At 35.3% G+C, this 72,089-nt stretch overlaps 1 pseudogene; it reads right to left on the bottom strand.

Moving 5' to 3' along the window:
• Window positions 1–52,893: 52,893 nt before the first annotated feature.
• LOC106987838 (RNA-binding motif protein, X chromosome-like) lies at window positions 52,894–54,099 on the bottom strand (annotated as a pseudogene).
• Window positions 54,100–72,089: the final 17,990 nt, after the last annotated feature.

The raw sequence follows: 72,089 nt of genomic DNA, 5'->3' as shown, positions 1-72,089 counted from the left end.
GAAAACCATTGTACTTATTTCTTATCGCACTTTCTTGGACTGATGAGAATGTTTTTCAATGACCAGAACATTTCAACCACTATGCCAGAAAAGCCCTGATAGCAACACAATGCCTAGAAGACCACACTCCACATATCCCCTTCCCTGCCCATGATGAACATGCTTGCATTGAACACATACTGACCCCTACCTATGATCATGCACTATCTTCCTGCTCTCTTGCCTGTACTCTTCCTGAATTTCTCTCTTTAAAACTCTGGATATCCATCTTGCTGGTGGAGAGGTCAGTTGTTAAGGCTTGAACCTGCCATGTCCCCCAGCTGCTGGCACCCAGAATAAATTTCTGCCTTTCTCTTTTCCAAATACTCATCTCTTGAGTTACTGGACTCTCTTGATGAGTTTACCTGAGGTTGTTTGGCAATAGTATTGGCCAACCCAGCCAGGAGCTATGCTTTTGATTTGGTCAGTCCCCTCAGGATTCCGTGGGATGGAGCAGTTGGCCATGGCAGCATTCCAGACCTCACTGAATAGTTTCCTGAGTTAGTGCCTATGATAGATCAGTAAAAGCACTTGCAAATTTTATGAAATGCCATTTTGTTTCAAATAAAGCTATTTTCTTTTTGGATATTGCCTTTTGTTGAATATATATATTGTGCATTTATTATTGCATTTAATCTTCATAGCCATCTGGTAAGCTAGGTAGAGTAGGATTTAATACTTATTTTCTCACATAATAGGAAACTAAGAATCCAAGAGGGGAAATGACTGATTTAAAGTCACACCATTAGTAAGAAGTAGAACCAAGCTAAGAAATTATTTTCCTTGCTGAACTTTCTTTTATATACTGTTTTCAGAGTTAAATGAATGAAATGAAACTTATGGTATACATCCATGTTGTTGAAGTTGATTTAACATTTTAGATTCACTGGGAATTAAGTATTTCGGGGCTTTCTTCAAAAATCCTTCAGTTAGTTGCAGAACTCTATGTCTAGGGAGCTCAAGAATTTTTTTACTCATTGCCTGAGAATATTTTATACATTCATCTTCTTAAAGAAGTGTACATTTGCATACTAATGAATGCTTATTGCCTGCCTAACATGCATAAAAATACACTTGTTGTTGTATAAACTATTGCTGTTTGCTCCTTCTGGAATGCTCTTTCCCAATCTGAGTGCCTTATCCTTCCTTCTCCTCACTTGGGTCTCTGCTCAAATGTCATCTTCTCAGAAAGGCCTTTGTTGAATTCCATATCAAAAATATCCCACTGTTTTTCCCTTCCCATTCTCAGTCTTTCTCTGTTAATTTTCTTCACACCATCTGTCATTTCCTAAAAGGGTTATTTATTTAACAAATACTTATTTGTTAATTAACTATTTTAAGGCTTCCTTATTAGAATGTTAGCTGCATGAAGGTAATATTTTTGGAATTGTGCCTCCAGCATCTAGAATAGTGTCTGGCACATAGTTGTAATTTAATAATAAAGGGGAGCAGAATTTGCCATCCCAAAATATGTCTCTTTGATATATGGATTATCTTTAACTGGTTATTTTTTAAGAAACAGCAGACACGAGTGAAGCTCTGAAAACCAAGTAGAAAACTATTTTGTAAGGGACATTTACACTTTTGGAGTGTCTCCATTTGTATTGGTGTCTCCTTCTCTGTACCAAGAGAAGGTTGACTCTAAATCTTTAGAAACTCTTAAAATCAATCAATCAATCAATCAGTATCTAGAAATTCTTAACAATGGAGAAGACAATGACCTAAATCTGCATAACAACACACCCTTGTTTACTGTGCTCTGTCTGGTAGCCTACCATAATTGGCTCTCCTAACCCCCAACATCTCTTATCTTTAGCTGGAGTTGGTATTGAAGGTAGTGGCTTGGGTCATTTCAGAGAATTATTCAGTTTTCTGGGGTCTCTCCCATGTGTACAGGAGTCACTTAAATTTGCTTGTTTTTCCTGTTAATATGTCTTTTATTACAGGGGGTTTCAGCCAAAAGCCTAGAATGGTAAAGAGAAAATTATTTTTCCTCCCTTACAGTAAAAACATATTGATTGAAAGAATACTCATATTGCACTTTGATGCTCCAGAGCATCCATTACAATTGCAATTAATTGTGGAGTTAATTGTATACTTGTATCCATTCTCTCATTGGAATAAAAAATTCATATGACATGAATTGTACCTTTCTTGTTCATTGCATTTTGGTTAAATGGTTTGAATACCACACAAGTTCTTTTGCTTACTCTCAGGGAATTTGGAGATTTATTCTCTATATGGGAAAAAAATAAAGAAATCAAATGAATAAAATGAAATAAAAAAGAATTTAACAGATCAAGATAACATAAAAGTAAGACATCTGATACATGTTTGGCACTCCAGGTAATATTAAGCTACTATAAATACTATGAGATTAGATACCAAATAAATATTTAGCATATGTTCTTAGAAGTGTTACAAAAACACGATAGGGTGGAGAGGGCAAAAGGAGAAAGAATTCAAATGTTAGAAGTTTTAAAAGTAATGACTCTTACAAGGGAATAGAAAAAGTATTAGGAGAACATTGGGACAGATGCAGCTGAGGGTTGCTACTACAGGTTAAGTAGTGACAGAATAGGCTGGAAATTAGGTTGGCAGGGGACTTGAAATACAGTTTTTAGGACTTCAGGCTAATAAAGTTAATTTGCATAAAAGTGTCCCCATTGGCTTGGCCTATATCACAAATCTAAACCTAAATCAGCTTGCATTTACAAGGAAACACCTGTTGAGGAATCCAACCCTATACCAGTCACAATTCTCCAACCTAGCTTTAGTTAGCTAGCTTACCTTACCCTAGAAAATAGGACCTGGTAGTCTTATAAGAAAATCCTCTACCTTCTGGCCAATGCTTTTTCTGTGTTATTTCTTCCAATGCTCTATAAAACTCGATTTTGCCTCAAATCCCTCAAAAACAATGGGGGTTCACCATACAATGGGATTTTTCACCTTGAATAAGAGGCTTCAAACTTGTTACCAACTTGTTTGTTTTGTCATTTGACAGGACTTAAACTTCTGATCATGCATGGGTAAGAGAGCAACAAGGCTTTCAGGCAACTTAGTAAAAATATAAAAGTGATATTTTTGAGATAATTCAAGAAGTGTATTTAAGTATAATAGAAAATGGAGGAAGGAAAATTGGATGGTAGACTAGTAATGATGTAAATAGCAAACACCTCCAAAAAAAACTTAAAAAGTCAAATGATGAGGCAAAACATATTTTCCAATCAAGATTGTGTTCCTAAAATATTTTCTGACTTGTGGCACAACGGCAATAACCGATATGCTGTACTCAGAGCAGGTATCATCATGTGCTTCTTCTAATTAAATCACATGTCTACATATTTCCAAACTATTATATCCTATAAATTGCCCAGGATTTTCAGGATATTTCTCTGAAGAAGGAAGTGGGAATATCAGAGCAACCATATCATTTATTAGAAATGAAGCTATTGTTTATGTGCTTCTGGTCAGTAGCACTTATTTTACAAAAGCATGGTAAGCCTTTACCATCTGCTTCGCTGTTTAAAACACTCTTGTTCCTACGTTTAGAAGGGTAAATTCCATATCTGATACATGGGCAAAACTCCAATTAGAGTTAATTGGGATTATATGTGAAGAACACAGGAAAAATTATTCCCAAAGAATGAATAAACCTGTATACATTCATGACCATTTATCATCCTCTTTTAAAAGAAAAAAAAAATCAACCTTAGATAATATAACTTACAAATATATTAGACTGCCTTCAAAAGAAAAGAAACATTTAACCTCTCTCAGCAGAAAAGAAATATGTTGGGACGTCAAATGAAAGGGTTTGTTAAGATCTATTCAATTCTAAACAATATATCGTTTGTCTATAATTGATGGTATAAAACAGTATATTTCATTAAAGAGGAAAAACTTAGGAAGAAACGATCCCAACTACACTTCTAATTTACGTTAAAATTGGGCCTAGGAATCTAAAGATATTACTTACGTTGTAATTTTTTAGAGATTGAGGCTGTTACATGGCAAACCACAGACTAATTCAGCCTAGTTAGGGTATGATACTAAATGCCAATGGAACAAAAGGATGATTCACTTCCTGAGGTAGAGTTTGTAATTCCACAGGAAGAACTTCGCAATTTAGCCTGAAATAATATACTACAATGCCTGTTATTATTATACGATTGCATCTCTGCTTGTCATAAATTTTGCTCGAAGGTAAAACATCCCAATGATCGCAATTATTTTGAGTAGCTTTGTTAAAATACTCTTTCAGAAGAAAAAGGAAAAAATTCGCACTGACAGTAAACGTTACCATATTAAAAGCAGTGGCTTTTCGCTAACTGTGAAGCTGAAAGCTGATTTCATTTGCTTTTAATTATTAAGAAAATTATAATAATAATTTCATTCAAAAACTAATTTATTGTTTTAAAATAATAATTATTATTGCTATTTATTATTTTAGGAGCATAATAGAAAGATCTTCTGCTTTGTGAATTTACTACAAATTAATGAAACTTCAATTCAAGAGGTCATGAAACAGCAAAATTATCCTAGGAGGAGAGTAAAGTGCTAGAAGAAATTTAATTTCCTTCTGGTTTTCACCTGCTACTAGCCACCTCATCCCACAATATTTGCTAATGGGAAACCAGCCCCTTGCTGCTCTGAACATTGTCTAAAACTAGTTAAATGGTTTAGTTTAAAACTTAAGTTTATTTTATGACCTCAACTCTGAGGAGAAAATGAATAAGAAATAGTTTTGATGTCATTTTTTCTTGGTGCCAGATTAGTATTTCTTTGAGGATTGCATTTTTAATGTTGACAAACACATACAAATTTTCACATTTATTCTAGAAGGTCATAGTTCTTTTATAGCTCTATAAATCCTCCAGACCAGCCTATTTTAATTATGCTTTCCAATTTTTGAGTCATTCCTTCTGACTGTGTGAGTGGATTGGTGGCCACTTTTGACAGAGGCCAGGACATTTCTGATTTTTTAACAACACTTTCCCTACCTTATTAGGTTACAAATGATAAGGGAATTTTCATGAACCTGTAACATGGTATATAATATCACAGGAAACTGAAGAAAGCCTTACACAACTGTTCATGAGACTCATGACCCAAGGTACTGGTCCCAGAAAGGAGAAAGGAATTTCTGTGGAATGTTTAGTACATTCCACAATAGCTGGATGAATCATTTCCTGTTTGCTCCTGGGACAACTATGGCCCTTTATTTCCTGCAATGTAATTAGGACATGGTTAAGAATGTGCTTAAGAAAGGTATAAGAAATAATATTAAGCAAGTTTGGTTAATTAACTTCATAAATTATTTATATAACTCAATCTACACCCAACACCTCCTTCCCTCTCCCTCCATCCCCCTGAACAGATACTAAAAGCAGATTATTTCTATGCAATTGTTTATGACTTCTAAGTATTTTGAAGAATTAGGTTATAGTTAATTATGATATGTTTCTTTTTATGTTTTCTATACTATGATTTGTGAAATTAAACAGATGTTCTTTTTGTATGTGTTTATTGACTGTTGGGAAGCTTAGAGGTAGATTTCAGTTTTATCTGTGGCAAATGTAGGAGTCAATGATTTTTAATTACTTTTTTTATTGAGATATAATTTCCATCAATAAAGGTCACAAATCTTAAGCATATAGATGGAGAAATTTTTAAGTTATGGGAGTATTTATGCTCATGAATTCACCACCTGATTCAAAATAATATTTTCAGCACCCCAGAATATTGCCTTCTTTCCCTATCAGTACCCACATAAGGTAACCACTATTCTGACCACTATAAAATGTTACATTTGTATAAGACATGTCATACTACATGAATTATTCTTGTTCCTGTTTGACTTTGTTTTCCTTTACTTATCTCTAAATTACATTTTCTTGACTTACTTTATTTATACACATGGGCATCTTAAATTCTTAACTTGGGCCAAGATGGATCATAAAATATCCTTACACAAGTGTTAAATAATTTGAAAAAACTACTCAGGAAGTGAGACTGGAATGAGAATGGAAGAACTTGGGAGTTCAATTATTGATACACCTGTTCAAAAGAAAACCACAGGCCAAAACTGGAGTCACTTTTGTTAAGAGCCCTATGCCAGTGAATCAAGACTTAATACCTAACCTAATGAGAGTTTCAACTCCCGTAGCCATGTTAACCTTTAACCTGTGAACTCATTCCATTCCCCTAAGGAAACTGACCTTGCCTAAAACAATGCATTCTTTGTTAATAATTTCCCTTTTTCCATTCCCCCTCTGCCTTGGAAAACCTTTCGTTTCCTGCAATTCCCAGAACTCCTTTCTATTTGCTAGATGAGATGCTGCCCAATTCATGAATCATTTAATAAAGCCCATTAGGTCTTCAAATTCACTTGGTTGAATTTTGTTGTTTAACACACTTCTGCTGACTTTAAATAATAAAGCTGAAATACTAATATAATCTTGCCTTTTTTATTTCAAAAGACAACCCTTTATCCAACCCCTACCCTTATCCTCCTTAAAAGTATCATTAGATTCAATATGCGTAACAAAAATGTGATTTTATAACTAAGGGTGTCCTTGATTAAACAATAAATCATTAACAGTAATTCATGTGAGAGACTTTTACTACCAACCAAGGCAGAATAACAAAGATTAGACTTAACTTCCTGCTTGAAATAATGATAAAACAGGCTATATATTAGAAATACCCAATATATTGAAAGTGTGTAAAAATGGAAAATCTTGGAAATAACCAAAAAACCTGGAAACAACAAAAACATAATATAGAGAGGGGAACCTAGGTAGAACCCAGAAGACTCCCTGAGATGAAGAGACAGGGATGAGAAAGAATCTGGGGTATCCAAAGCAGCTAGAACTAATAGGACAGATAACCTGAGGAGAAAGAGCTGAACAGTGAGAAGCCTGGAGATCCAGAGAATGGCATTCTCAAGTATTTAGCTGAAGGCTGAAGTGCACATACCTGAGGAAACTATACAAGGCCCTATATGTTTTGTGGCTCTCTTTGCTCTGCCCTGGGCCCCATAGATTCTCCTCACAGACTACATCACATAGTCTTTGCCCTTGGCTTTGGTTGCATTTAGACAATGGGAGTCACTTCTAGAAGGGGGGCAGAGAACAGAGAGAGGCTGGTGTGCTCATTCTTTCCATTTCTTCAATGCCTCCTTAAGGTCTGTGGTTATTGAGTAGCTAGGCCCTTGTTTTTTCAAGTAGATCATCAGCATCAGCATCACCTGGGAACTTGTTAGAAAAACAGAAATTTCTGGCTCATTTCAGTCTTGACAAATCAGAATCTGCATTTAAATAGAATCCCCAGGGGTCTTTATAAGTCAAAAAGGGCACTCCTTCCAAGACTCCAGGTTTCACCAAGATAACACATTTTCCTTCTCTTGCCTCTTCTGGCCCTGGAGCCATAATGGCTTTCTGTTGCCACTAGTCCTTTGTTAGATCTCTTAACCCTATCCACATCTCTGTAGATGGATTATTTTAAAATCTGTTTTCCAGTTAAACACTTTTGAGTACACAATCTGCTTCCTGTCTTACCTTAATGATCCAGTAATATATTATCTATCTTGATATCTATATATCTGTGTTGATAACTATATACATACTATATCTCTATCTCTGTCTTTCTGTATCTCTGCCATTATTGTCTCTATCTCTAAAATTCCTTCCTAAATACCTCTTCCTAAAATTCCAAACAATCTTTATGCTTTAAAAATATAGACAGAATTTTATACCACCTTTTTCTTAGTTACAGCTCAATGATATCAAATTATGTACATAATTTCCTAACAATGCAAATTCAGAGTTTATGGATAAATATATACTATTCCCAGTTTATTAGTAAAATTTGTGAATCTGGAGAGGAAAGTGTTAGTATGCTAGTATGGTGAGTAGCCTCTAAATTGGTTCCCAATAATCCCTGCCTCCTGGTATTTACTGTCTTGTGTGATTCACTGTCCTTGAGACCATGCTGGACTTATTGACTCACTTCTAATAAACAGAGTGTGGAAGAAGTGATGGAATGTAACTTCTGGTATTAGGTTATAAAAGATGGCAGTTTTTGTCTTGGTGCTGTGTCTCACTTTCTCTTGCACTGCTTACCCTTGGGGAAGCCAGCTACTATGTTATGAGGAAGTCCCATGGGAGGTCTACCTGGAAAGGGACAAAGACCTACCAACATCCACATGAGGGAGTTTGGATGTAGATCCCAATCCTCACATCATTTAACATTGCACATGAGCAGCCCCAACCAAAGTGACAAAAGCTTAACTGTAGCCTCATAAGAGACCTTACACCAGAGGCAACCAGTGAAACTCCTGCATTCCTGACATAGAGAAACTCAGAGATTATAAATTTTATTGATTTTAGCTGCTAAATTTAGGTGCTAAATTAGCTGAAGCAATTTCTTACATAATAATAGATAAGTAATGTAACTAGGTTCTTTTAAAGCATAAAATAACTTGAGAAATTTCTTTGTTAACAAGAACAATATATTTTATTTAGTGCTTTTGTCTTTCAAAACTTACAGATTTCTAAACCTTAATTCTGAATTATATTTGGAGTCACTTTTTAATCCAAATCAAGTTTTTCAATAAATTGAAGTCCTAGAAATGAGAATTTAAATATGAATAGTTTAAGAAGGCAAAAACTAATATAGTTTTAGTAAAGATAAGAATCTTCCAGAGAAAATGTTAATTTAACTGGAAACAGTATATGTCTCCAGGAAAATAGGGAATGACTTGTGTGTCATATAAGTACAGAGAATGGAATTTTATAAACTGATTTTTCACACAGATGCCAAGATATGCCTTTCATACTTTAAAAAAGTAGTTTGAGAGAAAAAATGTATATGAAAGAATAAAGAGAAAGCAAAAAAAAAATGAGTGATACTAATGAGCTGACAAACATAGATGGTTGCAAATACAGCACAGTCATACTTGCTTTAGCAGAAACAATGAAAAATACAGCTTAATCCAGTGACCTTGAAGCTCCAGTTGAAAGAATTTCAAATATCTTTTTCAAATTCAAATAGTTTCCAAATAGTTCAAATAGCTTTCTTCAATACTTAAAGCAACATACAATGGAAAAAAATTCTATGTATGCAACAATAGGTACTCTCATTTGTGAGAACCATCAATTTCTTTCATTTTTAATTTTCTCTCTTCTTGCATCCTCCATCCCTTTTTTCAGGAGAAAGGAGAGAACCGAATAAGAGTTGTGGAAACAAAGAAGTGTCATCTCCAGAATCATGTGCTTTTAGAGGTCCAGATAGACCTTGTATATTTAGAAGTCTGGACTATAATGTAAATAAACATTATTATCTTGAGGAAGCCTCTTGGTTTCTTCTTTTCCGGATGTATGAAATTGTAAATATTATAACCAAAGAGGTAAAAATAGAGCCTTAGTGCTAAGTACTATTATGAGAACAAAGTAACACTCTGGAACCGCTGGCTAGAAGAAGACATATGAGGAGAAAGGAAAAAAATATATAAGAAAAGGCTTTGGGAAAACTACGTATACAAATTTCTGATTCAGTAGGTCTGGAATAAAGTCCTAAAAGTTGTATGTATCCTTAACAAATTTCCCAGATGATGCTGATGTTGCTAGTTTGAGAACGGTAGTTTGTTTTTTGTTTGTTTGTTTTTGTTTTTAATAATTTATTGTCAAATTGGTTTCCATACAACACTCAGTGCTCATCCCAACAGGTGCCCTCCTCAATGCCCATCACCCATCAACCCTCAGTTTGTTCTCAGTATTTAAGAGTCTCTTATGGTTTGTCTCCTTCCTTCTCTATTTGAGAACCATAGTTTTATAATCTCTAGACAAGATTATTGGGCTTGACTATGTTTTAATGTAATCATGTTCCCTAAATTTTATTTGTAGTATTGTTGTTTTAAATCTTCAGCAATGACATAAATAGCAACTATGCCTGGTGGTTATTGATCTTCCCTTTTCTTCCCCTTTCTTTTGGGGGAAAAATGAAAGAGGGAGAAGGGACTGTATAAAATCAGATGCTGGGTGTTGGCTAATATTTTGATATCCCAGTTTATAAAGTTAGGGAACTTCTTTGATTAGCAGGAATATTTTGATACATTACTGGTGCAGATTAAGGACTCTTTTAAGGAAACTCTGATGAAAATTGTCAATGAAATCGCTCCATCATAGGATGGCCTGCAGAAAGCTCTGCCCAGTCAGTTGAATAGAATTATGACACAGGAAGAGATAGCTATAAGTTGAACTATTAGTACCATCTGTAGGAAAAAGAAGGAAACATTTATTGAACACTATATTAAGAAAGACAAAACTCAAGAAGTTCTTTTTTGCTTCCCCCCAACTGCCTAAAAGAAATTTACATAGAGGACCTGTTCTCAGAAGGGGGACATCATCATAAATAACTACAGTATAATGTGAACTAGGTATGGTAGACAGGGAGGAACCTAGCAAGGCTTGTTTGATTAAAGTCCCCTATATGTCCCATTGTTTCTGGATGGCCCAGCAAACATTAGTTTATCAAACATGCATTCTTTATTCCAGAATGACATATTATATGTATCTCATTTTGCCTGTCTTTGGAATGTCTGTTTATGTGGATTCCTCATATGTACATGATTAAATTTGATTTTGTCTTGTTTATCTCATGTCAGTTTAATTCTTAAACCAGCCAAAATAACCTTCAAGTGTAGACAAAAAAATTTTCTACCAAAACTATTAAGGCCTGATCTTATGTATTTTTTGGCCTACTATAAGTAATCAGCATTAGATGCCAGAATATAAAAAAAAAATTGGGTCTCTGCAATATTTTCTATAAAATGTAAGATAACTCACATGTCTTGTCATAAGTTAGATTTCTTTGTCCTCACTCCACTATAGTTAAAATAATATTATCCACAAGCCTTTAGGGAAATCAGTATATCACAGATTGAAAACTGATTTTTTCAATGCCTTTCCATATAGATTTGTTACTAGTAACAATACTGCCATTGAAAAAATCGTTATTTTCACAGGAATTATTGTAAAGCCTTTTTAAAGAGTAATTGATTTATTAATATTATAAAATTGACATATGCTCAGTAATGATTCAAGCATTGGATGAAGGTAAAAACAGAAATATCATCCCAAATTCAAGCATTCAGAAGTAAGCATTACTGGGGCACCCTCCCCCACATTGCGCTCATGTGCATGCACTCTGTTAAAAGAAATAAACATTAAAAAAAAAAAGAAAGAAGCATGACCACGGGGCACCTGAGTGGCTCAGTGGGTTGGGTGTTCAACTTTGGATTTTGGCTCAGGTCATGATCTTGGGTTTTGTGAGATCAAGCCCAGCGTTGGGATCACACTGACAGCACAGAGCCTGCTTGGGATTCTCTCTCCTCCTTCTCTCCACCCCTCTTACTTGCTTGCTCTCCTTCTTTCAATCTGTCTCTCTCTCTCTCAATAAATAAAGTTAAAAAAAGAAATAAGCATTACCAGCATTTGGTACATATCATTGTTTATATTTCTATGTGAATTTTGGTAAAAACTTAGATAGACATAACTTTGGAAATACCAAATCATTTAAAAATGCTGTTTTTAGCTAAAAGCATTTCCAGCAGACATTCTTATCTGCCTAACATCTTTTCCTCTTTTATCCCTTTTTGATGAAACCCTGGAATCTTTTACACCCAGACTCAAAGAATGCTAGATACTAATTTTCTACTATCTCTTTACTAGAATAATCTTTTGGATAATGAAATCCAAGACAATAGTTCTATGATCCTTCTGAAAAAGACTTTTGTCTAATGGATAAAATTTGTGTTGTTTCACAGGAGAAGGCATTTTCCACTTTCTGCTTGACTTTCTGTTTGGGATGCTGTTGTAAAAATGTGATGCCTAGAGTAGCAGCAGCCATACATGACTGTAAAGTGACAAATTTGCATATGGTGAAGGTAGTAGACTGGAAGGATGAAAAAGCCATTAACCATAGCAATATGGTTGGGCTGCTGAAAAACTACTATAACTAACTGCTTATATATTCTGGTTAAGAAAACAAAAAATGTCCTTATGGTTTATGTCCTGATTAATCAGAAAAACATTTCTAATTAATACAACCTCAAATTTAATTTACTGGAATTTAATGGAGGAAGAGGGACTAAAAAGTAGATTGGAATAATTGTTGAATTTAAGATCATGTGTTTTTCACTGTAAGGAGATAATAGCTCTAAAAGATTTCTGTACAGAGGGTTGGAGGGAAAGAAAATATTGTCTTTTTAGGAAGTTCGAATCAGCATTAAAACATATACTGAGTGTAATAAACCTGTTACAGAAGGACACACGCTGCATAATTCCACTTAGATGAGTTATCTAAAGTAGTCAAACGCAAAGAAGCAGAAAGTGGAATGGTGGTTGAAGGGCTAAATGGAGGGGGGAAATGGGAGTTACTGTTCAATGGGTATAAAATTTCAGTTGTACGACATGAAAAAATTCTAGAGTACAACATTGTGCTTATAGTTAACAATACTGTGCAGTTAAAATTTTGTTTAAGAGGATAGATCCATGTAGGCTTTTTTTTTTCACCACAGTAAAAAAAAAAACACTAAGAATTTGAGTATACACTTAAGTCTATGATCCACTTTGAGTTAATTTATTTGTATGATGTGAGATAAGAGTCTAACTTCTTTTTTTTTTTTAATTGTGGCTACCCTATTGTCCCAGCATCATTTTTTTCCTGTTTTTCTTTCTCTTTTTAAAATTTGAAGTATAATTCCATTACTGTGTATTTATTACCCAAAACCAAAGACACTAATTAAAAAGATATATGTACCCTTATGTCTACTGCAGCATTATTTACAATAGCCAAAATATGGAAGAGGCCAAATGTGCACGGACAGATGAATGGGTAAAGAAGATGTGATGTATATATACACAATGGAATATTACTTGTTAATAAAATGGGATGAGATCTTGCCATTTTTGACAACATGGATAGACCTAGAGGATATTAATGCTAAGTGAAATAAGTCAGAGAAAGACATATATCATATGGTTTCACTTATATGCAAAATCTAAAAAACAAAACAAAAGAATAAACAAACAAACAAAAAGCTGACTCAGACCTATAAATACAGAGAATAAACTGATGGTTGCCAGAGGAGAGGAGGATGGATGAAATGGGTAAAGAGGATTGGGAGATATAGGCTTTCAGTCAGAGAATGAAGAAGTCATGGAATTCAAGGATACAGAACAGGGAATACAGTCAATATTATTATAATAGCATTGCATAGTAACAGAAGGTATCTGCACTTGTGGTGAGCAGAGCATAACATATAGAGTTGTTGAATCAGTATGTTGTATACCTAAAATAATGTAACTTTGTATGTCAAGTATACATAAATACCAAAAAAGTACAATTGACATATAACATTATATTAGTTTCAGGTTGGCATCATTTCCTCAAAAAATTATCTTTTCCTCATTGCTTGCATTGCCACCTTTGTTGAAAATCAACTGACCATAAATGTAAAGCTTTATTTCTTGACTGTTAATTCTTTTTCATTGAATTATATGCTTATCTCTGAAGCAATACTACACTGCCTTGATTACTGTGGCTTTATATTGTTTGGAAATTAAATAGTATTTTATTCATTTTCAATTGTTTTGGCTCTTCTAGATCTTTTGATTTTCCATATTAATTTTAGAATCAGCTTGCCAGTTCCTACATTAAAGTCTGCTGGAATTTTAAGAATACCAATCTTAAAAGTAAAAGGGGCAGTTATTTTACCAGCAAAATGGGTTTCTTTGGGAATAGCAGAGGAATTGCAATTTGGGACATGTAAGCTATTGAAAACCAGAGGCAAGTCCAGAGATCAAAGGAGAGGAACACTGCTTTATAGAGAAAAGGAGAAAGTTGGGAGGTGCTGCTTTGAACTAAAGTCCACTGGAGGATGCAAGAGTTCAAGGCGGTGATGTTTTCTCATTGGCTGCATTGTGGTATTTTCTTATTGGCTGAGCTTGTTCCTGGGAAAGGAGAAATTCTTTCTCCTTCCGGCTGGGTTAGTAAAGTAGGCTTCTTCCTGTTGGTGTCTGCAACAGGATGATGAGTGGTAGCGGTTGAGAGCTCCCCATCCTGGCCTCCCAACTCCATTTTAAATGAAGTTTTCTTTATTCAATTCCAGAAGAAGAATTTCCAGATATTAATTATTCAATTTGGGGAGAATTACCATGTTGACAATATTGAGTGTTCCAATTTATGACCATCTCCATTAATTTAGATGTTCTTTAATGTATCTCAGAAATATTTTATAGTTTTCAATATACATATCTTTTACCTTTTTTGGTAAATTTACTTCTAAGTTTTTTATCCTGTTTGATACTATTGTCAATTAATTGTTTCTTCATTTCATTTTCAGAGTGATTATTGTTAATATATAGAAGTATACTTTATTTTCATAGTTTGATCTTATGTGCTATATAGGGGAGAAAAACAATTTTCTCTCTACCTTTCTAGGTTTTTGGCTGAAAACCCCTATGATAAAAGACAGATTAAGAGGAAAAACACAAACAAGTCTAATAACATGTATGCCTGTGGTAAATATGGGAGAGACCCAGGAAAACCGAGTAACTCCCCAAAATGGCCCAAGCCATTACCTTAAATACTATCTCCAGCTAAAGACAAAAAAACATGTCTGGGAGTGTGGGGGGAAGGGGCGGAGGTAGTTAAGAAAGGTTATCAGACAAAACACTATAATGAAGGGTAAGGTTGTTACGCAGATTTAATTCCACACCTTCTCCATCATAAGACTTTCTAGAGATTTAGAATCATTCTTCTCTTACTGCTACAGAGAGGGAGACACCTTACAAATAAGGATTTCTCTTATAAATGTAAATGTCCCTTATAAAAGGGTAACTTCCACTTTGTTTTTAGAGTTTTTTTTTCTGTGTCTACTATTTTTTTTTCTGTGTCTACTATTTTTTTTTTAAATTGATTTTATTTTTTTAAATTACATCCAAATTAGTTAGCATGTAGTGCAACAATGATTTCAGGAGTAGGTTCCTTAATGCCTCTTACCCATTTAGCCCATCCCCCCTCGGACAATCCCTCCAGTAACCCTCTGTTTGTTCTCCATATTTAAGAGTCTCTTATGTTTTGCCCCCTCCCTGTTTTTATATTATTCCTGCTTCCCTTCCCTTATGTTCATCTGTTCTGTGTCTTAAAGTCCTCATATGAATGAACTCATATGATATTTGTCTTTCTCTGACTAATTTTGCTTAGCATAATACCCTCGAGTTCTATCCATGTAGTTGCAAATGGCAAGAGTTCGTTCTTTTTGATTGCTGAACAATACTCCATTCTATATTAATACCACATCTTCTTTATCCATACATCCATCAATGGACATTTGGGCTCTTTCCATACTTTGGCTATTGTTTTTTGTTTAAATATGAAATTGTCATATTGGTTTCCATACAACACCCAGTGCTCATCCCAAAAGGTACCCTCCTCAATACCCATCACCCACCCTCCAATCCCTCCCACACCCCATCAACCCTCAGTTTGTTCTCAGTTTTCAAGAGTCTCATGCTTTGGCTCCCTCCCTCTCTAACCTCTTTTTATTTTCTTCCCCTCCCCCATGGACTACTATTAAGTTTCTCAGGATCCACATAAGAGTGAAAACATATGGTATCTGTCTTTCTGTGTATGACTTATTTCACTTAGCATAACACTCTCCAGTTCCATCCACGTTGCTACAAAGGGCCATATTTCATTCTTTCTCATTGCCACGTAGTATTCCATTGTGTATATAAACCACAATTTCTTTATCCATTCATCAGTTGATGGATATTTAGGCTCTTTCCATAATTTGGCTATTGTTGAAAGTGCTGCTATAAACATTGGGGTACAAGTGTCCCTATGCATCAGCACTCCTGTATCCCTTGGGTAAATTCCTAGCAGTGCTATTGCTGGGTCATAGGGTAGATCTATTTTTAATTTTTTGAGGAACCTCCACACTGTTTTCCAGAGAAGCTGCACCAGTTTGCATTCCCACCAAAGTGCAAGAGGGTTTCCATTTCTCCACATCCTCTCCAGCATCTATAGTCTCCTGATTTGTTCATTTTAGCCACTCTGACTGGCATGAGGTGATATCTGAGTGTGGTTTTGATTTGTATTTCCCTGATGAGGAGTGACGTTGCACATCTTTTCATGTGCCTGTTGGCCATCCGGATGTCTTCTTTAGAGAAGTGTCTATTCATGTTTTCTGCCCATTTCTTCACAGGATTATTTGTTTTTTGGGTATGGAGTTTGGTGAGCTCTTCATAGATTTGGGACACTAGCCCTTTGTCCGATATGTCATTTGCAAATATGTTTTCCCATTCCGTTGGTTGCCTTTTAGTTTTGTTGATTGTTTCCATTGCTGTGCAGAAGCTTTTTATCTTCATGAGGTCCCAATAGTTCATTTTTGCTTTTAATTCCCTTACCTTTGGGGATATATCAGGTAAGAAATTGTTGCAGCTGAGGTCAGAGAGGTTTTTTCCCCACTTTCTCCCCTAGGGTTTTGATGGTTTCCTGTCTCACATTCAGGTCCTTCATCCATTTTGAGTTTGTTTTGTGAATGGTGTAAGAAAGTGGTCTAGATTCACTCTTCTGCATGCTGCTGTCCAGTCCTTCCAGCACCATTTGTTAAAGAGACTTTTTTCCATTGGATATTCTTTCCTGCTTTGTCGAAGATTAGTTGGCCATACTTTTGTGGGTCTAATTCTGGGGCTTCTATTTTATTCCATTGGTCTATGTGTCTGTTTTTGTGCCAACACCATGCTGTGTTGATGATTACAGCTTTGTAGTAGAGGCTAAAGTCTGGGATTGTGATGCCTACTGCTTTGGTTTTCTTCTTCAAAATTACTTTGGCTATTCGGGGCCTTTTGTGGATCCATACGAATTTTAGGATTGGTTGCTCTAGCTTCGAGAAGAATGCTGGTGCAATTTTGATTGGGATTGCATTGAATGTATAGATACCTTTGGGTAGTATTGACATTTTAACAATATTTGTTCTTCCAATCCATGAGCACGAGTTGTTTTTCCATTTCTTTGTATCTTCTTCAATTTCCTTCATAAGCTTTCTGTAGTTTTCAGTATACAGATCTTTTACATCTTTGGTTAGGTTTATTCCTAGGTATTTTATGCTTCTTGGTGCAATTGTGAATGGGATCAGTTTCTTTATTTGTCTTTCTGTTACTTCATTGTTAGTGTATAAGAATGCAACTGATTTCTGTACATTGATTTTGTATCCTGCAACTTTGCTGAATTCATGGATCAGTTCTAGTAGACTTCTGGTGGAGTCTATTAGATTTTACACGTATGATATCATGTCATCTGCAAAAAGTGAAAGCTTAACTTCATCTTTGCCAATTTTTATGCCTTTGATTTCCTTTTGTTGTCTTATTGCTGATGCTAGAACTTCCAACACTATGTTAAACAACAGCGGTGAGAGTGGACATCCCTGTCATGTTCCTGATCTCAGGGAGAAAGCTCTCAGTTTTTCCCCATTGAGGATGATATGAGCTGTGGGTTTTTCATAAATGGATTTGATGGTGTTTAAGTATGTTGCTTCTAACCCAACTTTCTTGAGGGTTTTTACTAAGAAAACATGCTTTGGTTTGCCAAAGGCTTTTTCTGCATCTATTGACAAGATCATATGGTTCTTATCTTTTGTTTTATTAATGTGATGTATCACATTGATTGATTTGTGAGTATTGAACCAACCCTGAAGACCAGGAATGAATCCCACTTGATCATGGTGTATAATTCTTTTTATATGCTGTTGAATTCGATTTGCTAGTATCTTATTGAGAATTTTTGCATCCATATTCATCAGGGATATTGGCCTGTAGTTCTCTTTTTTTACTGGGTCTCTGTCTGGTTTAGGAATCAAAGCAATGCTGGCTTCATAGAATGAGTCTGAAAGTTTTCCTTCCCTTTGTATTTTTTGGAATAGCTTGAGAAGGATACGTATTACCTCTGCTTTAAATGTCTGGTAGAATTCCCCAGGGAAGCCATCTGCTCCTGGACTCTTATTTGTTGGGAGATTTTTGATAACTGATTCAATTTCTTTGCTGGTTATGGGTCTGTTCAAGTTTTCTATTCTTCCTGTTTGAGTTTTCGAAGTGGGTGGGTGCTTAGGAATTTGTCCATTTCTTCCAGGTTGTCCAGTTTGTTGGCATATAATTTTTCATAGTATTCCCTGATAATTGCTTGTATCTCTGAGGAATTGGTTGTAATAATTCCATTTTCATTCATGATTTTATCTATTTGGGTCATCTCCCTTTTCTTTTTGAGAAGCCTGGCTAGAGGTTTATCAATTTTGTTTATTTTTTCAAAAAACCAACTGTTGGTTTCATTGATCTGCTCTACAGTTTTTTTTTTTATATTCTATATTGTTTATTTCTGTTCTTAACTTTATTATTTCTCTTCTTCTGCTGGGTTTAGGCTGTCTTTGCTCTTCTGCTTCTATTTCCTTTAGGTGTGCTGTTAGATTTTGTATTTGGGATTTTTCTTATTTCTGGAGATAGGCCTGGATTGCAATGTATTTTCCTCTCAGGACTGCCTTCGCTGCATCTCAAAGAGTTTGGATTGTTGTATTTTCATTTTCATTTGTTTCCATATATTTTTAAATTTCTTCTCTAATTGCCTGGTTGACCCATTCATTCTTTAGTAGGGTGTTCTTTAACCTCCATGCTTTTGGAGGTTTGCCAGACTTTTTCCTGTGGTTGATTTCAACTTTCATAGCATTGTGGTCTGAAAGTATGCATGGTATGATCTCAGTTCTTGTATACTTATGCAGGGTTATTTTGTGACCCAGTATGTGATCTATCTTGGAGAAGGATCCATGTGCACTCGAGAAGAAAGTATATTCTATTGTTTTGGGATGCAGAGTTCTAAATATATCTGTCAAGTCCATCTGATCCAATGTATCAATCAGGGTCCTTGCTTCTTTATTGATCCTGTGTCTAGATATCTGTCCATTGTTGTAACTGGAGTATTAAAGTCCCCTGCAATGACCACATTCTTATCAATAAGGTTGCTTATGTTTGTGATGAATTGTTTTACATATTTGGAGGCTTCCGTATTTTGTACATAGACATTTATAATTGTTTGCTCTTCCTAATGGATAGGCCCTGTAATTATTAAATAATGCCTTTTTTCATCTATTGTTACAGCCTTTAATTTAACATTTAGTTTGTCTGATATAAGTATGGCTACTCCAGCTTTCTTTTGACTTCCAGTAGCATGACAGATAGTTCTCTATCCCCTCACTTTCAATCTGAAGGTGTCCTCAGGTCTAAAATGAGTCTCTTGTAGACAGCAAATAGATGGGTCTTGTTTTTTTTATCCATTCTGATACCCTATGTCTTTTGGTTGGCGCATTTAGTCCATTTACATTCAGTGTTATTATTGAAAGATATGGGTTCAGAGTCATTGTGATGTCTGTAGGTTTCATGCTTGTAGTGATGTCTCTGGTACTTTGTCTCACAGGATCCCCCTTAAGATCTCTTGTAGGGCTGGTTAAGTGGTGACGAATTCCTTCAGTTTTTGTTTGTTTGGGAAGACCTTTATCTCTCCTTCTATTCTGAATGACAGACTTGCTGGATAAAGGATTCTCAGCTGCATATTTTTTCTGTTCATCACATTGAAGATTTCTTGCCATTCTTTTCTGGCCTGCCAAGTTTCAGTAGATAGGTCTGCCACTAGTCTTATGGGTCTCCCTTTGTAAGTTAGAGACTATTTATCCCTAGCTGCTTTCAGAATTTTCTCTTTATCCTTGTATTTTGCCAGTTTCACTATGATATGTTGTGGAGAAGATCGATTCAAGTTACGTCTGAAGGGAGTTCTCTGTGACTCTTTGTTTTCAATGCCTTTTTCCTTCACCAGATCAGCGAATTTCTCAGCTATGATTTCTTCAAGTACACCTTCAGCCCCTTTCTCTCTGTCTTCCCCCTCTGGAATTCCTATGATACGGATATTGTTGCATTTGATTGCATCACTTAGTTCTCTAATTCTCCCCTCATACTCCTGGATTTTTTTTCTCTTTTTCTCAGCTTCCTCTTTTTCCATAATTTTATCTTCTAATTCACCTATTCTCTCCTCTGCCTCTTCAATCCGAGCTGTGGTCGCCTCCATTTTATTTTACACCTCATTTATTGCATTTTTTAGCTCCTCCTGTTTCTTAGTCTCTCGATCTTTGTAGTAATAGATTCTCTGCTGTCCTCTATATTTTTTTCAATCCCAGCAATTAATTTTATGACTTATTTTAAATTCCTTTTCTGTTACATTGCTTAAATCGTTTTTGATCAATTTGTTAGCTGTCGCTACTTCCTGGAGTTTCTTTTGAGGAGAATTCTTCTGTTTCGTCATTTTGGATAGTCCCTGGGGTGGCGCAGAACAGCAGGGCTCTTCCCCTGTGCTGTCTGGAATAACTTGTGTTGGTGGGTAGGGCCACAGTCAGACCTGATGTCTGCCCCCAGCCCACCGCTGGGGCCACAGTCAGAATGGTGTGTTCCTTATATTCCCCTCTCCCAGGGGCAGGACTCACTGTGGAGTGCTGTGTCCCCTGTCTGGGCTACTTGCACACTGCCAGGTTTGTGGTGCTGCTTTGATGGGATCTGGCATATTAGCCTGGGTGGATCTGCAAGGTGCACAGGGGCGGAAGGGGCAGGCTCAGCTTGCTTTGCCTTGGTGGTCTGCTGTGGGAGGGGCCCTGCAGCACTGGGAGGGAGGCAGACCCATTGGAGGGATGGATCCACAGAAGCACAGCGTTGGGTGTTTGTGCAGTGCAAGCAATTTCCGCGATGGGAACTTGTTCCCTTTGGGATTTCGGTTGGGGGATGGGTGAGGGAGATGGCCTTCTCAGTGCCTTTGTTCCTCGTAGAGCTGAGCTCTGTCCTCCGGGACTCAACACCTCTCCCTCCTGGTGTCCTCTTGCCCTCCCTCTCTCTGAGCAGAGCTGTCGACTTATAACATTCCAGATGTTAAATCCCACTGGCTGTCAGAACACACTCTGTCCAGCCCCTCCGCTTTTGCAAGCCAGACTCAGGGGCTCTGCCTTAATAGGCAGGCTGTCCCTCCACGCCTCATCTCCCTCCCACCAGTCTGTGTAGCGTGCACTGCCTCTCCACCCCTCCTACCCTCTTCCATGGGCCTCTTGTCTATGCTTGGCTCTGGAGAGTCCGCTAGTCTTCTGGCGGTTTCCTGGGTTATTGAGGCAGATGTGGGTGGAATCTAAGTGATCAGCAGGACGCAGTGAGCCCAGCGTCCTCCTACACCGCCATCTTCCTCCAGTCTTCTACTATTTCTTAAAAAATACGCAGTTTAAGATAATCCTTATGACAAAGATACATATTTTGTAGTGGTAAATTCTCCTCTCCTTCAAAGAAAAATGACCTATGGCCTCAAAGCACAAATGTTTTCCTTTAGTTCTCCACTTCTGTGGTTCTGTATATAATACTCTGCCTCTACAGGGAACTCTTCAATCTTTCCTGTGGTATTAGATCTCAATGTGTTCTAACCAAAGAAACTTTGGCTACACCTTTCAGGATGTTGGTCCTTAGCTTTTTCTTTAAAATTTTTTTAATGTTTATTTATTTTTGAGAGACAGATACAGAGACAGAGAGCGAGCAGGGGAGGGGCAGAGAGAGGAAGACACAGAATTTGAAGCAGGATCCAGGCTCTGAGCTGTCAGTCCAGAGCCCAATGTGGGGCTCTAACTCAGAAACCGTGATATCATGACCTAAGTCTAAGTCAAATGCTTAACTGATTGAGCCACCCAGGTGCCCCAAGTCGTTAACTTTTAACAGGTCTGTGGTGGTACTGGTAACCCTCAACATTGTTTCAGTTCTGACTTCTCACTCCTAGTCATATGAGGCTGAGGAAACTATTTGTTGTACTGTTTATTCTCTATTTTGTCCTTTACATTTCCTTTTGGAGAGATTTAAGGAGGATACGTAGCAAAAATTCTCCTACTTTATTACATGTTTAACCAGTAGTCCTAGAGTATGTTCTATTTTCACACCTGCTTCCTGAATTACTACCATCAGTAAGCTGGGAAATAAAGAACAGAAATAAATCATTTACCTAAGGTAATACAGTTCACCGTGCAGAAAGAAAAAAAAAACACATCTTGCTCAAAGGTCATTTTTGGATAATCTACTAATTACTTTACAATCTTGGAAGTTAATTCTTACAGAAAGCATTTCTACAACATGACAAGGAAGGGAAAGTGGAAAAAAGGATGTTTCATATCAAAATATATATTATTTTCAACAGCCATGCGAAGCTGGAGAGAATGAGCCAAAAAGAACAGTTAATATAAGTTTACAACAAAGTTTAAACAAGTTTTAAAACTTAGATCTCATTTTCCAATCTTTTCCCCATACAACACATATACTACTCACACTGCTGGATGCTTAGCCTAAATGTATATCTAGGGTTGTCACTCTTCTTAGGTGTGATTTCACAATCATAGGAAATTGCCCAGCAGAGGTAGCTAAAGTATAACAGCTCCAACACAATCAATAGTGTTTAGTGTCTCAAGTATCTTCTTTCAGGTTAAATTATATTGCAATGCTTTTTAAGAAATACTTGCCATGGTAACCTCAGTAATCCACCTTTTGAAATTCACATGACTTTTTTTCATACTATTCTTCTGGTGAATTTATTGTTCCTATGGAATTGAGAAAGTGGAGGGAAGTTGGGGCTAAATGCTATGATTTTATATTCTTACTTGGTGGTTCCAAGTGAGAATGGAGGAAATTATCTTCTGCCATGTAGATTTTGGGGTTTTTTTTGAGGGGGGGGAGGAGAAGGCTACCCTTATATTCACACAGCTGCAGGCTATTAAAATCAAACAGAATGCAATCAAAATAAATTCTGACATCAGAATGCAACACTTTTAAGTTATTCTTTAGCTGTGCCTATTCATGCACAACTCTTGGAAAATCAAGCATGAGATAAATTCCTCACACCAACAGTCAGTTTTAAAAGTAATCAATTAGTCAGGGGCACTTTGGTGGCTCAGTCGGTTAAGCATCTGACTTTGGCTCATGTCATGATCTCACAGTTCCCGGTCTGAGCCCCACATCAGGTTCTGTTTTGACAGCTCAGAGGCTGGAGCCTGACATGGATTCTGTGTTTCTGTCTCTCTCTGTCCCTCCCCCACTTGTGCTCTCTCTCTCTCCTTCTCAAAAATAAATAAAAATTAAAAGAATAAAAAAAAAAAACCTGATCGATTGACTGTATTCTACTGTTGGTTCAAACTGACCTCTGTATATTGGCCTAGACTTTGATAATAATACATAGAAAACAGCGGATTCTCTAGCATTCAGAGTGGGCAGTTTTTAAATGAATTTTTAAAACCAGTGGAATTTCCCATAATGACTTTTATCCAGATGCTGCTTCATAAATGAATCTTTCCCAGTCTCTTTCTCTTCATCTCTCTTTTAAAAGGTTTGTATAGCTATCTTTTTTGTTCCTCAAAATTTTTACCAGTCATCTCAAAAGAATTTAAAACTAAAGCTTTTCCTTGATACCGTGCCTAAGTGTAAAGCCCCAACAAGTTACAACAGGTAAAGTGTGGCTATGGAGTGTACATAAGCAGTGCTCACAAAAGGAAAATGTCAGTAAATCATAAGACATTCAGGAAGTTGGATGATTTTATGACATGTGGCATGCCAATTTTCCCTTAAAATAGCATTTTTCTTCTCCAGTTTCTCGGCCTATTTACAATCATGATGGGAAACAGAAAAATCAACTTCACATTCCAGTTACAATAATGTATATTTCCATTTTTACATGATGTCCTTTGAGTGAATGATGTAGGGATCATTTCCACTCTTATTAAAAATAAACTATAGGTCTGACACTTTTGTACTTAGAAAATTAAAATCATATGTTTCATTTGGACTTGTGTACAGTCACTTGAATTTTTCTACATACTAAACTAACTATATTTTCATAAGTTGATTTCACATTTTTATCGACATGAGAGTTTAATCTTGAAAACATGACCAGTATCAAATTTGAAATATATGCTTATTTACACAGAAAATTTTGCTTTCAAATTCACTGATAGGATGAAAGGAGGGAAAGAGAGAGATTTTCAAGATTAATGCATGTCATATTAAAATCAATTTAAAAATACTGGCACACACTATGGATAAGAGCTTGATCAATTTTCATTTTATAAGGTCACAATGCAGGCCTTTTTCCAAATATTCACAAGAATGTTATTCTCATTATTTTTTTTATTAATAATGTTGAAAAATATAATTATTGAGACTGGATTTTTATTTTTAATACTTTATTAATGCCCCACTTTATGATGTTTTTGTTTCTTTCCTTCTTTTTTTTTAAACATTTAAACATTTTTATTTATTTTTGAGAGAGAGTGTGTGAGCAGGGGAGGGTCAGAGAAGAGAAGGAGACACAGAATCTGAAGCAGGCTCCAGGCTCCAAGCTGTCAGCACAGAGCCCAACATGGGGAGCAAACTCACAAGCTATGAGATCATGACCTGAGCCAAAGTCAGATGCCCAATCAACTGAGCCACCCAGGAGCCCCTCTTCCCTTCTGCTTGAATGGTACGTCTATCCTTTGATTAGGGGAACTAAACAAATTTTTATTATTGCAAGCTTTTGTATATTCAAAATTTTAATAAACTAACATTTGAAATTCTAAAATTTTCTATTAATGTAAGTTCTCTTGTAAGTAGTAAGTGTTCATCTTTAAACAGGCACCAAACAGCAGCATTGCTTCATATAGGATTTTATAATCAGTTATTATAAATATGCAGTAATGTTCTCTTCAAAATGACATTTCCTTTATGGTTTTTTTGGGAGCAAGGATAAAATTACTTACTATGAGATAGCAGCATTCAGTAAACAATTACTGTTCTATAAAACTCTGACCTAATTTAGAACTTGAAAAATAAGGACAAACATTCCTACCTACCAGCTTTGTCTATTATAGTGAGAGCTCACTTATATTGCTGAATATGTAGGACAGAGGCTTTGACTCTCTGAAAAGGTAAAATTGATATTTTAATAAAATGCTTTTTAGCAAGATTTTACAGTACTGAAAAAGTGCTTATGAGAGAGTTCTGAAAATGCACATCTACATTGAGCTTCAGAGAAGCAAAAAATATGGGGATGTGTTATAATTCAGAAGTGCTTTGCTTATCCATTATTCAGCATGTTTCAGGTGAAGTGTCAATATTTGCTAATTCAGTGAGCTCTAGATAGGTAAGGACTTATAAATTCTTTTCCTGTTCTGATTTTACATGTGACTGTATTTCTTTTCCCACCAGTTATATCATGAAGAATATTAAATTACTGGTCTATCTACAAGGTGGAAAAAGAAGAAATTCACACCAAATATCTATCTATCTATCTATCTATCTATCTATCTATCTATCTATTTTTTTTACTTAGTTCACTAGTTTGTTTCTTTCCCTTCCTCCCACTCTACTCCACCTCCTCTTCTTCTCTTCAAAAGTATGTATATATATATATATATATATATATATATATATATATATATATATCAAGCTTTGGATTTTAGTGTTTTTTTTTCTTTCCATTTCAGATTAATAGTGGTTTAAATTTCAGCTAATAAAGCCAATATAATTTTAGCATAAACTTTGGCAACGTCCCCATATCAGACCTAAAATGAAAGCATGTATTTTCACCTATCCATACAGACAGAGATAATGGGAAACAATAAATAAATAAATAAATAAATAAAATATATACATGTCAAACAGTTAAAAATACTGATATTTAATGTTAGTATCATATATTATAGTATTATTAATGTCAAGCAATTAAAAACACTGATATTTTATACGTTATTGTCATATACTATAGTATTATTTTGGTTATATCATTGGCAATATTTTCATCAAAGAAGAAAGAATTAGCAAAGTCATTTTTGAAATGTAAAGTTTTGAAAATAAGCTTTTATTTACACTTCCATTAGCATTTTTTTTCCATGAGGGACAATGGTCTGAAGTTTTGTTTTCCTTTTTTAAAATTTGAATATAGTTGACACACAATGTTATATTAGTTTCAGATGTACCACTTAGTGATTTGACAAGTTTATACATTATGCTATGTTCACAAATGTAGCTAGCATCTATCCCATTACATCTCTATTACATCATTGACTATATTCCTTATGCTGTGCCTTTTATTCCCATGACTTATTCATTCCATAAGTGAAAGCCTGTATCTCCCACTCTCTTTCACTCATTTTGCCCAACTTCCCCCACCCTCCCCTCTGGCAACCATCAGTATTTTACTTGTTTCTTTCCAAGTGGACTTCTGGAATCTTACCAGCCCATGAAAGCTGGTTTGGATATTTACTAGCTTTGTGAATGTGGGCAAATCCCATAATCATTGAAAGCCATGGTTTCCACATATATATATAATGGAGATAATTCAGAAACAACTTCAAACGTTATTAGAAAGACTAAATGAGAGTAAAACTTACTGACAATGAAACACCAAAAGTATATTAGAAGCAGTTAGGGAGAAAATAAGTGAACTGAAAAATAGTGCATCAGATTATATCAAGAATTTAGCATGGAGAAACAAAAAAGAAGATGGAAAAAAGAGTAAAACTCAGAAGATACAATGAGGAACTCTAATATATCTTTATTTAGAGTCCCAAAAGATTAGGAGAGAAATAAAGTGACAAGGGCAATCACATTACTACATCTCAGAATTATGCAGAATTCATGTAAGAGCATAATCTGCAAATCCAATAAATCCAATGAATCCCAAACCTGATACATACATTAAAAAAAAAAAACACACACACATAGTAACATCACAGGGAAACTTCAGAATTACAAAGGCAAATATGATATAGTAAAACAACACAGAATGAACAGCAGTTATACTCACAGCTGATTTTTCAACAGTAATTAAAGTTGGAAAAGAATATAGTGATGTTATCAAAGTGCTGAAAAAATATATTACATATCAAAACCTTTGGAATGTTGTTAAAGCTGTAGTTAGATGGAAAGTTAGAGTCTTAAATGCATATATCAAAAAAGAAAGATTAAAAAGTTATGCACTAAATATGGCAGAGAAAAATGATCAAAATAAACCTAAATGATTTAGAAGAAAGTAAATGGTAATCTACTAATAAATATAAAATAAACATATATTAGAGATTATGAACAAGCCAAAAGCTGACTCTGAAATGACTAACACAATTTGAAAAAATTTAGTGAGGACTAATAAATTCTATATGTGAGACAACACAAATCATCACAGGAATAAAAAAGGATGTATCTCAACAAAGCTTACAGTTATTTAAAAAAATAAGAGGATATTTTAATTGTCAAAAATTTGAAAAATATTAAATAAAACTTTCGTTTAAACATAAAATTGCAATCACCTAGGAATATATAAACAAAAGGTATCCAATATGCCTATATATAAAACAATATAATTTCAAAAGTCATTAAGGGAACATACATAAATGAAGTGGTGTACTGTGCTTATGGATTGGAAAATTCAATAATACAAAGATACCAATTGTTCCCAAATTTATTTATAGACTCAATGTAATTCCAGTCAAAATCCCTACAGAATTTTAATGGAATTTTATAAGCTGTTTATCTAATGTACTTGGAATAAAAAAGGACATACACAGATAAGTAATTCTGGAAATATAGTTGTTAAGTCTTTTGAACACAATGATATAATAATAGACCAAGGGAACAGACTAGAAAGAGCCAAAATGACTCCTGTATGTCAAATGGTCACTTGATTCATGACAGACATAGTTCTTGCATAAAAATAACAACGAATGGCCATTCCAATAAATGGTTTTGGGAAAATTGGTTATCCTTATTAAAGAAATGTAACTGGATCCCTACTTCACATAATACACAAAAATCAATTCCACATAGATTAGTGCTCTAAAATGTGAAGTGTAAAATAATAAAGCTTTTAAAAGATAATATAGTAGGATATCTTTCAGAATTCTGGGAAGGAAAATATCTTAAATAAGACACAGTTGCACCAATGATTCAGAAACAGGATTGATAAATTTGAAAATATTAAAATTAAGAACTTTTGTTTATTACAAGACATACAAAGAGTGAAAAGATATGCCATGGAATAGGAAAACAGACTTATCATATATATAACTGGCAAGTGACTTAAATGAAGAACTACAAATTAATTAGAAAAAGACACATCTTGATAGAAGAAAAGATGGCGAAAATATTGAATAGGGATTAATGAAAAAGGAAACCAAATAGCCAATGAAATGTAAAAAGTTCTCACCTTAGTTGCTAGGGAAGTGGTAAACTTACAATATGATATTTCCATATTGCACAGGTTATTGAAACAATTAAAACTATGACATACAGAAACTCTCATAAACTGCTGTGTGGAACTGACTGATTGATTTCAAGTTTTTATTTAAATTCAAGTTAGTTAACATATACGGTAAAATTGGTTTCAGGTGTAGGATTTAGTGATTCATCACTTACATATAACAGAGTGGTCATCACAACTCCCCTCCTTAATACCCATCACCCATTTAACCCATCCCCTATCCACCTCCCTTCATCAACTCTCAGTTTGTTCTCTATAGTTAAGAGTCTCTTACAGTTTGCTTCCTTCTCTCTCTTTTTCTCTCTGTCTCTTTTTTTGCCTTCCCCTATGTTCATCTGAATTCCACATGAGTGAAATCATATGGTATTTGTCTTTCTCTGACTTATTTCGCTTACCATAATACACTCTAACTCCAACCACATCACTGCAAATGATAAGATTTCATTCTTTTTGATGGCTGAGTAATATTCCAACATATATATATATATATATATATATATATATATATATATATATATTTGTGCTACACCCACCATCTCATGTATAACCCCCACATGACCTACTTATTGCTTAAGACACTCCCCCACCCTAGTCAAGCCACTGAGTACAACCTTACTAGAAACCGGTTCATATAGGAATGCGGAACCCCTAACCGCCAAAGAATGTAAACCCCACCTTCTGCCTGCCAAACTTGTGCGCCAATTCTGACCAGAGTGATAGGCTAGTTCAAACGCTTACTATAGGGTAAATTGTAATTCAATTGGCCACCTGCGTGTGGACTGACATGACTATGCAACTTTTTGTGTGTGTTACAATCTAATTGGCCACTGGCCCCTATAAAACTGCTACACCTCTTAAACTAGGGGTCCAAGTCCCTGCTCCACTGTGTCTGGTATACTTGGGCCCAAGCTCGAGCTTGCAAATAAACCCTCATGTGTTTGCATCGGTATCGGCTCCTTGGTGGTCTCTCGGATTCGAAATCGGGGGCATTACACCTTTCATCAGTTGATGGACATTTGGGATCTTTTCATAGTTGGACTATTGTTGTGTTGTTGTATAAACATTGGGGCGCATGTGCCCCTTCGAATCAGTAATTTTATATCCTTTGGGCAAATACCTAGTAGTGCAATTGCTGGGTGCTGTGTGGAATTTAAATTGTTAAAGCATTTCAGAAAATAGTTTGTCATCATCTAGTAATTTTGAAGATGCATGTACCTGATGGTTCTGCAATTACACGCCAAACTCTTTAGAAAAATGTGCACATAAGCACCAGGATCTCTGTACAAGCATATTCATTTCAGCATTTGTAGAATCGTCTGAAACTGAAGATACTGCAAACGTACCCCAAAAATAAAATGAGTAAATTATAGGATATTCATATGAGAGAATATCATCAAAAATAAAATCAAACGATTTACAGCTGTATTCAACAAACTTTATATTAAGAGAAAGGAACCAAATACAAAAGGACATGAATTGTATGTTTTTTGCTTATTTGAATTTCAAAAATAGATAAACAAGAGAAGTATATTTTCTGGAAATATGTGATCAAACTTAAAAAAAAAAAACAATGATGGGTGCCTGGGTGGCTCAGTCAGTTTAGCATCCAACTTCAGCTCAGGTCATGATCTCATGGTTCGTGAGCTCGAGCCCTGTGTCAGGCTCTGTGCTGACAGCTCAGAGCCTGGAGCCTGGAGCCTGCTTCAGATTCTGTGTCTCCCTTGCTCTCTGCCTCTTCCATTCTCATCCTCATGCTCATGATCATGCTTTCTCTCTCTCTCTCTCTCTCTCTCTCTCTCTCTCAAAAACAAATAAACATTAAAAAATTTTAAAAAGTCTGAATTCCTCTCAAAATTTCTTAAAAAAAAAAACCAATGAAGTATAATATTGATAAGAGAGCTACTGGGAACCGGTCATATACTTCTTGATCCATTTATGTTTTCTCCTTTCTGTATGTTTGCTGTATTTATCTTTTAAAATATTTTTTTAAAATATTAGAGACCACACCATCTTTTTTTGTCAAAATTTTCAAAACCATTCTGCTGACATACATTTAAGTATTACTTGCTAATAACAGCAGTAGATCTGCTAGCAGTAATGGAGAAATAAGAGAGAAGGTTGTTTCTGCCCCAGTCAAGCTCAAATTTCTTTTTTCGCATTGAAATTGAGAGCAATCAATCAACAAATTCTGTCTCCTTAGAAAGATGTGCAAATTCTTATGAGGATACCTTGGTGATCACTGTTATAACCTTCTTTTCTTGAGAACATATATAGAGGAATGTGGTAATAATGGGCTTTTCTCAAAAACACTCAATAGAAGAACATAAAGAAAAGCCATTCAGAAAAAAAAAGGTTGACAAAATGGGGAAAAGAGAGACTACTCAGGAAATGGGAATCATGGAATTATTTTGAACTATAGAAAGCAGTCAAATTGGTAGAATCAAAATTGGATATTTCTCAAATAATTTAGGAAGGGGAGCAATGAGGTATTTATTTGTATCATGCATATAATATGTGTCAGTGAAAAAATTATACTCTGAATAGCCTACCCCAGATTTCTCTTAAAATAAATTATCCTGGGTTGCCTGGGTGGCTCAGTCGGTTAAGTGTCTGACTTCAGCTCAGGGCATAATCTCACAGTTCATGGGTTCGAGCCCCATATTGGGTTCTGTGCTGACAACCCGGAACATGGAGCCTGCTTCAGATTCTGTGTCTCCCTCTCTCTCTGCTTCTCTCCAGCTTGTGCTCTCTCTCTCTCTCTCTCTCTCAAAAATAAATAAATAAACATTAAAAAATCAAGTATCCTATTTTAGGAAAACATCATGATTAAGGGCCCTGATGTTAGCATCACTCAAGACAACAAAATAGATTTACTGCTTTACTTGCTAATAAGGCAAATACGTGCATGTGTATGTGTGTTTCTTCTCAGAAAATATGAGACTAAAGATGAGGTGGAGTGAGGTAACCACTCAAAATTCTGTGGTGAAGGACATTTTATAAATAGGGCTGATTAATGTTTAATGCATATTGTGTTGCATTGATGTAATACATTTATTTGGTCTCCTCAGGCCCAGATCTGTCTCACTCATGGATGCTTTGCGTATGTGTGCTCGCTAACTGAGGTCATTATGACCCGGGCCAACCATGAAAAGATAGATTCATGGACACCACTTGAACTAAAAGCAATTTGACTATGTCATATTAATATGACTACCACAGGAGTGTGTGCCTTCTTCACAGTACAGTACAGAGAAGTAAATCTTTCTCTCCCAAGTCTTACTTGCCATGACACATATTAGAGTCACTGCTCTCTGACTATAAACTGTTCAATGTTAGGTGTTTTACCTCATGCAAAGATCATATGAACCACACAAGTTATAGAACAGCTTTCTGTTCTTCCACAATCATTTTATAATGTGCAATTCTTCATCGGTGAAGTACATCACAACTGCACACTCATATTGTCTAGGCATGTGCAGGCCTGCACTTATTTGAAACCCACATCTGAGGATTGTAATCCCTAATCTTCTAGGGCAGTAATTCTCAAAGTGTGGTTCACAGAAGGCAACATCAGCATCACTTGGCAACTTTTTAGAAACGCAATGGTTTTGGCTCCATTCCAGACCTATTGAAGGAGAAACTCTTTGGAATGGAGATCAGCAATCTCTGTGTTACAACCTCCTCAGGTGATTCTGATGTACACTTAAGTTTGAGAACCACTGATCTAGGCTGGTGGCTAATAATATTAAGTTTTCTGTTTTTGTTTTTGTTTTTTTTCTGAGAGCTGCACATCTTTGAGACCTATTTCTCAAGAGGAGCTGAGCACAAGCAAGAACAGATTTGTGCTAGCACATTGCTTACATACCTGATCATTCTCTGGTTAGGCTGCCGTGACCATATAACTTAACAATAATAAAGACTTTATATCTTGGAAAGTGATTCTGAACATTTTTTCAAAGCACAGACTATGAAGCTGGTCTGTGTGGGTTTGTTTCCTAGCTCTGACTGTACTAATTGTGTTGCCTTGAGCAATTTACTTAACTTCTCTATGCTTCAGTTTTTTCATCTATAAAGTGGAGTTAATAATATAACTTCATTTATAACATTATGTGAGATTAAATAAATATACATAAACTTTTTAGAACAATATCTGGATTGAGAGCTTTATATAAATACTTGATGTCATTAATACTAAGGAGAATATATTAGAAAGAACAGACAGCTGACATATGAGAAAACCAGACAGCATAGGAAATTTGTTGAAAGAACAGACAGCAGTTAACCTGGACAAAAGAAGACTAAGAAAACACATTATAACTGTCTTTACAGTGTGTTGTTCATAATAATAAAGTTATAAACAAAGAGAAGTTATAAGAAGGCCATCTTTGGTATTGAGTATATGTCATATATTGAAAGTATATTTCAGATGCTAAAATATTGAAATAGGGTAAAATTCAATGATAATGTACACTGGATATAGTATGATTGATGATTGCTTCTCCTGGATCTCTGTCTTTTGTCCATAACCTGTACTTAAATCTAACTGGGAAAAGTTCTTGTACCGGGAATGGGAGGGAGTAAGAGGATTAGGAAGTGGTAACTACTAGATTCTTTGGGAGTTTCTGACTACAGTCAACTATGTAAAGCAGAGACTTCATTCTCTTTACTTTTGTGCTTTTGACAGTTCAGGCTGTTTGAAAAACACACTCTTTCCTTAAACTCACAATGCAGTTACCTCACATTTTATGTGATAAAAATTTTGGATACCACATTGCATGCTATAGTGGAGTTTTAAGGAAATCCCATTAGGATTACTAAAGAGCTTCTATTCTAAGCCCCCTGAATGGACTTCTGCTGCTCGGATGTCTAAACTTCACTCCTGGGGCTCCTCAAACCTGTCTTTGATCAAGAAACTGCCCAGCAGTTCACCTCGAAGATGATACTCCAAAATGAAGTCTATTGTCCATTTACCTAATCTGGTTTGTCAATGAATTGTTAAAGATGTTGAATAGCACCCAAATTCCCATGTGCTTCTTTGTTTTTATGGCACTTACCAAAAGATATATATATATATATATATATATATATATATATATATATATATTCTATATATATTCAGCACCAAAAGGGCATAATCCTGTTCTGTTTGATTTGTCATTGTAAATTCAGCACCAAGAAGAGATACAACACAAGGAAGTATACACTAAGTAGATTCTGAATTAATGGACAAGTGAATAAACGAATATATATATATACATATATATATGTATATATATATGTATATATATATATATCTTCTAAGTACAGATGGCCACTTTTTAAACAATGTACTATATCTAAAATCTGGCAGAGAATTATCAACAAAATTGAATACATACAATAAATTTAGTGTTGGGAACATTTAATAGACATCATGAACAGACTTAAGATATTAAAATCTGCATTTCACTGTTATTAAAATTCATGTCATTTTTCTCATAATACATGAAAGACCTCACCCCTTATTTTAAGGATGCTAATTACAATGTAAAACACATTTTAATGTCATAATGGATGAGAAAATATCTGCAAACTGGTGAAGCATTGTTTAAATTACTAACTGGATTTCAATAAACATTTAGTAGATTATCAATGACTTTAAGTCTATGTAATGAGTGATTGGAAGCCTTATAGAATATGGCATATTAATACCAAACAATCTGAATAACAAAAGTATTAAGAAGTATAAGATATTAGGGATCTGTTAAAAAGACATTCAAAGTTTAAGGACATGGAGTTCATGTAAAACAACTCAAGTCTAGTTATCTAACATGTAGATAAATATTTAATTATAATAATCATTTTTTAGAATGCATACAAATGTAGAAACCTAAGGAAAATTATAACTTCACTGACAGAGAGCAAAAGAAAGAATAATTTGCTGTAGAAATGATAGCAGTGATAGAAATTCTAGAGGCAGTATGGGTTAGAAATTTGGCATCAGACTTGAATTCAGATTTGACTCTACCACTGACAAGCTGAAAGACTTAGGCAAATTATAAAAACTTTCTAAGCCTGTCCACCCTGTTCAACACCTATCTTCTTTGACTTATGATGGGGTTACATCCTCTTAAACCCATTATAAATTGAAACTAACGTAAGTCAAAAATGCATCTAATACACCTAACTTGGCCTAGCCTACCTTAAACCTGCTCAGAACACTTATAATGGCCTACAGTTGAGCAAAATCATCTAACAGAAAGTCTAGTTTATAATAAAGTGCTGAATAACTCGTGTAACTGATTGAATATTGTACTGAAAGCAAAAAAACAGAATTGTTGTATCAGTTGTTTACCCTTGCAATCACGTGGCTGACCAGGAGCTGTGGCTCACTGCCACTGCCAGCATAATGAGAGTATTGTATAATACTCTAGTGCAGGAAAGGTTTAAAATTCAAATTTTGAAGTAAGGTTTCTACTGAATGCATATTGTTTCCATACCATTGGTTGAAAAAAATCTTAAGTTGAACCATTTTCAGTTAGGAATCGTCTGTGTTTCTCTTTCTTCCTTTATTTTTTTCTTTCCTTTTTCTTCTTTTCCTGTCTCCCCATTTCCCTCTCACCCACACTGCCCTTGTTCTTATGCCCACACACAGAATTTGTGTTTGAGAACTCCAAGTTTCGTTTTTTTTTTTTTTTATAAATGCAGTGCATTTTTAGCGATATTATTGCCACAGAATCTAATTTCTTAAGCCATCTATAAGACCTATTTTCCTCCTGGGGGAGGGAGATAGATTCTTTATGCAAAAGGCTGATAAATGGTAAACATCAGGACAGATATAGTGAAGGCAAAAATTATTGCAGAGAAACATTTTACTCCTCAGCTCCCACTGATCTCTTCAATATCTGTTTTTTAGATAATCTGGTCCAGAAGGTTTACTCATCATATTTAACGTTGTTGTTGTTGTTGTTGTTGTTGTTGTTGTTGTTGTTTTATGTATCAACTCATATCAATATCATTCTAGGTTGACAGATTATGTTTTTCTCTGACAGCCCCTTTTGTTTCCTAGATTCCAGGGGTAGATTAGGGCTAATATAAGTCTAGTAACAAACAGCTGATCAAGACCTACAAGGAAAATATATTTGAGGATAGTTTCTCCCTCTAGTTTACCCTCCCTTTTAATAATTGCAATGTTTTGGTTGAAAATACCATCCTGGAACACAAAAGCATTCAAATATTTGTATTTTAGATTTTATGTGAGAACATATGAAATATTTGTATTTATATCAAATGTGTGCCTGCTTATGGGATCTGCAGTAATGACAGGACATCCAAAATTGGCCTTTTAGGGAACCCTCTTGCATTGGTGGTGGGAATGCAAACTGGTGCAGCCACTGTGGAAAACAGTGTGGAGGTTCCTCAAAAAATTAAAAATAGAATTACCCTATGACTCAGCAATGGCACTTCTAGGAATTTATTCAAAGGACACAGGAGTGCTGATTCATACAGGCACATGTACCCCAATGTTTATAGCAGTGTTTTCAACACACACACACACACACACACACACACACACACACACAATGGAATACTACTCAGCAATGAAAAAGAATGAAATCTTGCCATTTTCAACAATGTGGATGGAACTGGAGGGTACCATGCTAAGTGAAATAAGGCAGTCAGAGAAAGACAGATATATGTTTTTACTCATACATGGAAGTTGAGAGAAACTTAACAGAAAACCATGGGGAAGGGAAAGAAAACAAATAGTTACAAACAGAGAGGGAGGCAAACCATAAGAGACTCTCAAAAGTAGAGAACAAACTGAGGGTTGATCAGGGTGGGGAAAATGGGTGGTGGGCATTGAGGAGGGTACTTGTTGAGATGAGCACTGAGTGTTGTATGTAAGTTATGAATCAAAGGAATCTACTCTTGAACCCAAGAGCACACTGTATACACTGTATGTCAGCTAACTTGACAATAAATTATATTAAATAAATAAATGGATAAAATAAAATAAAATTTACGAAACAACAACAAAAACCAAAATTGGCCTTTTATAGGATGGCACTACTACATTTGAAGGAAAAACCGTGAAATAACAGACATAGGTATTGTAATTTAAAGGTAATGGAACAAAGTATCTTAGGGTTCATAAACAAAGATTTCGGTACCCTTGATTGACAAGGCTATCATATTATCTATTGAAAATCTTCTCTTATAACAATCACTGTAGTCCTCTTTGTACATGAGAAGAGTTTTGGTTCATCAAATATATATTTTTCACTTTGTTATCCTAAATTTGTGGTTAATCTACTTTCACCTCTCTCCAATTAACATCATCATTTTTAAGTTTTGAATACTCCACTGCTTCTTCATCATTTCCAAGCTTCAGGTTACTGCTAGTGACACACTGGGTTTACTTGTAAGCAGGAGTGTGCCAAATAGAAAAGCAGGATGAGCACAAGGAGCCAGGTTAGAAGCCACAGTAAAATGACAAAGGACTTATCTACAATGAAAATATTTAGTGAAGATTAAATTAGGTGGTATTTGTAAAACTCCTAGGAAGATGTATATTAATCTATACTAGTATAGTAGTAGAAGATATCTCAATAAATGATAGCTTTTACTTTGTTTCCGACTTCCTTTAATTTCAATTATAGACATGTAGTTATCAGCATATTATTTTCCTGTCTCTAACTCAGGAGATGGCTTTTCAGTTCTTGACATGGATAAGAAACATTGGAGTTAGAATAACCTTATTTTGGAAATGGCTCCAAAGCAAACTGGCCCTGTGATGTAAGTTAAAGCCAACTTAATTAACTTCTCTTGGTCTTTCCTATTTGTAAAATCAGAATAGTTTACAAGTATAATGAAATGAATTGAGATTATGAGTAATGAATATGAATACAGTTTATAAGATGTAAGACACCTCAACTTATAATTAAACAAACATTTAACTCCTCCAGTAGATTTACATAAAATCTTCAGAGAATGACATGAAAGGTTTCAAAGATTTATTCAAGTAACCTCCCTTCCTACCCCAACAATTATCATACATTCCTAGCCAGATATTTTTCTTTTTTTGGCAAGGAAAGGGATAAAATATGCTTTGTCCCAAGAGCCATCAATGTTTTAAAACAAGCATTTATTAATTAGGAAACTATCACAGCAATTTGAGCAATAGTTAGTGTACTTTTCAAGCAGCTATTTAATCTACTTTATTCTTATTAGAATAAGCCACAGGAATAATTTTAAACTGAAAACTGAGGTCTGAGTTTCCATTTTAGTGTTGGCCAAATTAGCATTGGTGTAGGGGACAAGAGTGCTTTTTTTTAAATCATGCCTATCATCTCAGCTCTGTTTTACAAACTATTTCAAGAACTACAGTGAAAATTCATAGACTAGGACAGACATGAAATGTGAACTTACCTCCAGGGAGATTTGACCAGTTGGTTGAAACTTAATAGTAATGAGATTGAATTACCTGTTATGCACCAATGGAGTATATTCTATTCTATGGCTTCAGGCTACACCTCAAATTTAGCCAATCATTTCAGCATTGTATACCAGACTTAATTGGATGAATCAGTAAAAATCTATCTCCAAGACTATAAAAATGTCTAAAATTATATGCCCTACTCTTCTGAGTTAGTATCATTATATTCTGATTTGGAGAGAAGCAAATGGATTTGAATACAAGGTAATAAAGTTCGAGCCAAGCCAATCTCCCAAACTTCCTCTGATATCAATTATTTCTGAGTTCTACATTATACCTCTAAGTCAGAGTCAGGTCCAGCATAAAAAAAAAGCAGGATTATACTTGGTTAATAAGTTCTCCAAGTCTGGAAATGATTGATTCTTGGAGGCAGCTCATGCTAGACTGAGAGGTCATATTTATGATTGAGTCCCTCAAATCCCACTAGCATCCCTAGCATATGCCAAGCACAAAAGAAACATTTATTCAATAACTAATAACATGTCAGAAGGGGTTTTATTGAGCATTTTGTCAAGGATCAACTCCCCCAAAACTGTCAGAAATAGTTGTTGATAAAGCAAGTTTAAGTTTATGAGATACAATGCACTAAGAGAGAACATCTTGACAGGGGGTTAGCAATATCTCAAAGTGAGGAAATTAGGAAAACATATTTATAGGGTTTTGGGGCCTAGGATGGATGATTTTAAGGCAGGTCTTGTAATGTGGGAGATTGACCAGGAATGGGCAAAGTTCATAACATAATAGCTTTCAACTGGTAGGCACAGTGAGGCAAAGGCTTGAAATATTCTAGATGAGCAAACTGTTAATCTTCATAAAACAGCTTTGTTTTTTTTCCAAATTGATAATATTTATTCATTTTTGAGAGACAGACAGAGTGCGAGTGGAGGAGGGGCAGAAAGAGAGGGAGACACAGAATCCGAAGCAGGCTCCAGGCTCTGAGCTCTCAGCATAGAGACTGATGCAGGGCTTGAACCCACAAACCATGAGATCAAGGCCTGAGCCGAAGTCGAACACTTAACCAACTGAGCCACCTAGGTGCCTCTTCATAAAAAATCTTATTAACTGACTCATAGATTTGCCTTTGAGGAATTGGTATTTCTTGGTGCAAGAACTAAGGTACTTTTCCTAGGTATCGGTATAATTTAATATTAAGAAAGTATGCCTGGTCCCAGTATTATTTAACACAGAGACAGGAAATACTGTTGATTTTAGTTAACTGAAAATTAAATGAAAGGTAATTAAACTTTTATAGAGCCACCTAATGACAAAAATCATCTTAATGAACTAGTCACATCTACTTAATTGCAAAGAAATTACTATCTCACTGCAAAGAATTCAGTAATATAGTCTTAGTTAATTCTTTGTATGTTTACTCTAAGTCTTCCTGAAAGTAACTGAATGGACTGGTAGAGTAATCAGCCCTTTTCTGAGGTAGCCAAAGCCTTGTATCAATTTTAATTAACCAATTTTGGCACTTGAGAGTTTTTGCATCTGTGTCTGCCTAATTTATTTTTCCATACTCCATGTGGGAGGCAGTAAGCAATAAGAGAAGACTGAATTTTTCTCATCTTTCTGCTAATTAATATTTCTGGCATTTCAAATGTTGGTACTTTATCATATATAGGTAAAACTTACACTTTTTGAATTAATTACTTCAGGTTTTGATTAGAAGATTAATCTCTCTTTGGCTACATTACCTTCCACACATATTCTAGATCTTTGCTTCTTCTTCTGAGCTTCACTAGCCTATAGCATTCTATCCTGCATGAAACAGGATAGAATGTCCCTTTTCTTCCACTCTTTCTGTTGTTTTAGGATTTTGTATTTTTTTATTCCTTTATGGCTTTACTGTTGTTTAATGGGGTTTTAGGAAGAAAAGGAGAAAAGGGTACATACTTGGTATGTCATTTTCACTGAGATACTTTTTGGTTAATTTTGTGCATTGATTTGGATATTATATTTGTTTTTAAATAGGTATTAGGTAATAAAACCTGTACTACTCTCAAATATCAATCTTAATGGAAAGCAACATAGAATGGTGAAAAATAACTCTAGATTTAGAGCTAATTCAGCTTTTGTTCCAGTTTTTATGATTCTAGCTTTATGAAATTGAACAAGTCATTTAACCTTTTTGATTTCAGTACCTTTATCCGTCAAACTGTTGGGTTATTCTACATGCCCTTCTAAGTTTCTTCCAAAGCTAATAAGATGATTGTATTTAATCCCAAGACAAGGTATCTAAATTAACTACATTTGAGTAATGAACAATTTGATTATTTTAGCACAAGTTTTATGATTATTAAATCTCAAATCCCAACTTTTTGGTCTTAAGTCTCAGGTCTACATACTTTAAAATATTTTAATACATTTGTAGATATAGATATAGGGCAGCTAGATAAACTACAATTCAGTTCAATTCTGACAATGATTACCTGATGGTTAGTATCAGATTTCACAGGTTCAGTTCCACAAGACTGACTTCACTTCAGATACCAGTCACAACTATCAGGTTCCCAGGTTATTCACATTTCTGTCAGACTTAGCTACTAAGTCTAACGTTCTCACAACCCCCTTAAGTTTGATAATCTGTTCGAATGACTCACATATCTCGAATACAAGTTTGCTTACTATTACGGTTTGTTATAAAGGATCCAAAGGAACAGCCAGATAAGACCTACACAGGGCAAGGCCTGGAAGTATCCTGAGTGCAGAAGCCTCTGTCTTTTGGAGTTGGGGCATGCCATTCTTCCAGCACATGGGTGTGTTCACCAATTCAGAAGCTTCCCAAACTCCATCAGTTAGGGGTTGTTATGGAGAATTCATTACATAGGCATAATTGTGGCCATTGGTGATTAACTCAATCTCCAGCCCCTCTCAACTACCCATAGCCTCTGTGTAGGGGTGAAATATCCAAGCTTCTAACAAGGTTTGATCATTCTGGGACCAGTCCCCATCCTGTAACTATATAGGGGTCCATCAAGACTTGCCTCATTAGATGTTACTATTACCTTTATGACAGGAAATTCTGATGGCTTAGGAGCTCTGTGCCAGGAAACAGGATGCAAAGACCAAATACATTTTTGTTATAATACATAATATGGATGTACATTTACATATATAGAGAGAAATTTAATGCATATTTCCTTCCCATTTTAAAAACTGTCCCTTTTTACTTAAAAGTCTTGGATTTTAATTCACTTCTTTATTAAAGAAACTTTTACAAGAAACTCGTTAGACTACATAAGCAAACAATATGAATTTTGCCCACATACTCAATTGGTTTCATCAGGGGCATAACTACTCCCTTGTGGTATATTAGATACTTAAGGAAGCTATGTAAGCTCTGCAAGTCACAAGAGTATAATTTGATAAATTGCAACTTCAATGGATTATTAACTTTTTACATAATATATTTCAATTAAAACAAAATTGGATCTTGATGAAATCACATAGTTGATGCTGAGTTTGGTCTATGAGCAGAAGAGTACGCACTGGAAATGTTACTTGAAGATGTATTACCTACAAGAAATCCAATCACTTTAGAAGGGAGCTCACTGACATTTGGCTGCAGGCAGCCACACAGAAAATGACTGGATGCATATCTTAACCCTTCATCTTCCTCAGAGATTCTCCTAGGTCTTATCTCCAATATAAAATAATACTCATCTGAATACTACAAAAATAACCACTTTTAAAAATCCAGCTTGAAAAGTTGTGGTATTAATTTCCCCTCACCATAGTATCTGAGTAAGTTAGAACTCTTCAAACCTAGTACACTTATAGAGCTAGATTGTCTCTATGCTTTTAAACTACGCTCTGCTAAGAACTGACTCATTTTGAAAGTAGAATTAACTATTTCTCGCCCATTAAGGTCACATTTGAATGTACTGAAGAGCAGTTATTATAACCCACATTATCTGCGCTTTCATAAACTGACTTATCTGTGAATTGTAATTTAAGGCCTTAGTAGAGTCAATGAATTCTATAGCAAGAAGAGACATCTTGTTATATTTATTTATCGTATTTTTGATTGATTGATTTTTGTTATACTACTTTAACTTTGTGTGGTTTTTCACTATTCACTGTTGTTAGTGTCCTGATTGGCCTGTATACACAACCCACTGAGAAATGAGTCCATTAAACTGTGCTATTAGTATAATGCAAGTTCTGTACAGTGCCAGCTTAGAGTAATATTTGATGAAACATTTCTCTCTCTCTTGAGATCTTTTGACTTCATCTTCCACCCACACACATCTGTGTTTCTAATTTAAATAGGCTAGCTTAGTACTTCCTTATTCTGACTGAATTGTCTTTGGTGATACCTATGTCTAATGTAGCCAAGTTTTTAGTTCTATCCTTTAAAAATATATCTCCCAGGTTCTGTTTGCAAGCAAATATTGATACCAGGAGTATTTATAAGTTTTTAAAGATAATATTGCCTCTTTCCTTCCTCTCTTTCTCTGTAAAAAAAATAGATACACAAAGATACAAGTGAAATTTTTACTTCCAAATTACCATCTCATCATTTGACCTTCATGGGTATATTGTAATTTTTCTCACTTCATAGACTAAATTAACTAGTTTATAAAACATGATCAACTTGAAAAAAATTATGCCAGTTTAATATACCTTTACTGGATGAAAAAGGGCTTTATGATTTAGGGGACTAACTGATTATCTATAGCTAGCATTTCCTATGGCATGGCTTTTCTAATGTAATGGAGAACATCTATGTTTTATAAATGAGCCAAAGATGGCTTCTGTATATTATTTATTTCTTCACTGCAGCCTGAGATCCATTAGCTTAAAAGCCCACTGAAGCCCACCTCAAATATTTCTACATTCCAATTATTATTTTTTATTGGGATATAATTGACATATAACATTGTATATGTTTAAGGTGTACAACATGTTAATTTAATACATTCATATATTACAATCCAAACAAGCATATTTTCAACTTTTTGGAGCATGCCTGCTTTGCATACCTCACAAAACCACACCCAACATATGCCAACCATATGTTAAGGGAAGCCTCTGGCTAAAAGATCCCAAGTTGCTGGTGCCCATTGGAGTTCTCTGACCCAGAGATTTCCTGCTGTGCTGTTGAGTGACATCACCTTAAAATTAGGTACCTTTTCTGAGTCCCCTCCTTCCTAGGAGTTCTCATGCTCTCTGCTCCTTCTGAGTAGGGACAATACCAGTAGCCTCTGGATAGCCTTCTACTATGAGGGACTTCCTCGGAAAGCAAACCTGTCAAAGGATTGCTTCATAAACCTTGTGTGTGCTACTGTCACCTTGTGGTCATATCTTTTTCCCTGATCAGTCCCCAAATCCCTTAAACCCAAGAGAACTCATTATATTTTTCGAGGCAGAGCATGCTTACCACAAAGACAATACTTTCTCTTTTCATTTATTAGATGGGACAAAGTAAGTAGACTTCAGTATAGTTGTCTTGTTTTGAAAGAATATTGAAAAATGGTTAAACAGAGTGTCTTTAAGCAAAATAAACTTCCTCCTTTTCTTCCATCATTTTAGTATGTCCTGCTTCTCTTCTATTCTCTGTCTATGAAATTTATTATGCATATTCTATGTAAGCAGCACTCTGCTAAGAGCCATTGCATATACACAGATGAAAATACACAATTCATATTCTCAAATTTTCTGTATAAGTAATTTTAAAATCTTTTATTTACCTGAGATATATGAAAGAATTATATTTTCATTTACTCAAATAGACATAATGATCCTAAATTAGTTATTTTATTTGAAGCAGTGGCATTACAAAACCTTAACATTTTCATTATTTAGAGAAACATGTACCAAGCAAAGGGAAAAATGCCCATATATGTAATTTTAACAATGATTTTGGAAATTAAAAAGGTGTTTGAAATTTACAATATTCCAGAAAAAAAGAGGACAAAATAGATAAGAAGAAATATAAAAATCCCTGCAATTATATGTCAATTTTGGTTTACTTCTACACTTGGATTAACTTACACATTAATATATTGCAATATATACTTATATATGTGCACAGTGGCATTTGATTTTGTAAGTTGAAAACTTCTTCTACCTTTTGAAATTTAGATTCATCTTTAGTAACATCTGAGTGTCTCCCATTTGCCAAGCAGAGTTCTAAAAAGTAGCTTATGTTAATGCAGAGCAATGACTGTTTCAAACAGGTCTCCAAAGAAAACAAGAGGAAGTGATGTCAGTATCATGGGAACACATGACATTCCTTGTATTTGTCTTTCCCCCCAAGATAAAACTTCAGCATCCGTCCTCAGCATGCATCCAAAGTACCTTTGTGGGAGCTGTGGGATTCAACACCATATGCCAAGGAACTTGGGAGGAGGCTTGCCTACCTGTGTGCTGGGTAATAGGCAGATAGATCTCAGTGACAGCTATTGAACTTGCAATGACCCATGAACTGGCACCAGCCCCTCTCAGTCAGAGTCTTAGACAATCATCTATGGACAAGAAAACCTTCGCAGAAATCCAGACTCCCAGAGAAGTCTCAGCACATTGCTGGAACAAAAATGTACAAGTTTGGACACAATGGAGTGAGTAACACAAATGGCTTCACTTTAGCTGCATCACCCCTACCCTAAGGCAGCACAGCTTACGGCCAAGAGAGATCACGTAGCCCATGATTTCTCCTGCAGAGGAAAACGAGCATGTATGCATGAGCACATGGCTTCTTCACTGATATGGGATACTTCCAAAGGAGCTCATTTCTCTCTCATCCGTCCAGAGTACTAAATTGTGAGTCATATGACTGCAGATTGGAAAGAAGTGATGACAGCTGTAGATAGGACTCTCGGAGGGCATTTAAAGTACACACATCTTACTAACTGCATCACAGACTTCATCAAGGAGCCCATTCATGAATAGATGGGAATGCTTCACTTGCAGATCTACCTCTCACCCTGCCCAGATGGCTCACAGGAACCTCCAATGCTCTGAGTACCTTATGCACACACACCCCTCCATCCCGACCCTGTGATTGGCTCTCAGTGCAAGCTCCTGGTGGCATTGCTGAGAACAAGCTTTGGCAGATGGAAAAGCTGAAAGCTGGCCCAAACCTTCAGGCCAGGGAGAGACCATAAATGTGAGTTTTAGCTCCCTTTGAGAAAACAAGAGAGGTTCTCAGCACTTGGCCTTGGTGCCTTGCAGGATTCACAGAAATCATACAAGCTTAAGAATTCTGCCACAAGAGGGAGCAAAAAGCATGGAGAAGGTGTACCCATAGGAAGTCTGAGATAGCCACAGAATCTCTAGGAGAGCAGACAGAAGTTATCTCTCTCCAAAAGTCAGGAAAGACTTGAGAAAGTGACAGCTAATTCAAATGGAAATAGTAACACTAAACTTCAGGGATCATGAAAAAATCAGGTAATATTACACCACCTAAGATCACAATAGATTCTAGTAACCGACCAACCTCCAGGTCCTCGGGCCTGGCCTGGGCCAGGACTAACAGGAGGAGAGCCCAGGAATCCATCGAACCCACCCACTCCAGCCTGGAATTCAGACAGGACAGGCTTTATGTCCACCATTCCCCTCTCCAAACTCCAGGAACCCTTAAAGGGTCCTTTCTACCTGACTACAGGAAATTGGGGGGCTGGGAGGGAAGGAGCTGAAAATATATATTTGGTATCAAAAATAGCTCTTTTAAGAAAACTTGTTGAGCTACAAGGAAACCAGGAAAATAATACAACAAAAATAAAAGTTAAACAAAGAGGTAAAAATCATAAAAAAGAACCACAAAGAAATTCTGGAGCTGAAGAATACAATGAAAAAAATGAAAAATGTGACACAGATCATCAACATCATAATGAATAAAGCAGAAGAAAGAACCTGTGAGTTATAAGGAATTTTCAACTTATCTATTCAGAGAAGAACAAAGAAAAAAATATCTGTGGGATACCATCAAAAGTGCCAATATGGAAATTATTAGAGTTCCAGAAGGAGAAGAGAAGGAAAGGAGGGCAGAAAGATTATTTAAAATAAATAATGGCTGAGAACTTTCAAAATATGGGGAGAGATTTGAATTCGTAAGTTCGTGAAGCTCATGGTCAACAAAAAGTCTACTTAAGGAGATCCTCTCCAAGACACATTATAATAAAACTGTCAAAAAATCAAAGACAAAGAGATAAATTTAAAAGTGGCAAGAAAAAAGAGAAAGCTTACAACTTACAAGGAACCCCCCATAACGCAATCAGCAGATTTCTCAGCAGAAATTTTATAGGTCAGGAGAGAGTAGAATGGTATATTCAAAGTGTTGAAAGAAAACAAGCAGCCAATTAAGAGTACTTTGCCATCAAAAGTGTCCTTCATAAATGAAGGTGAGGGGAGGGCCAGCATGGCAGAGAAGTAGAGGGATCCGAACTTTCCTCTTGAAGCCAAAGGACTTTGAACCCCAAGAGTCTGGGAGGAAAAGAGATAGTTGCGCTTCCAGGGATGGACCAGGACAACCTGAGGGGCCATAGGTGCATGATTGCAAACTGGGAGAGATAAAACAAACGGAGGGGAGGGATCCCCTTCTGTGGAGAGACAAAGGGAAGAGAGAGGCTGCGGAAGCATAGGACTGTATCTGGACAAGAGAAAAACCTCAGACCCTGACAGAGAAAGATCCAATCTCTAACTGTAGGGCTTTCTCCAGACTGAGGCCGGCTGCCTGGATTGTGCATGTAGGGAGGAGGGGAGCCAGCCTCGGGCTCAGTGGCTAGGTTGGGGGCACAGTCTGCAGTAGGAGAAAGTGATCCCCTCCCTGGAGTGCTGTGGGACAGGACAAAGCCTGCCAGCGTCAGGCAGCTAGGGACCAGATATCAGACAGGGCTGAGCCGTGCTTCCCCAGTAAGGGGGTGCACAGAGCGTGAGTCTGAATCCCAATCAAGCACCAGGTACGGGAGTCAGTGGAGTGAGACAAACCACCTCGTTTGTGCCCACAGCATGATGAGGACTGCTCAAACAGAGTGATTTGGAACACCGGGTCGGTGGAGGAGAAACTCGGGGGTTGCCATTTTTGTCCCCATCACCAACAAGGTGGGGCTTCAAGGAATGGATGGTAGGCTGACAGAGGAGGTGGGACCCACCTATATCAAACCACACCTCTCAGCACCTAGTAAATGCGCATCTATAAGAGCAGGATTGATACAGATGAACCAGACAGCCCCTCCATCAGACCAGTGCTATTGCACTGCCTGGTTTAATTCTTGGACAATTCTTATGATATAGATATATGCTTCCTTCCTTTTCTCCTTCTTATCTCTTCCGTCCTCTGGTCTGGTTACTCTGGTTGTTGGTTAGTTTAATCAGACACATGTAATACTTTCTCTTGATACATGTTTTACACCTCTGTCTTTATTTTCCTTTCTCTCTCCCTGGAATAATTAAGCCATATAGTTTCTCTGTCTGGACTACTTTATCTTCTTGTTCTCCACCTATTTCTTTATTTTCCTTTCTTTCTCTCTGGATTAAGCAGCATAGTCTCTCTGCCTGGTCAATGTTTATTCCCCACCCCTGTCATTACTCTCTTTGTATGGGATAAGGCTTCTTCCATCAGCACCACCTCCACACTGTTGTTTACTTGTAGCTGGTGTTTCTCATTTTTTTTTGTTTTTTTTTTTTTGTTGTTGTTTGCTTGTTTGTGTTTTTTTGTTATCTATTTGTTTTTTGTTTGTTTGTTTTCCTTTTCAGGGCGACTTCAATGATAAATCAAACACACCTGGTGGAGGGTCCAAATCATCACTATGAGTAGGGAGATAAAGTAACCTAAGTCACAAAAACAGAGAGCAAGTAACACTCTCCAAAAAACACCTGAAAGTCCAGGCACAGGGAACTCCCTTCAAAATCAACAAAACAGGTCAACGCCATGACATATCATAGTGAAACTGGAAAAATACAAAGATAGAGAATTCTGAAAGCAGCTAGGGACAAACAGACCTTAACCTACAAGGGTAGACACAGAAGGGTAGTAACAGACCTGTCTAATGAAACTTGGCAGGCCAGAAGGGAGTGGCTGGAAATATTCAATGTGCTGAATAGGAAAAATATGCAGCCAAGAATCCTTTCTTTATTAAAATTTTTTTTACATTTATTTATTTTTGAGAGACAGAGAGAGACAGAGCACAAGTGGAAGAGGAGCAGAGAGAGAGAGAGAAGGAGGAAGAGAATCGGAAGCAGGCTCCAGGCTCCAAGTTGTCAGCACAGAACCTGATGCGGGGCTCGAACTCACAAACTGTGAGATCATGACCTGAGCGGAAGTCGGACGCTCAACCAACTGAGCCACCTGGGCGCCCCCAGAACCCTTTCTTAATAAAAACTCTCAAGAAAGTCAGGAGAGAAGGAATATACCTTAACATCATAAAAACCATATATGAAAGGCCCACAGCTAATATCGTCCTCAATGAGGAAAAACAGATCAGGAACATGACAAGGATGTCTACTTTACCACTGTTGTTTAATATAGTGTTGGAAGTCATAGCCTCAGTGATCAGACAACAAAATGAAATTGAAGGCATCCAAATTGGGAAAGAAGAAGTCAAACTTTCACTTTTCACAGATGACATGATGCTCTACATGGAAAACCTGAAAGACTCCACTGAAAAACTGCTAGAACTAATATATGAATTCAGCAAAGTCACAGGCTATAAAATCAATGTACAGAAATCTGTTGTATTTCTATACACCAATAATGAAGCAACAGAAAGAGATATCAAGGAATTGTTCCCATTTACAATTGCACCAAGAAGCATAAAATACTTAGGAATAAATCTAACCAATGAGGGGAAAGATATGTACACTGAAAAATATAGAAAGCTTATGAAAGAAATTGAAGAAGACACAAAGAAATGGAAAAACATTCCAAGCTCATGGATTGGAAGAGTAAATATTGTTAAAATGTTGATATTACCCAAAGCAATCTATACATTCAATTCAATCCCAATCAAAATTGCACTAACATTCTTCTCAGAGCTAGAACAAACAATCCTAAAATTTGTGTGGAACCCCAAAAGACCTGAACAGCCAAAGTAATGTTGAAAAAGAAAACGAAAGTGGAAGGCATCACAATTCCTGACTTTAGCCTCTACTACAAAGTTGTAATCATCAAGACAGTATGCTATTGGCACAAAAACAGACACATAAACCTATGGAATGGAATAGAGAACCCAGAATTGGACTCACAATTGAATGGCCAACTAATCTTCGACAAAGCAGGAAAGAGTATCCAGTAGAAAAAAGCCAAGTCTCTTTGGCAAATGGTGCTGGGAGAACTGGACAGCAACATGCAGAAGAATGAAACTAGACTACTTTCTTACACCATACACAAAAATAAACTCAAAATGGATGAAGGACCTGAATGTGCAGCAGGAAACCATCAAAGCCCTAGAGGAGAAAGCAGTCGAAAACCTTTTTGATCTAGGCCGCAGCAATTTCTTACTTGACACATCTTCAAAGGCAAGGGAATTAATAGCCAAAATGAACTATTGGGACCTCATCAAGATAAAAAGCTTCTGCACTGCAAAGGAAACAATCAACAAATCTAAAAGGCCACCGATGGAATGGGAAAAGATATTTGCAAATGACATATTGAATAAAGGGTTAGTATACAAAATCTATAAAGAACTCACCGAACTCCACTGAAAAAACAAATAATCAAGTGAAGAAATGGGCAGAAGATATGAATAGACACTTTTCAAAGAAGACATCCAAATGGCTAATAGACACATGAAAAGATGCTCAACATCGTTCATTATCAGGGAAATACAAATCAAAGCCAGTTTGAGATACTACCTCACACTTGTCAGAGTGACTGAAATTAACAACTCAGGAAACAACAGATGTTGGTCAGGGTGTGGAGAAAGGGGAACTCTCTTGCATTGTTGGTGGGAATGTAAACTGGTACAGCCACTCTGGAAGAGTGTGGAGATTCCTCTAAAATTAAAGACAGAATTACCCTACAACCCAGCAATAGCACTATTAGGAAATTATCCAAAGGATACAGGAGTGATGATTCATAGGGGCACATGTACCCCAATGTTCATAGCAGTGCTATCAACAATAACCAAATTACGGAAAGAGCCCAAATGTCCATCGACTGATGAATGGATAAAGAAGATATGATATATACGTATGTGTATACACACACACACACACACACACACACACACACACATGCACACACAATGGAATACTTCTCAGCGATGAAGAGGAATGAAATCTTGCCATTTGCAACAATGTGGATGGAACTGGAGGGTATTATGCTAAGTGAAATAAGTCAGTCAGAGAAAGATATCATATGTTTTCACTCATATGCGGAAGTTGAGAAAATTAACAGAAGTCCATGGGGAAAGGGAAAGAAAATGAATAGTTACAAACAGAGATGGAGGCAAACAATAAGATACTCTTAAAAGCAGAGAACAAACTGAGGGTGGAAGGGGGGGCAGGGAAATGGGTGATGAGCATTGAGGAGGGCACTTGTCAGGATGAGCACTGCATATTTTATATAAGTAATGAATCACAGTAATCTACTCCCGAAGCCAAGATCACACTGTATACACTGTATATTAGCTAACTTGACAATAAATTATATTAAAAAAAGAAAAAAATAATTAAGAATAGGTCAATTAAATGATCCAGCAATTCCACATCTTAGAACATACCCAAAGGAAATGAAAACACAATATCAAAGAGATATATACACCCCCCATGTTTACTGCAGCTATCATTCTCAATAGCCAAAGATATGGAGAAAACTTAAGTGCCTGTCAAAAAATTAATGGATGAAGAAGAAGTGGTATATATATACTTATACAATAAGATGTTATTCGGCCATGAGAAAGAAGGAAATCCTCTAATTTGTGACAACATGGATGAACCCTGAAGACATTATGCTAAGTGAGATAAATCAGACACAGAAAGACAAATGTAGTATGATATCACTTATATGTGGAATCTAAGAAAAAGCCAAACTCTTAAAACCAGTAACATTGTGGTTATCAGGGGCTGGGGGATAAAAGAGACACTGTTTAAAGGTTACAAACTGCAAGTAACAAATAAATAAGTCCTGGAGATCTAATGTACAGTATAGTGATTACTAGAAACATCAAACTTGCTAAGAGACTTGATCTTAATTATTAATTATTAATTAAATCTTAATTATTCCCAGAACAAAATAGAAATGATAATTATGTACCATGATAAGGTGCTAGCTAATGCTACAATGGCAATCATATTGCAATATATAAATGTATCAAATCAACATATTGTACACCTAAGTTACACAATTGTTATATGTCAAATATATTTCAATAAAATAACAAAAATAAATGGGTTGAGTAAAGTGTAGAGTTTTTATAGGCAATTGAAGATTAGTTGTTATCAGTATAAAAGAGACTGTTGTATCTTTAAAATGTTTTATGTAATCCTCAGGGTAACCACAAAGCAAAAATCTATAGTAGATTCACAAAAGATAAAGTGAAGAGAATCAAAGTATACCAATACAGAAGATCATAAATTCACAAAGGAAGGCAGCAAAAGAGGAAAAAATGAACAAGGGAACTAATGAACAACTATAAAACAGTAAAATGGCATTAGTAGGTTCTTATATATCAATAATTACTTTAAATATTAATGGAATGAATTCTACCACCAAAAAGGCATAACATAGCTGGATGGATAAAAAACAAGATCCAACTACACACTATCTACCAGAAACTCACTTAAGCTTTAAAGACACACATAGGTTTAAAGTAAGGGGATGGAAAAAGACATTACAAGAAAATAAAAACCAAAGAGAAGAGAGGAAACTATACTTACATCAGTCAATTAGATTTTAAGCCAAAAACAGTAACAAGAAACAAAGAAGGTCATTATATAATGATAAAGAGGTCATTCATCAAAAGGATATAATAATTGTAAATTTATATGCACCCAACAATGAAGCACCAAAATACATTATGCAAATACTAACATATCTGAAGAAAGAAATAGATAACAATGTAATACTGGTAGGGGACTTCAATACCCTACTTTCAACAATGGATAGATCATCCAGACAGAAAATCAGTAAGGAGATATTGGACTTGAACTATACTTTAAACTAAATAAAACTAACATATATAATATAGAACATTCCATACAACAGCAGAAGAATACACAATCTTCTCAAGTGTGCATGGAACATTTTCAAGGATAGATCATATGATACGTCACAAAACAAGTCTTAATATATTTAAGAAGATTGGAATCATATCAAATTTTTTTTTGTTTTGTTCTGGCCAAACTTTTTTATTTAGTTTTCTGTAGTTGCTTGACACACAGTTAAATGGTCTTATTGGGGACAGGAAAGGGGAGGTTCTTGTAGATTCCCAAGGAAATACCAGAAAGGCAAAATATGGCCTGCATTATCCATTTGCTTTTTGGGATTTACTGGACAAGTAGCACTTTCCTTACATAAGTATCTGATTCCAGGTTTTTCATAATAAAAACATTGAGATTTTGGTTTGAAGACACTCTGAAATCCTAAGAGTACCATACTCCCACCAGCCTTTAATAGCAAGCTTGTTTATATAAGCAGAAGGATTCACCTTTCCATTTTAGATGGCTAGATATTTATGGAAGGTCTTAGAATTACTTGCCTCATTTACTGGGAAAAATCAGATATAGCAAGTGGTCTTTTGGGACACTTTTACTTGGAAAACTACAACACTAGTATACAAATCAAGTGTTAACACATTTAACATTTGCTTATTGAAAGTAATGCCATAAAGTCCAATAGGATTAAACAGGTTTTACTTTTATTTCCCTCACAAGAACATAAAAATTATGGTAAGGGAACTTAACAGGAAATTTTAAAAAGGTGACACATTTTTTCCTTTTAGTAGTCCTTGGGTATTTATGGCAGAAAAGGTCCCACTTTTCTGTTTGTTTATTTTAACGGGGATTTTGGTCCAAGGTTTTGTTTGTTTTTAATATCTGCTTCTTCCCCCTCTATCAGACTGGCTTCCTCCACAGTTACCACTACTAGATGCTCTGCAGTTTGAAGTGCTGTAGGAATCACATGGAAGGGGATACCTCCTTTCTATAGAAAGGGAAAGCTCTCTTTCTTGTCTGCCAACTGTATCATTTGAGTAGAGATCACTTCAGCTGCTTGAGTAACTGTCTTGACTTCCACCATATCCATTATGTGAGCTGCTGTAATCATAGTGACTACTTCCACCATAAGATGGCAGGGGCCCTCGTGTAGGTGGAGCACTATGTGAGTTACCATAACTTTCATATGAATCTCTATAGGAAGCTCCACTCGGAAGATCTGAATAGTTAGGATCAGGACCATAGCCATCTCTATCACTATAGCCTCTTGATGGGTAGTTATCATGTGAACTGGAATGATGATAATCACAGTAGGTAAAATCTCTTGGTGGTGATGCATAATCCCTTGTATCACAAGAATTTGGGTAATCTCTGGTTGAATAGCTGCCTTTAGTATAATACCCATCATCCCTTGGGGACAAACAAACACCTCTACAAGAGGGCAGGGGTTCACTTCAAGATGGGCCTTCATAACTATCTCTTCCACATTGCACAGGAGCTCTTCTTTCCACTGCACTGCTGCTGCAAACTGGTCTGAAAGGGGAATATCTTTATGAGTGGGACAGCTACTTCGTGGTGGTGATCCTTTTTACTGGAAGTGGTCCCCTGGAAGAACTTAGGTTAAAATTCATGGAATAGCCACCATCATCCATGTGCCTTCAACGTGAGGGAGGTCCCTTGGTTCTTCCACTTCCTCCTCTTCCACCTCTAAGACCTCTTGAAGGGCCTCTGCCTCTTGGAGGTGTAGGTGGTCCACATCTACCACTTTCAAATGATGGTTTAGTTGCTTCTTCTACCTTGATGGCTTTTCCAAATCTAAGGACTTTCCATTCATGTCTCTGGCTGTATCCTTAACACCTGCTGGGCTTTCAAATGTGACAAAAGCAAATCCTCTTGATTTGTTGGTTTCACCATCTTTCACCACTAGAACTTCCACTATTCATCCACATTTATCAAACAATGCTTCAAGGGCTTTCTCGTTTGTTTCTGTATTAAGATCACCAATGAGAAGTTTTCCTGGGCCACCTGCTTCAACCATTTTTTCCCCTGGTGAGAGCTGGAGGGGAGATGATGATTTCAAGCTCTTAGAAGCTTGCAGGCAGGGACTTTTCAGCAGCTCAGCACTAGGGAGGGCTGCTGGTTCTAAGAACATTAGAGGGAAGCTGCTAGCACTACTGCATAACAAGGGTGAACCTCATATCAAATTATAATTCAATAAATTCATTGGCTACCTATTTGACTTTATGACATTGCTTTCAATAAGCAAATGTTAAATGTGTTAAGACTTGACTTGTGTACTAGTGTTGTAATTTTCCAAGTAAAAGATTAAAATTCTCCTATAACAGCATAGAAAATTTCTTCTGTTATAACACAGGAGAAAACAACATGTAGGCTTTAAATACAATACCCAACTTCATAGTTTCAGTATAGCTTATCTGATCAACAGGATATATATGGGTATGCAAAATTCCATTAACTTTTAACTCTTAATATTTGTACCCATGTTTTAAAGGAGAAATAACATTAATTTTACTGTTTTTGAAATAAATATGGAAAGAAGTTAAACATATACTCTTGACATACAATAATTAAGCATATTTTTAATGGCAATATTCCTTTAGAAGTTAAATTTATTAGAGTCTACATATAATTTACTTAATGTAATACTATCATTTTCTCATATGTACTACAATGTATAGATGTAGATTATAGATGGAATGACCAATATACTCCTCAAAAATTATTTATTTTTATGCAGAAAAAATATGTTCAAACTTTTAACAAAATACTGAAAATGAAAATGGTCTGTCACATTATGCCAACATATGGCCATGTAAAGATATCAGGCTTCTCCTATTTTATCAAGGCAATCAACAATTTCAAGTAAATTTATTTTGTGAAAGTTAGTCTTTGAATAAATATTGCATATAAGCTCTGTGGCATTTTTTCTTATGGGTGAGGTTATGGATTTATAAAGAATTATATAAATTACATTCTTTCATGGTATTCTGAGAATAATTAGGGAGATTAATTGGTCTTCCATATGTTGCTCAGGAAAGATATATTTCTTTCTTTCTTTTTAAAATATAATATATGGGGGCGCCTGGGTGGCTCAGTTGGTTAAGTGCCTGACTTGGGCCTAGGTCATGATCTCATGGTTCACCGAGTTCAAGCCCCACATAAGGCTCTGATGTGCTGACAGCTCAGAGCCTGGAGACTACTTGGGATTCTCTGTCTCCCTCTCTCTCTGCCTCTCTCTCTGTCTCCCTCTCAAAAATGAATAAACATTACAAAAATAAATATAGTATATGACATGTACTGTAATAACCATTCTCTAAGATGGCCCCCAGTACTTCACATTTTGGATATGTATGCCCCTTTATAGCTTCCTCCCATATTGAAGAGGTGTCCGACGGTGTGTGACTTCCAAAGTGAGGTCATAAAAGGCAGTGCAGTTTCCACCTTGCTTTCTCTTGGATTACTTCTTCTGTGAGAAGCAATTTGACAGATGGTAAAAATAACTAAAGAAGCCCATGGATAGGCAAAGTAGGGAAGAGCTGAGTCCTCCTCCCAAAGCCAGCACTAGACATGTGAGTGAGGTACCATAGAAACAGTTTCTCTAGCTCTAGTCAATTCTTCAGATATTGGCAGCCTTGGCTGATATGTGACTGAACATCATGAGAGACCCTAAGCCAGATCCACCGTGCTAAATTGCTCTTGAGTTTTTGCCCAGCTGAAGTTTGAGGTAATGTGCACCATAGATAAATAATACACCAGAAAAAAAGAATATATGTAACATACATGTTATTATAAAACATAATAATAACATAAACACCTATAACACCACCCCCTCCCAAATTTGTAAAATAGGACGTGTGTAAAAAGTGGAGCATCCATCTCCACTTTTTTACCCTTAGGTTAGTACAGCACTTTTAAAATATTTACATTAGCTGGAGATGAGATTTAAGATGGCAGCATGCTGGAGGACCTGGGTAGCTCAGTTGGTTAAGCATCTGACTTTTGGTTTCGGCTCAGGTCAGGATCTCACAATTCGTGTCTGTGCTGACAACTCAGAGCCTGGAGCCTGCTTTGGATTCTGTGTCTCCCTCTTTCTCTCTGCCCTTCACCTCTCATCCTCTGTCTCTATCTCTCAAAAATAAATATTCAAAAAAATAAAAAAATTAACTAGCTTAAAATAATCAATATGCCAAAGAGGCATATTTTGGGGTAGTATATTTTTCTCTCCCTCAGTCCAATGTAAGGCTGTTTCCCAAAGGATGTTATCTCTTATTCTTCTTGATATGCAGCCAGTGTCTTGGCTCCTCAGCCCCCAGCCTTGCAGGACCCAGTGGCGGGTATGTCTTTACCATTTGCTTGTCCTGCTCCATGGAAGTTATAATAGAAGGTTTGAGGGGTGCCTGGGTGGCTCAGTCAGTTGAGCATCCGACTTTGGCTCAGGTCATGATCTCACAGCTTGTGGGTTCAAGCCCCATGTTGGGTTCTGTGCTGACAGTGCAGAGCCTGGAGCCTACTTCGGATTCTGCGTCTCCCTCTCTCTGCCCCTAACCCACCTGCATTCTGTCTCTATCTCTCTCAAAAATAAATAAATACTTTTTTTAAAAAAAAGAAGGTTTGACAATTGCTTTTTTAGTTTCACTATCACAAAAGTCACCCTTTTGCAACTTAGCATAGGACCAAAAACAGTCTTTTGATATCTGAGGAGATACATTTGTATGTTTCTACATTTATTTTTGACTTATGGCTGAGGTAGAAAAATGAATCTGTAAGTTCTCTTACTGCTGGGGTGTATAATTGAGAAAAGCCTCTTGTAATCTGAAATATTTTCCTATCTCCAAAGAGTGTTGATGAATTACATTATACAGCCTCCAAAATTAATGGAGCTTTATTTTAATGAGTTATTAGAGATTTATAAATGCTTCTCTATATCTAGCATTTCTAAAGGTACACAGAAAATAAAGAAGCTGATACCTTAAATATGCTAGCCTTTTTTTTAATATGAAATTTTTTGTCAAATTGGTTTCCATACAACACCCAGTGCTCATCCCAAAAGGTGCCCTCCTCAATACCCATCACCCACCCTTCCCTCCCTCCCACCCTCCATCAGCCCTCAGTTTGTTCTCAGTTTTTAAGGGTCTTTTATGCTTTGGCTCTCTCCCACTCTAACCTCTTTTTTTTTTCTTCCCCTCCCCCAAGGACTTCTGTTAAGTTTCTCAGGATCCACATAAGAGTGAAAACATATATCTGTCTTTCTCTGTATGGTTTATTTCACTTAGCATAACACTCTCCAGTTCCATCCACGTTGCTACAAAAGGCCATATTTCATTCTTTCTCATTGTCATGTAGTATTCCATTGTGTATATAAACCACAATTTCTTTATCCCTTCGTCAGTTGATGGACATTTAGGCTCTTTCCATAATTTGGCTATTGTTGAAAGTGCTGCTATAAACATTGGGGTACAAGTGCCCCTATGCATCATCACTCCTGTATCCCTTGGGTAAATTCCTAGCAGTGCTATTGCTGGGTCATAGGGTAGGTCTATGTATAATTTTTTGAGGAACCTCCACACTGTTTTCCGGAGCTAGCCTTTTAAGAGAAAAAATTTCTTATAGAAACTGTGAGCATGTATATGTAAGAACCCAAGCTCACATATTCAAAGAGAATCTTTGTACAAATTAGACTAGCTTCAAAACAGTTTTATGACTTCTCAGATTGTTATAAGTATTAAATATAATACAATGTATTTTATTTTTTATTATATTTAAGTCTGTTTTTTCATGAAGAGACTAATAAATCTGAAATTCATAAACCTTTTATATTGGCTTATTGATCAGAGAGCAAATTCATTTACAGACCTGATTAGGATTGTGAAAATTTTTAAACTACTATATATTCGTAATTCTGACAAAGTTCTTATGCAATGGCAATTATATACAAAGTAGCATGGATGTCTGTACATAATTTTCTAAGATTCTTATATGGACTCATGAGTTGGTTCATCTGTTAATTGTTTTGTGTGAGATATAATTTCTTTGTGAAAAAGAAATTAAATTGGTTAAAGAGTTACTATGAGTAACTGAGACACTATTAAGTCGATAATAGCAGAAAAACACAGGTGTGTATGCAAGGTAATAGGATGTGTTTTATTAAAAAAAGAAGGAAAGAAAGAAGTTTGTAAAATAAGGTGTCTGTGTCAAAATGTGAATGATGATAACAAAAGAAAAAAACTGGATATATACAGAAAGTTGTGGAATTTTTGCACTAAGGGAATTTAGTCTTGGTTTATATAACTACAAATAATGGACTGAAAAGAAGAGTTGAAATGTATTATTAACATTTTGACAAATTTTGCTCAATGTTGATGAGCTAATTCACAAGATAATTTATAAAGAAGGAGCTGTGAATCTTTTAGTTGGTTTTCTCTTTGTTAAAATGACAACTGCTCTTAAAGTTTTAAGTTTTAATAAGGAGGAGTAAAAAGCTTACCTACTCTTTGTGTAATATGCTCAGAGAGCAGAAATTCAGTATCTCACTCAATTTTCAGTGCCTTGTGTTGACTTCATTGAGTTCTAGAACAGCAGTTAGCATTTTTTTTTCCTGTAAAGGGCCATATGTTAAATATTTTCGGCTTTGAGGACTATAAGGACCCTAAGATCTGTCACAATTACTCTGTCACTGTACTGAAAAAACAGCTATAGACAATATGTAGAGGGGAGGAAAAATTGCCACCCAAAAATGTGTCTCTCTGTCATGTGGATTATTTTAGGCTGATTACTTTTAAGAAACAGGAGACCCAAGAAGTTTTTCTTTTTTGCCTTTCAACTAACGAAAAGAATTTACAGAGGACCTGCTCCAGGAGAGAGCTATCACCATAGATAATGACAGTATAATATGAATTAGGTGTGGTAGACAGGGAGAAACATAGCAAAGCATGTTTGATAAAATTAGTCTCTGTGTCCCACTGTTTCTGTACAGTCCAGCAATCATTTGTTTACCAAACATATACTCTTTTTTTTTTTCCTTTGAATTCTCTTCCTTCCCTTTGAATCCCCCGACACCTACCCACTTCTCCTTAGCTCCGGATAGTCCATAAGTCTCAATTGCCTGATGGCGCCTGAGCTTCATATTCTTCTAGAGCTCCCATACATACAGAATTAAATTACATTTTCTTCTGCCAATCTGTCTTATGTCAATTTAATTCTTATACCAGCCAAAAGAATCTTGAAAGGTAAAGAAAAAATTTTCCTTGTCAATAGTGTAAATAATTAAGTGTGGTTGTGTTCAATAATATTTATGGGCAGTGAATTTTCATATCTCACAAAATGTTATCCCTATTTTAAATTTTTTCAAACATTTGAGGATATAAAAACCATTGTTAGCTTATGAACTGTACCCATTAACTCATGAGTAGGCCTATGGGCCATGGTTTTGCTAACTTCTGTTATAGATTATTAAAAACTAAAAGAATAAAGAGTCCTCATTTTTAAAGAGCTAAAATTCTGACAACCATTGTAACCTTTTTCTAGTTTATTTTAAAGCATTATATTACCACATGGATTAAATAGATAAGCAAATATTGTTTCTCAGGTGCTTATCATTCTACCTTAATCAAGTACCTAAATCTTCCTTGATAATTGTTTTGATTTTGTCTTCTCAGGATCAGACCTTTAACTAAAAAAATTAATATATGTATACACCTGAAAGTATCTTTGAGACTTCTCAGCAGGCTCTAGAAAATCAGAAAGAATTCTTCTTTCTTCTTATTAAAAACAACAACAAAATACTATAAAAATTTAGGTAGATTTGGTATGATCCATATTTATTAACTAGTTCAATACTATTTTAAGAGATGAATAAAAAGAATAATTAAAAAAATAAAAATCTCATCCTTGCCTAAGTTAATTTTGCACATAAAATGATTTTAATATAAAAATTTAAGAGATTTTACACTTCACAGCAAAGCCCTGGGTATTTGTCAATGTACTCATTATTTATAATATTTAGCTATTATCTTCAAATGACAATGGATTAGAATCTCATGAAATAGTATTGCATTGTACACCCTAATAGCTGACTTCCATTTTGATACTCTTGATTATTGTAGTAAATTAACAACAGCCATGTATTCTCATCTATACGTGAACTTTGCTTTCCTCTGATTTTTACTTGAAGACTCAAAAGTTAGAACTCATGTATTCAAAAAAGGTCTCTGTGACTCAAGAAAAGGACTCTACCAAATATCTTAACTATTGATAAATGAAATAACAGACTCTTAACTAAAGACTGTCAAGTTTATATCACTTAGAAATCTTTCCAACGGTACTAGAGGGTTGAATTAGGTTTTCTAAGACTATTTCACAAGAAGATGACTTCATGAAAGCATATTGCTAATCCAAAGTCCAGGGGAATAAGAATTAATTACAAAGGACTGAATGAACTGATCAGAAAATTTTAATAGTGGTTATTTATTTGCAATATTGTTGATATTGTTTTAATGCTCTATCTACTGATTAATATATAAGGAATCACTTGTTCTTCCATGTAGATCACTTACCCTCAATTTAGAAGTTTTTTTATCCTTTTATAAATAGAAATGAAACATTTTAAAATGGAGTCTAATTCTCAATGAAGTCTCACAATTCAGAAATAAATATTTTCAGAGTTTTCTTATTTTTGTGGCAATAGTTATTTTCATTATTAAATAAGAATCTGTCTCCATTTTACTTCAAATTGGAAAAGTTGACTGTGCAACCAAAGGCACACTATGGTGTTCTATGTGGGAATGAACCACTTTTAATCAGGTTCAGCAAGCTCACCATTAAAGAACAAAGGCACTTCTGTCTACTAAACCCTCACAGAAAATTGGCCTGGTACCTGGCTTACAGGGCTTCAGCCTCATAAATGATGAAGTCACTTCTTAGCAGGCCAGGAAACCTCACTTATTTTGGGGACATTGAGGAAAGAGGATGTTACTAATTCTATGGATACAATAGCAAAACCTAGGGGAGAAATTTTATTTTTTTAAAAGAAATTTTTTAAATTTTTATTTTTTTTAGAGAAAGAGACAGAGCAAGTTGGGGAGGGGCAGGGAGAGAGGGAGAGAGAAATCCCAAGCAGGCTCCAACGCATCAGCACAGAACCGATGCAGGGCTCGAACTCATGAACTGTGAGATCATGACCTGAGCTGAAACCAAGAGTCAGGTGGATGCTTAACCGACTTGAGTCAGCCAGGTGCCCCTAGGGGAGAGATTTTCTTGGGCTTAACTTCTTAGCCTAGACTTTATAGAGTCCTTTAAGTGGTTCTCGGGTTCTTCAATCTTGGATTCTTCGATAAGGTTTACAAACAAAAGGTAACAGTTTTGCTTCAGAATCTGTAAAATATTACATGATCAAGGAAGCTTATGGAGTTATTTAACACCTCTTATTGCATCAGTAAAAATAAACAGTCTAAACTATAAGCAGGCCAATATTTTTTTCCCTAATCAATATTTGGAGATTATTTATGGTCAAAACAGGGAATGCTCGACTGAATGCTCATGTCTTCCCAAAATTGCTATGTTGAAACCCTAATCCCCAACGTGATAGTATTTGGAGATGAGGCCTTTGGAAGGTAATTAGGTCATGAAAGTGGAGCATTCATGAATGGAATTAGTGCCTTTATATGACAAAACATGAAGGAGATAATCTCTCTTTCTTCCACATGAAGACACAAATAACATGGCCATCTGCAAACTAGGAAAGGGTCCTCATGAGAACCTAAACATGACACCTTGATGTTGGTCTTCCTGTCAGAACTGTGAGAAATAAATGTTGTTTAAGCTATCAAGCCTTTTATTTGTTATACTTTCCTGAACTAAGACAGGGAGATTAAGAAAATTATTAAAAATGGAAAAAAGGCAGAAAAGGTGGGTAGCATGTCTTTTCAATGTTATTCTGACATTGTTCAATAAACTCACCCTAGTGAGTTATTAGAAAATTATATAATTTTCTAGGGAAATGTACCTGTGTTTGAGTTTGTTATTTACTATTTGATCAAAACCCAGACACTATAAAGTTACTTGCAAACATGTAAGTTTCTCTCTGATAGAAAAGATAATTGTGATGGTTATGGTTTGATTGCCCCATAGGACAGTAATGAGTTTTGTATCTAACCTAGCAGCCTTACTTTAAAATATTTTAGATGTTTTTCTTGCTAGACTATATAAACCCCTTTTCATGAAATGCTCTTGGAGCCAGTTTTTACCATCTTAGTAGTTTTTCTCATTAATTAATGAGTTGAATAAGATGTTTATTTTAGGGGTGCCCAGGTGGCTCAGTGGGTTAAGTGTCCGGCTTCAGATCAGGTCACAATCTCGAGGTCTGTAGGTACAAGCCCCGCTTCGGGCTCTGTGCCGACAGCTCAGAGCCTGGAGCCTTCTTTGGATTCTGTGTCTCCCTCTCTCTCTGCCCCTCCCCCGCTCACACTCTGTCTTTTTCTCAAAAAATGAACAAACATTAAAAAAAATTTAATAAGAAATGTTTATTTTATATTTGTATAAATCATCTTTAACTTTCTATAAGTAATACTTTGATCCATATAAGGTAATCATGTAAGCTTGCATTTTAATATAAATATAAGAATTTATATGGGTATTCTCCTAAGACTTCAATATCATAGAGAAGAAAATAAGGCCAAAATTTAGTCTCCTTTTACTTTGAATTATATTTAACTTTTCTTGTGCATACTTTAAAATAATTAGATGTGTATCCTATAATAGCAAAGAGGATGACAGGTGTTCTGAACATAGATTAAATAGTCTTAACGATATGAACCAGGAATTGTCTCTAGAAATAACCAATCTTATTTTCCAATTGCTTTCAGAAATGACAGAATAATAGTAAATCTGCCAAAGTCAAAATTGTTTTTGGTAGATATTTTCCAAAGGTAATATCATGAATACTAATGAAGCCAATGCAGCAATTTGTTATTTCAATATATATTTAGTAGGTGACTCAAACCTCACAGGCCCCTGGGAAATGGTTTTGCACAATATCTGAATTTTTCTCCCCATAGGAGCAATACTGAAATTTTCCTCTCGACAAGGTGGATCACTAAAGACACTTGCACTTATAAATTTCCTGTGTAAAGCAGGTATACCGTATTCTGTAAGATGGAATTCTAGGGTCTTCATCAACCATTTGCTAAGACACGTGAACTAATGTAAAGCTGCTTGTAAGAGAAAAAACTGACCTTGTCAGCAGGCAAAATTATTTACAGGTGAGAAAGTATTTTTTCATTTCATGTGGATGAGAATAAGGTCCTCTGCTATCTTATTTTGAACACTCACACCTCCCCGACTCCAGCCTGTAGTCCTTAAACTGCTCAACAATTACCAACATATAACATATATCTTACTTTTTGATTTGTTAATGTTCTGTTTTCCTTAATAAAGTATAAACTTCATGAGGTCAGAGATTTTTGTTTGTACTTTGTTTTCCTGTTATAACCTATCACTTAATAAATGTGCCTGGTACAGAGCAACTGCTCAATACATATATGTTAAATAATTGAACGAAGTAGATGAATGAGTGAATGGGTGGGACTTATTTAAGTCCATTTAACACTATGATAATGTAAAAAATTTTAAAACAGGTCTAGGCATCTTTCATTTGATGTTCCCTTTTATGACACAATGAGATTCATATGTTCTGAATTTATATTTTTATGTTAGATTCATCTTGATTTTATTTTTTTATTTTACTTTAGCAAAACTTAATGTTTAATAAATGACAGAAATTGTCACCCCTTGTCATTATAATATTACCTTCTTACAAATTCAATAATTCATAAAGTTTTTTCTTTCTATTTTGGTCCTTTTTTATCTATTTTTACAGGTCCTCTCATATTCTGTTGTTAAGCAGATAAAGTATAAATTAAAAATTAATATCATCTATATCTAACTCATGAAAAATCTAGTTTTAAAAACTCTGAAATGATTGCCAAAATATTATTCATATACCTATTCTATCAAAACCCTTTAGAAAACAAAATAAGTTTAAAAGAAATAGTTTTTTCTACTTTGTATCAGTGAACAATTATGAATTTTGAATAATTAAATAATTCCCACAAAACTGTACACATTTAAGTTAATTATTATAGCAGCAGGAGTTTGGTTTTTGAATATGTGCTATAACAACATTGGTAATAGAATTATAACATTTTCTTCTACTAAGAAAAATATAATCAAAGGCAGTTAATGTAGAAGAATCATTAAATATATATAAAAATCACATTCTGATTTCTAGGAGGCGTTGCCTTCTATGTAGTGAGATCAAATAAAATATTACCAGCACAAAAATAAGTTATTAAGTTGCATCATTTCACCATCAATACCCAGTGATCAAACACACTCATTTTCCCTCAAATATTAACTAATCAGTATACAGTTGATAAAGTGAAACAGAAGATCTGATATTGCCAATGAATATATATTTTTGTCACCTACAGTACATATTAACATTCGAATTATTATTTTGAACTGTTAATAAAATAATAAGTAATAAAAATATTATTGGAGTTTAAATTTTAGTTCAAAGTACATAAAAAGAAAAAAAATTAAAATATTAATAGGTGGTTTCTACATGACATTTATTTTTGTACCAAAAGAGTCTTTGTCAGTTAGTCTTTAGAATCTGTAATAATTTTCTCCTTGAGAACACTGCAGATATTAAAGAGGAATTTTCAAGTTATGATGGCAGACTGATCACTAACTTGTTCTCCAACCACTGGAATAAACATTAAATCTTCCAAAAAGTTTCAGACTTTTTTAAAAAAGTTTATTTATTTATTTTGAGAGAGAGAGAAAGAGAGAGCAAGCAGGGGAGGGGCAGAGAGAGAGAGAGAGAGAGAGAGAGAGAGAGAGAATCCACAGCAGACTATGCGCTGTCAGTGCAGAGCCCAATATGGGGCTGGATCTCACTAAACAGGAGATCATGACCTGAACCAAACCAAAAGTCAGACACTTACCAACTGAGTCACCCAGGTGTCTCAAAAGTTTCAGACTTTTAACAGCATTGGAAACTAAGAATCTTTAATCTACAAGGCTCAAAGACATATTTTTATTTACTAAAGTATAAGTGAGCTCATGAGGCAGAATGTTGTATAAGCAACAGAGATATGGAGGGAAGAGGAAACCATAAAAACTTCCATTCATCTATTTGTTAAATTGATTCATTTTACCCCTCAAAAAGAGAGGACTGTATCATCTGTCCTCCCCAATCTGCCCCATTCATGTCTCTCATTCTACAATCAGTCTCATTCTGAGATGAGAGAACTATTGGAATGATGTCCTTTGGAAAATGTAGTTATTTACCATGTCTGCTAATGAAAGAAAAAAGAATTTCTAAGAATATCCAGAAACAGATCTCTACCTCATGGGCACATAACCAACCAGGCAGTGAAACCGATATCCTTCCTTAGATCAGAAAACTTAACACATTACAAACAGCATTACATTACAAAAGTAAAACTTACAATTACAAAATAGCAACAATAAAAACTCTTTTGCACCAGCTGTTGGGTGGGCTAATCAGTTCTCTCTTTGTTTTGAAAATTAAGTAAATAGTTCTAATAGTAATCTCATGGTTATTATAAGAACAGAGAATTCACTGATTTAGACCTGAAACTGACCTAACGACAGATTAAGTTTTATATCTTCTATTTCATAGATATCACAAGTCACAAAACAACAATCACAAAACAAAACAAAAACCCAACTTTGGGAGAAAGCTGTACCACATAAACAGAAATTAGTTTTAAGAAATTGATAATGAATTATGTTCTCAGTAACAGCGTTGAAAGCTATAAAGAAAATACCAATCATGATCAAAATTGAGTTGATTTCAAAGTCAGGAAGAAAGGAATTGAGAGTACAGTGAGATAAGGCAACATGGCAAAGATTTAATACTGCAGATTGAAATTCAGTCTTGAAAACAATGAAGCAGAATGATGGTGTTACAGAAACTGAATCCATCCTGTGGAAGACAAACCAAGGACATTTCCCCTGAACACAGAGTAACAAAAAAAGAGGAAAACAATCATCAACTACAGGATAAGACATGGAGAAGAGAGAATGAGAACATTTATCTTCCCAAGGAGATCAAAACCAAAGGGTAATGAAAAAACATCAATATAAGATATAATTTAAGAAAACATTATACAACTGAAGAGAGGTTTGACTTATAAGACAAAGTGCTTACCAAGAAAATACCTCATCTTATCCTAGTGAATTCATAAAATATTTCAAGAAAAAAAATTAATAATTCTACACTCAAGGAGGCAGAAAATCAGTCTTACTCCAAGGCATAAAAAATGACCCTTGAAACTTCTGCAATAATAAATGCAGAAGAGAGTAAAATCCACAGTATTTGGAAAGAGAAAGAAAGTAAAAAAATTTATATGCCAGGTGGTTTGTCAGTTCTGTGTGTAGAGCAGAGAAAATGAACCACACATGTTCTCTCATAAGAAACACATGAAGATAAATTCTAGCTAGCACAAATACAGATTATTTATTAATTTAGTCATCAAATATTTAATGGTAGTGCCATTATCACAGTAGACACTATGTTAGGCATTAAGGATAAAAATGTGGGTCAAATTTCACACAGTACTAGACAGAAGGTGATACTTGTATTACACAGTGCTAGAGAGATAACCAGGAGATACGACCCAGAGAGGGAATCAAAAAGGATCCCTCAGAAAGTTTTCATTGTGTTGAAAATTAAAGAATGAGTAGTAGTAATCAGAGTCATTGGGATGAAGGGAAAGTATTGTCAGAGATCCTAAGAAGAAAGTAACCATGATATGGTCATGGAAGTGAAAGAAGCTACTGTGGCTATAAAGGAGAAAAGAGGATTATAGTGCTACATGATGCATGGGCAGTAGTAGAGACTGGAACATGCATGGCCTTATCAGCCATATTAACTTTTTTGGTCTTTATCTGAAAATCATGGGAAATCATTGACTGATTTAAGGTGTGTGTGTGTGTGTGTGTGTGTGTGTGTGTGTGTGTGCGCGCGTGTGTGTGTTGTCCGTGTATGAGGCACATTTTCAAATTCACATTTCTAAAAGTTCACACTGGTTGAAGTACTTAAGAATAGATTAAAAGGGGACAATTTGGATATAGGGAAGCCATCTACAACACTACTTTATTTGTGCACTACCAGAGATAATGAATTAACTCATCACGAGAAAAAGATGTACCAGACTGAAAGACTAGGTTTTTGATGTATGTGATTTATTGGACATAAATATCTTTTCACTAAGATAAAACATGTCAGAAGAGGTGTGTTCATTGTTAGGGAGAAGGCTACATGTATAGGGTGGGGAATTTTTAAGTGTTAGTATCCTTTGAGACATTTAAATGAAAATCTCAGATTTCAAGAAAGCAGCTGGGTCTGGATTTCTGACGAGAGTTCTCAGAGATAATGTGTGTGTGTCATCACACCTAGGATTTATTAAAAACTTTGCAACTGGATAAGACAGAGAAAAAAGCTCACAAATACATAAGCCTGGTGAAGATGAACTGGTACTAAGCCCTGAAAGAACTTAAAATTAAACTAAGAATAAATACTTTTGTCAACATAATTAAAAATAGGATTCCTAAAAGAATATATATATAATAAATGGCTTTAATAATATAGAAGTTTCTTCCTTTCTCATCTAAAATAAGTTACATGTGTATGCAATCTAGGGCTTGATTTGGTAGTTCCAAGGTTATCATCATCCTTAGCAAGTGATATTGATTCTCAAGTTCTCCTCAGCTCCAGAATTCCTGCTATAGCCCTACTTCATGTCCTTAGTCCAAGCAGGAGAAGGAGGAAGAATAGAGAACATCCAGAAGACTTACCCGATTTATGCTTCAACTCACTGCTCACTCTTGGGTGCAATATCACTGGGAAATGCAGTTTTGGGCTGAACACATTGCCATCTGGAATGAAATGTGCTTTCTGTTAGTGAGAAGAGAATAGGCACTGGGCAGGCAACTGTGGGAAAATCACTCTTATACACTAACGTTTATGGTGTATATTGTTACGGACTTTCTGAATGAAATTTTGGCAAACTTTATCCAAATATTTAAATTTTTTTCTGATGGAGTGTTTTCAATTTTAGGAAGTTATTCTAATGAAACAGAGAAATTCTGTCTCAACAAGCAGACTTGGGAAGTTTATAGCTATAGTCATCCTCATATTTAGGTAGGAAACAATCCAAATGGCAAGAAGACCACTTCAAGTTGCAGGTTCTGGATATCAGCTAATTAATTCTTGAGTGGGGCATGGGATATAGTTGTGGCCTTTAAGATAATTCACATTGGCATTCCTGGTCCCATTCTTTTAATAAAAAAGCTTCAGTAATTATGTCAAACTTACGTCTTTCTCTTAAGTTTCTTTCTTTTTTGATACCTTATACCCTGGTTAGCTTTCACTCTCATTTGTCCAATGCTTTATAGTCTGGTGCCAATTAAACGTTGTATATTGACCTAGTCTGTTATCATTATTGGAAACAAGAAATCTTTATCATTATCTAATTATATTTAATTTTGTCATTCAGAGATTTCATGTACTATTCAGTGAGAAATATGATATTTAGTCCATTCTTTGTCTTAGAAAAACCAGTTGAAATTTCTTTCTTCCTATATATGGTGGGAGAACACCAGCTATAATCAATTTGGTTCTGTAGGATCTTAATTTTCCTAAACAATTTGGCTTGCAGTAGCAAATATTGAGAAAGGTACAAGGCTACTCTTCATAAAAACAGAATTACTTAATAGAAAAAAGAATATTATATGCATTACACTCCTATATCATTAAAATTAACTCCTAAATTAAATTAAAATTACTATATCACTTTTTATTTGTATTATAACTTTCTTGTTAAACTTCATACTAAATTTTTTATGATTATAAATAAATAGTCTTGCTTTTATTTACAGACTCAACTTGTTCAAAATAATTATAGTAGCATTTTCTCTGTTATGCATATATTGTTAAAACAATGAGAATCCATTTTAACTGAGTTCATATGTGCTTGCACTATCCCATCTATGTTTGAAATCCTCCTCATTTTTGAGCAGTCATAATACATTCTAGGTCACAAGATCAACTATTATCTAAGAAGTGCTAGTTCGTTTTTACAAAGGAAGAGAAAACAGTTGTATAAAGGAAATTCTGGGCATTGGGCGCTGCATATAAGGTTTTTCCACATGAGTAAGTCTGGTAAATACGTAAGATTAATAGTGGGTCAAATTCAAGCCAGAACTAGAAAAGTCACTACTTCTAAAAAGGCCACAAGTTCACAATATTTGTGGTTTTGTGTTATGAAATCTTATTTTTTGATGTGAAGTTGAGTTTATCAGTAACATGAACACTCAGACTATTAACCCTTCCCCGAAGTTTTAAATATGGTCCTTTTTCTTTTATAATTTTTATGCCTCATTGACTTCCATTTTAGCATCACTTCATTGCTTTTCACTATTGGTTACAGTAATAGAAAGAAATGTTCTCTAATGAGTTTATTCTTTTTAGTCATCTTACTGATAGGTAGTGACATAAAATATATAGATCTAAAAGTTCATTTTATTTTCATACTGTAGAAATGAAGTACTAGTTAATGAGAGACTGAAGTAATTCTTAAAGTAAAACGTTAAAATGTACAATGTTAAAATTATGCTTTGTGAAGTCTATATAAATTTCTATTTGAAGTTAAAAAACTCATTCTATGTAGTTATTTTTAGTAAATAATTAGTGGCATCTTGTCATGTGCTGTTATGAAGCACAGCATTTGCTATTTTGTAGGTCTCAATAATCCTTGTGCAAATATGAAATGCAAATACATAATTAATGAATTTATTAATAACTCATTTAAAATATTTATTTTATGTACTCCACATCAAATATTCTTCAAGGTCTAGGGTTACAATAATAAACAAGATACTTATGTGTCTCTCCTCCCCTAAGTTACAAAAACAGTTGAGAAAACATCCAGTTAAATAAATGATAATAATAGTGCTTGATAAATGGTATGGTCGGAGAAATGAGAATTTTATGAGAGCCTATTGCAATGGTATAGACCTGTCTTAGTGATGGTCTTCCTGAGAATGCCACATTTATGTTAAGAATTAGAGAATGAATAGGACTTAGCCAGACAGAGGGTGATGTGATGGCCTTGCAGAGCGAATGCCATCTATTTTTAGGAGTCAGACATTATCTAACAGGCAAAACTAAATCATTGAAAAGACTTGGGTAGTGAATAATCAGATTTGCATTTTTAGAAATATTACTTAGACGGGAATTTGGGACTGTAAAGGGATAGGGATACAGAAAACAGCAATTTGGAAGCTGTTTCAGAATTGCAGTTAGGGATGACAATGGCCTAGAACAGAGTGGGGCAAGTGATGAAAGACAGAAGGATAGAAAATAACCCATATCCAAACCATCAAAAAAGTCTGTTGAGTTTAATATCAAAATGTTTCCAGAATCTAATCACTGCTCACCATCTGCCTAACCACCAACCTGGTACAAGCCAACAACACATCTCATCTCAATTATTGCAATAGTCTCCTAGAGTGGCCAGATTTTGCCAATAAAAATTTTATCTGGCAACCCAACTCCTAGCTGCTCTCCCACCTCTGCCTCTTCCTCCATTTCAGTCTCTTCTTAACATGGCAACCAGAGTACTGTTAGGAAAACACAACACAATCTTGAAAAGCTCTAAAAAGACCAACTGGTCATGATGTACACTATTATATTTCTTTACAGTGCTGAGTTTAATTTGCTAACATTGTTATCTAGGATCTTTGTATTTATATTAAAAAGTGCTTTGTTCTCCAGTTTCTTTTTCTCTTTCTCAGTCTGCCATGGTGAGGTTTTGCGATTGAGGTTATATTCTCATCATTAACCGAATTGGGGAGTAATCTTTTTTTGTATTCTCTAAAAATGTGTTCATAAGATTGCATTTATCTCTTCTTTGCAATTTGATAAAATTTGGCTAAAAACCACCTATGCCTTGTGTTGGATATTGTTTTACATTTTAAAATACTGATTCAATTTATTTGTGATGAGACAATGTTGAGTCAATTTTTATAACATTATTTTTCAGGAAATTGACTATTTTGTCTTTTTTTTCAAGCTCATTGTCATAAAATTCTTCATTGTTTTTCTTTCTGTAATCTGAGTTTTATCTCTACTTATTGTTTTCCCCCTTTTCCTCCCTCATATTGTTTATATGTGCTGCTGTTCTTAATTAATTTTACCAGTGTTTTAATGTTTTTTAATAACCAACTTTTATCCTGTTGATTCTCTCCATTGTATATTTATTTTGAATTTCACAAATTTCTTTTTTTTGAGTTTCATAAATTTCTGATCTTATATTTATTATTTCCTAACTTCTAAATTCTTTGGCTTATTGTATTTTCATATACTGTTTCTATTTTGTGTGTTTCAAATTCCCATTGTATTTTCTTATTTGTCAAAATTTCCTGCAACTGTTAGTTAGACCCAGATGTCTAAATGATTCAATTTATTTTATTTCATCTTATTTTATTTTATTTTGGCAAGAATATTTCATGAGCAGTGCTGTGCAAGTCTCATTGATTATTTTACCTTATGTATGAATTTCCTGAATAATGAGCTGATTAAAATCTCAAAATTGGAATAATGAAGGATTAAGTATAATTATGTTAATACATGTCATTACCAATTTTAAAAGATTTGCTACATCTCAGTATTTATTCTTTTTGAAGCTCAAATTGTGCTGTCTTTGGCTAATGGGAGTCTCTTCACCTTGACTCCTATGTTCTTTTATAGTCTGTGACAGAGATTAGGTGTAGGATTTCAGAAATGACAAGATGACTAGGCTTACCTTGGATATATTTGATCACAGCTTGGAATCACATGTTACCTGCAAGGAGCCCTGGTAGTTCCTTTCAGTGGAAAATAATATTTGGAAATTATATCTGGGTCGTAAGTTTGCATTTTCTACTGGACTACCACAGTTTTTTTTGAGCATCTCAGTAG

This window comes from Acinonyx jubatus, chromosome X (assembly GCF_027475565.1).
Source record: "Acinonyx jubatus isolate Ajub_Pintada_27869175 chromosome X, VMU_Ajub_asm_v1.0, whole genome shotgun sequence".
In the NCBI taxonomy this organism is placed as follows: Eukaryota; Metazoa; Chordata; class Mammalia; order Carnivora; family Felidae; genus Acinonyx; species Acinonyx jubatus.
Note: the sequence above shows the minus strand (reverse complement) of the source record. Positions and strands in the feature narration are given on the sequence as shown.